Source organism: Dipteris shenzhenensis, chromosome 1 (assembly GCF_047967505.1).
Source record: "Dipteris shenzhenensis isolate YYH24624 ecotype China chromosome 1, Dip_SZ_1.0, whole genome shotgun sequence".
Lineage (NCBI taxonomy): Eukaryota > Viridiplantae > Streptophyta > Polypodiopsida > Gleicheniales > Dipteridaceae > Dipteris > Dipteris shenzhenensis.
The window spans coordinates 19576189-19648277 of NC_141596.1; the positions used below are offsets into that span (position 1 = coordinate 19576189).

The 72089-nt window shown below is 41.2% G+C and overlaps 2 protein-coding genes across 5 annotated transcripts; one reads left to right on the plus strand and one right to left on the minus strand.

The window, feature by feature from the left end:
* Nucleotides 1–3345: 3345 nt before the first annotated feature.
* Nucleotides 3346–5846, plus strand: LOC147905510 (putative amidase At4g34880). The gene is made up of 5 exons (XM_087383646.1): nucleotides 3346–3909; nucleotides 4003–4217; nucleotides 4303–4542; nucleotides 4793–4985; nucleotides 5454–5846. Exons 1-5 carry the CDS (start codon nucleotides 3346–3348, stop codon nucleotides 5844–5846), a joined length of 1605 nt encoding a protein of 534 aa, XP_087239772.1.
* A 23960-nt stretch (nucleotides 5847–29806) lies between these two features.
* On the minus strand, nucleotides 29807–59320 carry LOC147905511 (E3 ubiquitin-protein ligase SINAT2-like). Of its 4 annotated transcripts, none has more exons than XM_087373045.1 (5): nucleotides 58863–59320; nucleotides 50425–50591; nucleotides 50014–50246; nucleotides 31372–31758; nucleotides 29807–31130 (listed from the first exon to the last, which is right to left on the minus strand). In XM_087373045.1, exons 3-5 carry the CDS (start codon nucleotides 50218–50220, stop codon nucleotides 30810–30812), a joined length of 915 nt encoding a protein of 304 aa, XP_087229171.1. In that variant the 5' UTR covers nucleotides 50221–50246; nucleotides 50425–50591; nucleotides 58863–59320; the 3' UTR covers nucleotides 29807–30809. The 4 variants fall into 4 exon arrangements, with proteins under 4 accessions (XP_087229171.1, XP_087229156.1, XP_087229179.1 ...); XM_087373038.1 differs by having other exon boundaries at nucleotides 29809–31130; nucleotides 50512–50591; XM_087373030.1 differs by lacking the exon at nucleotides 50425–50591.
* Nucleotides 59321–72089: the final 12769 nt, after the last annotated feature.

The window sequence follows — 72089 nt, forward strand, 5'->3', positions numbered from 1 at the left end:
AAATCATGACTGCTGGAGAGATAATAGAAGATAAAAAGGGTGCAACAGTGGAGGAGGAGAAGGGGGAGACATGTGGTAGGAGGGAGGAGGAGGCATGTGGGAGGAGGGATGGTTGATGGCCACCATGAGGTGGTTGATGAGCCACCACTTCAGGAGCGGCATAGCTACTAATTGGCGGTATCAAGATGACCAAAAGAAGCAGGCGGCCATGATGAATTGAAAGCAAAATACCCTAACCCCCCAAATTGGGAGTTCAATGAGAATTACATGCGAGAGCACATGGGTTTGGTCTTGAAGCATTATAGCATAGTAGATCAACCTTGCATACTTCCATTGCAAAGGGGAGGCTAAACCCAGCTAAGCAGATAAAGCTAATTGGAAGTTTTTCAAGAAGCAGAACAGGGACCATCCCAAAATGTTCGAGGGTCTGAGGAGGGCTGTGAGGAGATGGCTGGACGCTGTAGGTACTTTGCACTTTGGTGCAGGTGGACGGTTGGCGTTCGAGACAATCGTGGTAAGTCTACTTCTTCTCATTTAATGTATTGTTCTATTTGTTTTACTACATATTGCATGCACTTTATCTAACTCTCGTGAATTGGATCCACAGCAAGCTATGATGGGTCGCCTTCCTACATACGTAGAGATGAGGCACGCATATTGCGTAGCAACAAAGCCATGGTTTATTGAGCAGGAGGCAATGGGAGCGATGGTCAATTGGACTGAGGTGGCTGCTTGTACGGCTGCTTGTACGGTATAAGTCTACTCCTACTTGTAATCTCACTTTTTAAACTGTTTTATTCTTTAAGTTCCAATCTAATTTCCAATTAATATGGTTTCACTCTTAGAATCAAAGCTCGAGCGTCCCATCAACAGAGGTGAGCTGTGACGAGGGCCAGGGATCAGGTGTAGCTCACAAGGTCCAAGGATCAGGCATAGCGCACGAGGGCCAAGGATCGGGCCAAGGATTTCAAGCCAGCAAGACGACGACGATGATGATTCGAATGAGCAGTAGTAGTAGTAGTAGTAGTTTGCATATACTTCACCATGTATATCCTTTTGTATATCGGCTCATTTGAGCGATTTTGTATCACCCTTTTCAGAAGGGTAATTTTGTAACAAACAATGTTGTATATCTTCGACATGTATATGCTTATGTCACTCGATCGGTTCATTTGAGCGATTTTGTATCACCCTTTCCACAAGGAAAATTTTGTAATAAAAATTTTTTTTTGTAATTACTTAAAAAAAACATTAGTGGGGCAAAACAAGGCTTGTTGTGGCCTTGTTTAGCCCCACTAATGTTTTTTTTTTAAGTTCTGTTAATCATTACTATATAGTGACATTTACCAATGTCGCTATATAGTGACGTTTGATAGCATCGCTATATAGTGATGCGTATATAGTGATCGTTTTTTTTAAACGCTTATAGTGATGTAAATAACGACCTTTGCACCTGTCAAAAAAAAAATAATGTAAAAAATGTCGGTATGTTCGTCGAAAAAGAGCCTATGCCTTGTAGTGACTTGAGGGTTTAATTTGATGTTTTACTTCAAGCCAAAGGTTTAAATAGGTGCAAAACATCAAATTAAACCCTCAAGTTGATGCAAAACATCAAGTTAAATGTTCAAGTTGATGTTATACATGAATTCAAATCCTAGACTTGATGCAAAACATCAAATGTGATGTCTGACATCAAGTTCAAGAATGAACTTAATATTTAATTGCAATACTTATTTTAATACATGAATTTTAAAGAAATATTACCTATGTGCCATGCTAGCATCTCCTTATCACCCTCTATCACATGTTATCAATCACTTGGCTTATCTTTCAAGTCTTTGGTTCAAGATGGCACAAATATGGAGCTACTTGTTGTACCAAATGAGTGTCAAGGACCCTTTTCATTGCAATTCCATAGGCGAAAGAGATCCTTTGGCAAGGGTTGCAAAGATCTTCTCACTTCAGATAGTCAAATTTGAATGGCCAAACAAAGTGGATGCTGTAGTAAAAATTGTTTGATGAAGATTGGACCAAAAAGTTTGAAGTCTATGAGAATGTTTTATTTAGACTTGAGTAATGAGAAGCAGGATACATTTCTTTCTAGTCAACTTATTCCATTGCTACATGATAAATTTGAATACAGTCTATGGAGTAATTTGGTGTGTCGCATTGCTTTCAAAGTGGCTTTGAGTTTAGGAAATGGATGTCTAGAGAGAATCAAAAGCAGAACAAACAAATGGGGGAAATATTTTAACCTTGATGCTACGAGACAAGTTGGTTCTATTGGGCAACATGCAATCACATGGATGGAACAGTATTTCAGACCACATGCAGAGGTGATGCCAACTATAGGTAGGCTCCATCTTTCAGACAATTTCACAAGGTCATAGTTATTTTCACTTTACAAGGAGGACATGTAGAGCACACAAGAAAAGCACATAAGCTACTCTTACTTCACGTCGAGACTATGGAAGAGTCATTTCAATAATGTTTCCATTCCTAGAAAGGTAAGAATTGTGCTGATTTGAAGAGCTGAAGAAAGAATGCTAGAGACCCATCAGAACTTGCAATGATTAAGGTTGCTCTCAAAATGCATAGAGAGGAGCAAGTAGATGAGAGAAGGAAGGCAATGGATCATAGGAAAAAGTGCTTTGCATCTCTAGAAAAGTACATTGGGCTAATTATTAATGGGATGGACTAAAAGAAGTCAGACTTACCTCATTTCTCTAGGTTGCGAAAGGATATCACTGAGGATACTCTAGTGCAAATGCATATGGTTGGGTGCCTTGTTTACAATGGTCATTTGCATCCTAAAGTATTTCTCACTTATCCAAATGTGCACAATGATCTGAATTTAACAATTTCAATCATTCATTTGGTGATATCCTCATGGGAAGGTGCATTGCCAAAGGTACTTTATCTTCAACTTGACAATACCGCTCGAGAGAATAAGAATCAAATTGTTATTGCATACTTGACTAGTATGTTGGTCTATCTAGGAGTTTTTCGCAAAGTCAAGGTAAACTTTCTACTTGTGGGGCACACACATGATCATATTGACCAAATGTTTAGTGCATTTTCAAAGATTGCCAATGCATCTCAAAGAGACTCTTGATTTCAAGCTCTTTGCGTATGGATCAAAGGAATACAAAGTGAATTGCCATAGAAAACAAAAAGGTCAACCCAAGAAAAACCTATTCAGCCCTAAACTCGACCAATCACTTAATCGAAACTAGTTAATTAGAACCACTTAAAAAGAAGAAAAGAAAAAAACTTGAGAAGATCAGCTACTGAGAACCTCCAAGATTGAGAGATTGTTGTTTGATGCAAAAAAGAAGCACAACTATGAAGACGACAACCAAGAAGAAGAAGCTATCAGCAGTCATAAGCCTTCTTCTGCTCCTCCTCGTCGAACACTTTGCAGCAGCACAGCTTGTATCGTCCTCTTTCGACATCGACGAATCCACAATTGCAGACATTCATGCCGCCTTCGCATCAGAAACACTCACTTCCACTCACCTCGTCCGCTTCTACCTCGCCCGCATCTCTGCGCTCAACCCTTTTCTTCACGCTGTCATCGAAGTCAACCCCCACGCTCTCCTGCTCGCTCGTAGGGCCGATCTCCACAGGAAGAAGGTAGCCTGCGACCCGTCACGATGGGGACCCATCGCTTCGCTGCATGGTATTCCGGTGCTTCTCAAGGATACCATCTCCACCCTCGATGAGCTCAATACCACTGCCGGCTCCTTCGCTTTGCTTGGTTCTAAGGTGCCCCGAGATGCAGGAGTGGTCGCGCGGCTCCGCAGAGCTGGAGCCATCATCTTGGGCAAGGCGAACCTGAGTGAATGGGCCAGTTCTCGCTCCACGAATTCTTCCAATGGTTGGAGCGCCCGTGGAGGACAGACCAAGGTACTTATTCTTAAGCAATCGAAGTCCTTGCACAATCTCCTACAATTCGTATTGCGTTTTTATCGTGATTTATCTCCTCTTGTCCTTCGCCAGAACCCTTACGTTCTCGACGCCGACCCTTGCGGTTCCAGTACAGGCTCAGCTGTGGGTGTAGCAGCAAATCTCGCTACTGTATCTCTAGGGACCGAAACCGATGGATCCATCATTTGTCCGGCGTCTCGGAATGCCATTGTGGGTATCAAGCCCACTGTTGGCCTTACCAGTAGATCTGGCGTAATTCCGGTTTCTCACCATCAAGACACTGTCGGGTAAAAGAATTTGGTTCTCAACGCTTCCGCTTACTTCTCTTCAAGTCCATATAAATGCTCTTACAAGCACAGCAGTTGCTTCCAGCCCCTTGTGCAGAACTCTGACGGACGCTGTCAAGGTTCTGGACGCGATTGTAGGCTTTGATTCTCTGGATGCAGCTACGGCCAATGCTTCTCGCTTCATCCCAAAAGCTGGATATACGCAGTTTTTGAATGTGGATGGGCTTCGAGGAAAACGACTTGGGATTGTGCGGCATCCATTTTTTGACCTTGAAACTGATCCCACCCAGCAATTTGTTTTCGACGAGCTCCTCCTCGTCATGAAGTACTGCAGCTGCAACTTTTCACGGCATGCTCTGGTCATCATTTCCTTGATCAGATTATCTATTTTGGGATGATTATCTAGAAAGGCATTATCTACTTTATCCTCGATACATAATCATAATCCTCCTTTGGTGCATGCCTGATAATATAGGAATAAGGGAGCGCAGATTGTTGATGACCTGACCATTGCGACTATACATGAGATAGATACATAATCATAATCCTCCTTTGGTGCATGCCTGATAATATAGGAATAAGGGAGCGCACATTGTTGATGACCTTACCATTGCGACTATGCATGAGATAGCTTCTGGGCAGTTCGAGACTACAGTTCTTAGCACCGATTTCAAGCAAGATCTCAACGACTACTTGGAGCAGTTAGTTGTGTCGCCAGTGAGGACATTGGCAGATGTGATTGCATTTAACAACAAGCATTCAAAAGAGGTTAGATTCTGGACTCTCTTAGCAGGAACAGATCGATATCCAGCTTTGAACGAAACTAACGGTTCATCATGTCATTGTTCTTAAGAGCACAGCATACGGCTTTCAGTTCTCTTGATTACTGATCTCTGCCTAGTTGGCGCTCTGCTATATTGTAGCGAATCTACAGGAAATTCATACTCACAATGTGCGAAGGACTTTGGTCTTTATAAGCTGCCATCTGCTACTATCGAGCTTTTTCATCTTTTACTATTAACCTGCATCCTCGCTTTCTTTGCATGCTCTTTGATTTACCGTAATTAAACCATAGACCGTTCGCTCTTTGTGGGACGACTCCCTAGAATAAATCACGGAGTGTCTGATCTTTTCGTTCAACTTTACTCTTGTAAACAGTTTTCAACATGCATTTGTTTCACGGACAACAAACTGAAAAAGTCTTATGGGTTATTTTTGTGATATGCTATCGTCAAGGAGGAGATGTCTAGGTTCGGGCAGGACATTTTCTACGAATCCGAGAAGACAACGGGCTTCGGTTCTAAGGTTTATAGGGAAGCTGTGGAGGGAGATCGTGTACTAACGAAGAATGGCATCGACAGGCTGATGAAAGAGAGGAAGCTGGATGCGATAGTGGCACCTTCATATACATCGATAACATCTGTGGCAGCCATAGCTGGATATCCTGGAATCTCCGTGCCGGCAGGGTACACTGAAGGGGTGCCATTTGGCATATGCTTTGTTGGGGAGGGTGGAAAGGAAGGCACTCTCATTCAAATAGCCTACTCGTTTGAGCAAGCTACTCTCATTCGTAAGCCACCCCCCACACACCAGCTTATTAAGGGCCTTAGCACATGGGCTGGGGAATAGGAAGGGTTTCGATTACTTGACTCTAGAAGGCCACCTGATCACCCGTCGTATAGTGCATGTCATACTTGCACCGAGTAGCATGACCCGAACGAGTAGCATGACCCATCTACAACAAGTTAGAGACCCGCTCCATTGGGTCTGAAGGTTGGGATCCTTAATTTCAAGGAATAAATGATTTTCAAGGAATTTTCAAATTGGATAAGTAGCATCACTTTTATTTGGAAAAAATATTTTTGATAGCATTGGATACCCCCCCCTCCCCCCCCCTCTCTCTCTCTCTCTCTCTCTCTCTCTCTCTCTCTATATATATATATATATATATATATACATATATATTAATATATTATATATTATATTATACATTATATATAATATAATGTTATATATAATATATTATTATTTTAATATATCATATGTAATATTATAAATATTATAATACTTGCAGTTGCACCATGCCATGTAATCATATCCCCACCCACCACGTCATCCCTGTGTAATTTGCACCATGCCATGCCACATCATTGCATCTGTAGTCTACGCTTCGCCACGTCGACTGTACTGGTGGCCTACATTTCGTGCAGCCTTGTAATGCCATGTGGCAGTCTCCCTCTCTGCTCTATCGTATAGTGTCCTTGCCGATCACCACGTGTCCGTGGCTCTAGTTGATTGTGCCCCTGCCCTCGATGCATGCATGCCACAATGTCAGCTGGATAGAGCAGATTGCCCACCTACTCTGTCAGACACCTCCACCACGTGTCATTGTGTTGTTGGCCATTGCCCTCTATCCTCTGCATGAGTGTGTAGACCCTCTCCTTGAGGCACATGGCACTCCAATCCCACCTTCCACTCCAGCCTCCCCTGAACCTCCTCCTCCACTTCCCTAACCTCCAATGAAGCTCCCTTCTCTTATGTTCAAGGGATCATTGTGAATACCCTTATCTTGCATAGGTGTTTCATCCTAACTCTTCAATTTATTTTTAAAAGTACCATTTCAAAATATTTTCTATATGTATAGTTCTATTAAAAAAAGTGTAAATTGTTAGGCCCATATTTAATTTCTATAACAATAGTTTGGTATAGGAATTATGCAAATTCTTGTTTGTTTTTATATAAAAAGGAGTAAGCTGCTGCACTATTATATCGATTGAATGATTGTTTGATCAAATAATATAACCAAAGAAGTATTTAGGATGCTAAAAATGTTACAACCGATTGAATGATGTTTGATCAAATAATATAACCAAAGAAGTATTTAGGGCACTAGAAATTTTACAATGTAGTACAGCTAGAAGATGTTCACAAGATAGCCACATATATAGGTGTGTGTGTGTGGGGGGGGGGGTGGAGGGGGGTGGGTAGGTAGGTGGATGGGGGTCCATGCACATGCACACATGCATGCAATACATTACAATTCTAAATCTAGAAACCTCTATATACCACTAAGAAACAAAAAAAGAAACATTAGTTTAGAAGTTTATATGCTTGTAATGTGCGCTTTTTTTTATCCCCTTTATTTGGACTTTAGTTCTCAAAAAATGGCATTCACAATACATATAACTCGTTTCATCCATGAATATTGAGTCTCCATGGCTAGCTCAGGTCACCACTAGTGTGGCACACATGGCCACAAGGCCCTCTAAAATCTAGTGTTGCTCTTAGGTCACCTACAAAGCCTCAAGGTGCCATGAAATTATTTGAGTGCTTTGATAGCTCTTTAGAGCTCTCGATCCCATGCATACATAAGTCCATCCAAACAACACCTCTCTATAGAAGAATCCATTACTTGATGTGTAACTGTCACCAATTATAATATGGTAAAATGTATAAATAATGTAATATACATATATAAATAATCAACTTTGAGGTTACCAAAGTTTTTAAAGTAAGGACATTAACTACATTAATCGTAAGTGACAAATCAGTGTTAAGTTAACACACACACACACACACACAATGCAGTGAAATGTATATATAATGTAACATATAGATGAGCTTAGAATTTTGTGAACTTAATCATTAAGTGACAAGTTGGTATGGTTGAGGAAAGTGTCAAGTTGACCATGAGAGAGAGAGAGAGAGAGAGAGAGAGATCATATAAATAATATAATTCTCAAAGTAAGGAAATTATAAGTTTACCAAGCTTTCCTTATTATTTTATATCCTTATTTCACTCCACCTTTGTTGGATCTTTGAAATATTGACTAGTGATTTAAAAGATTTTGAATTCTATTTATTGGGCGCTGCGAATCGTGGTAAGCATGGTGGCTCGCTCCGAATTGAAGAAAAAAGATGGAGGCCGAACCGAGGACAGCAAACCACGAAGCCACGAGCCGGCTGCAGGCTCCCGCATCCATGCCCACGAAGCCACGAGCCGGCTGCAGGCTCCCGCATCCATGCTCTTAAGTATTGAGACTCAGTACAGAAAGCGCGTATCTGCGTCTGCGCTTAAAAGCTATTGCTTGAATAGATCTCGCGAAGCTGACTGCCGAAAGCATGAATGGGCCTGCAAAAACATGGGAGTAGTCCCATAGGCTGCCAACGATCTCGAATGCAAAAGCACATGTGATTTTAGAAGCTGTAACTAGGGACGAGGATCATCGGAAGCCGCATTATATTGATACGTCGATCATGCGTTTCCAAAATACCCGTCACCCTTAAAAACTCACACTCTGTCTCTCTCTCGTCTCACCCAAGGTGATAGAATCACTCAAAGAACCTCAATGATACTGATCAAGCAAATCAAGAGCACCCAATCTTTGAAGTAGAATGTCCAACCAGAGTTTTTTGCCTCAAAATGGAGAATACAGCCTGTACTACACAATAGGGTGAAGAAGGAGCCTCGGGATCTGCTCGGGATAGATCTAGGGGATTCTCATTCAAGATGCTAGGACCCACCCTGCTAGCAGCGGAGAAAGGTGAGTGATGAAAAGACCATGGACATTGGGAGATTGAACCTACGAACTGCATATGCACTTTAATGAGCTCTAACCACCATGACGCACATACGCTTATGCACAATAGAGGCATATTTTTAAACATATGTTTATAAGCACTTATTCCGATGTGTTCGATACCGGAAAACACCTCCGGCAATGTAGGGGCCCACCACATCCGCTGGGGACAAAGCGAAAACCCCTAAATCTATCATCAAAAAGAAGGAGAATAATGCCTTAAAGAGAGGGCTTCATGGTTTGAGAGGAGCAATCTTGCAAGATCGGGGAAACATTCATGAGAGAGGTGGAGCACAGTAGGCTTTGATAATATGTTGGGATGATGGAAATGAGAGACAAAGGAATGCACACCACACGGACCATTCAAATGAATGCGTGGATAAGGGTTGTTTATACGATTGCACATTATCATGTCTCTATCCAGTGGAATTTCTGAGAGTAACATGGCATTTGGAAAGGGTATAGCTACATGCACATTGCTCCATTTTTAAAATTGGCAACCATAGTGTTTTCCAAAATTTAAGATAAATGAAATTTGAAAATCGTTCAAGTTGACTCGATTTATCCCTATCTAGAGAAAGGATACCCCTGCCCAAGGAGAAGAGATGGACAATTTGGAGACAATGAACAACAAGATAACATTGTGCATCATCATTAGACTGACAATAATGCTAGAAAGATAGAGGATAGTCTAGTCTAGGAAAGGGAATTCGTGCAAAACTATTGACTCATTGAAAGATTATAGATCCGATAATCTTTAATTTTGTAAAAGTGTTGAGCTCAAAGATACAAGAACACATTCAAAATTTTGGGACTTTCTTGCTTCATTTGGATTTTTTTTAAAATGGCTACTCCACTCAATATCACTCAATATACTCCAAAATTGGCTAAATTTGCAATACTACAAGGGTCATCTCCACACAAATATGGGGTCTAATAAAGCTAATAATTCACCAAAGTTGTAAGTAGTGACCTCCACTCAATAATGACATGTAAACTCCAAAACTTTGGTTTAATTCTAATACTATGCAACTCATCTCTGCATCTTTCTTTACGGCTTAAGTCACTACATCTTTCTTCATAGTTTGATAGTGGAAATACATATGCAAAGCATTTTTTGAATTCAATTCAGCATTAGGTGGTACTCATGAATTATCTGGCATGAAGTTAGCCATGTCTCCACAATCAAATGTAGCTCTCTTGGAATAATGTGTTCCACATGAAAATGTCATCCATATGACCATAATGCATTATACTTTTTGTACTACACAAGGAAAATCATTAAAACAAATAGGCATGATATTTATAGAGATAATTACAGCCATGATCAAAGCAAATTAAAAAGTAAGAAACCTACATGTAGATCACATCCTCGTGCAAACTCCCAATGTTGTTCGGTTACTATGTCTCCATCATCTTCGGCTTGATGCCAGAGCTTGTTGTAGCCAAGCAGGTGACATGTCTTTGGGGAGAAGTGCAAGGGAAATCATTAAAACAAATAGGCATGATATTTATAGAGATAATTACAGCCATGATCAAAGCAAATTAAAAAGTAAGAAACCTACATGTAGATCACATCCTCATGCAAACTCCCAATGTTGTTCGGTTACTATGTCTCCATCATCTTCGGCTTGATGCCAGAGCTTGTTGTAGCCAAGCAGGTGACATGTCTTTGGGGAGAAGTGCAAGGTCGTATCAATATGGTTGCATCCTGTGCCTTGCTCTAGATCTCCTCCTAGCTATTGCTCTTTCCTCTTTTTTTGGACAAAAAAGTTATATTTTTATAAACATTGTATTCAAAATTTTTGGACTTGTCTAAAGTCCAATTCTAGAACTTGACTAAATTGACTAAATACAAGTCCAAAATTTATGAATATCATACTCCCATGGTTTTTCCCCCATATATTTCAAAACAAATATTGCAATATCTCTTGTATATAGTAATTTTGATCTTAGAAACAAGATCTCTCTTTGAGAGATGGTGTACATATACACCTTCTTGTTATTGATATTCACAATTAAAATATTAACCAAAACAATTAAGCCAACACTTTACACACCCACTTGCATAGAGTAATTTTGATCCTTAGACACTGAGAATTGAAATATTAAACTAAAATAATTAAGCTAAAATATTCCCCATTGAAATATTCAATTGAAATAATCGATATTTTCCTTTACAAATTCAAAGACCAGAAAGAAAGTTTGGCTGAGGATACCGTCAAGAGTTTATGCAGGAGGTATCCCAATCTAGAACAATAATAGTTCGCTAACACAGGGGCAAAGACAAAGATTATCAGTATCCTTGCCAATAAGAGGTCTTTGCCACTGGTCGACATTGCCAAGACAGAGGAAGGACAACCACCAAGGGGCCAGCCACACACCGCTCCTAAGCTTGAGTGGAAGAAATCCATGATGCTAGCAAAAGAGGACCCCAGTCTGTAGGACATGGAGGCACGATGGATCCAGATGGAGCTATATGGATCCTCACATTTTGGAGCAAGAGGTATTGCATCATGGGAGGCCCAATTTGTAAGTATTGATCTCAAATTATATTGTGTTTATGTAGTTTATTAGGAGGTTATTCCTTTGTTCTAACCCCTCTGCAAATTGTGTCATCTTGCATCTTGATATTGTGGGCAGATACCCTACTCCTGCCAAGATAGCCTATCATCATGGACATGGCAGGTGATCTACTTGGAGGAGACTTGGAGGCACTTCTATGACAAGGGGTTGATTACTAAGGACTAGTATAGCTGGGCTACTAGAATGCCCATACAGGTATTTAAAAGTACTTTAAAACTTCAATGTTGTAAATAAAGATTTGATTTTTCACACATTGATACATGTTGTCCCTCGTTTACAAGCTCTTAGGGGTATTGAAGAGGAAGAAGACGAGGGTATTGAAGAGGAGGAAGAAGGCAACAAAGAAGGCTCCAAGGGTGGCGAGAGTGGTGATGGGAGCAATGATGAGGATGCCTCCTCTATTGGAATATGAAGCCAAAGTGAGTCAAAAATGAGTGTACTAGGTGTCTAGTAGGTGTTTTATAGTCTAGTGAGTCCTATGGATGCCACGTGTCATATTGGGAGTTATCCCATATGCATAGGTGTTCATATGTGTGTGTGTGCTCTTATATAAGAGCTGTACTTATCTAGTGTCAAATCAATCAACTATTAAGCTACAAGCTCTTTCCTCTTTCGTCTACATGTGAGTGATCTCATTTTTGTTCATTGCTTTAGTCATTTCATTTCCATTTCATTATGTCTCTGTTTGAGTATCACTTCCTCTCTCCCTAGCCTACCCTCTCTCTCTCCCTCTTTCTACCATGCTCCTTCAAGTGGTATCAGAGCCTCCCTTCCTACCTTCCCCTTCTTCTTGCTCTATCTAGAGGATGAGAGAAGCCCACAAATGGAAGCTCCCCTCTCCTCTAAGGTAGAGCCTCCCTTCCCTTAGCCTCTCTCCAGTGTCCTAGTGATTGCTCGTGGTCCTTGTTTGTGAGTTCAGCTCACTCCCGCATCAGTTCGTGGTTCTCCCTCAGCATTGGTAGACATTCCTCATCAGTTGGTTGCCAAAAACTTGTTTTCGAGCAATCCAGCCGCTATTTTTTTACCTTTTGAGGTCCGATTGGCATTTTTTGACATTTTGGCACTGCCCAAACATAAATGATCTTGTCTCGCCTGTAAACTCGTACAAATGTATGGACGTCCATACAGACCTCTACAGGTGGATGCATGACAGTGCTAGAAGTCCGTACAGCTTGTCAAAAGGCGATTTTGAGCAATTTTAGGCTACTTTTTGGCATTTTTTGCTTAGATTTGGACTCTCGTGACCTCCACCAATGATTTGAGCTTCCCAAGCTTACCCACAAGTCATTTCGACCATACCAACACTTTGATACATTGACTTGAGGCTTTCGACAATAGGGAATACTCTTTTCACACCTCATCATCTCAGACATTGCGATATTGTGGTGTTTGACTGTTTCGAATAGCCAAATATCATTTCTCTAATCTCGGTACACTTCGGTGACTACTTCGATTGGTGTGCCATCTCTGCTACTCATTGCCTCTTCTATGCATTTGATGATTCTCCAATCAGCACATTGAGAGTCATGATGTGATCTCCCTTGATAGCTGTTCCTATGGCCTTCATTGACAAATCATTTGAGGGCATCCTTGCCTGGTTCTTCACCGGCATACCTCTTTGCATCAGGATGTGCACACTCTTGTGCGGTAGCTACTTTGGGCACATGGGTTCTCTACCCTTGCTATGCATAAAATGAATGAAATATATTTTTACTACTTTCTTGTTTGAGTCAAGGGTACTCTTTCTAGGTGGTCCCCCAAAATGAATGCAAATAAATTATGTGTGTTGAGTCAAAGGTTCTCTATCTTGGATAGTCCTTCTAAAAAGATGCATTTTCCTATTTTGTTTTGGTCTCTCATTAAATGATTCATAAACAAAAACGTGGTCATAAGCTCACAGTAATGTTATTCCTCGTAATTGTAGCAAGAAAGTGTTAATAATATTGCGACAATAAAAATAAACCTATGTCAAAAACTACAGAGGACTTCGGTAATAATAGTCCCTGATAGCTTATTGAAGTACAAGAATGTTTTAGGGTCAAATAGTTGCCCATAATATCCTAGCATGCTTTTATGATCAATAGCATCAGGGCATCACTCATCATGTATAAAGAAAGGTAACGTATATCTCAACTACGAAGTTGTGACTGGGTACATTACAGCCCCTGGGTATTCAAGAAATCCACCAAGTAAGGGATCCCGGGGTACAGAATATCGTGGTAGTTATCCTATTGAAAGCAGATTTAACATAAGGCATAAGCATTAACCTGAGTTCATCTTGTGGAAGTCTTCCCACAGTCGCTCGAAGTCCCTCATACACCTTGAACCTCCTTCTTCCTATGTTTTCTCTCGCAATTGCTCACGGGGATCGTGTGGAGCAATAAAGTATGCATGTTGCTTATGACACTTAGAGCATCAACTTTGTAGGGCGATCGGAGATCGTTTTTCGTGGCCAAATGTATGATGCTATGATTATTTCAAAAATAAGGTATCTCTTGCCTACCGTGACCGATTGCGGCCGAAAAAGAACAACTAACCATATCTAGCTCTTCTGATATGCATCAAAGGCTAAGCTAAGTTATTCGTCGAAGGGATGCACAATTTCAAAGCCAATTATAGCTTCATGGACTCTTTGGGGGAACATTGTCATAACTTCTTGGCATGCTTGTGAAGGGGCTAATAGTGGATCCTCATACCCAAGTTTGGTGAGGTCCATGAACCAAGTAGGTGCCTGGGGGAGACAGAAACAAAACCATTAAATTAGGATCTTTGTCATCCCAATGAGCTTGTTATGGTATGTGTTGCCTATTAGAACAATAAGATCTATTTCCTCCCTACTACACATCCCTTGTTTCCATTTCTTACAAGAAGGCCCTTCTTATTGCATGCAACTTCATTCCTATGCTGTCCTTGCACTCTATACTGTACCATATACATTAGAGCAATGTGTTCCACACTTGTAGTTGCTGTTCTTATATATTTTTGACTAGACAGATACCATCAATACTCATTTTGCAAAGCCAATATTTTATATATACTTGTAACTAACCTCCATATATAGAAAAAGCAAAATTCAAATATTGTCTTCTCCATAGTTCTTTTAGTCTGTCCAAGAAAAGGACTCATCAAAATCATCCATTAATTTAGCTTTGTTTGTAAAATAACCAAGTCACAGTGGACCGCCTCGTATCTAGATCTATGGGACCACCCAATAGGCATCAAAATGTGTCATATTGCCTTTGAGGGTTATCCCCAAGGGTTCTTCCATGGTAAGTGCTCATGATCTGAGGACCATTGTGAATTGGTCTGGTCTGCCCGTAAATATCATCTCAGTGTACATCCTTTCTATCAAAAAGTCAAGGTAAGTGGCTGGACTCACCTGTATCCATCCATAAGCACAGCATGTCAAAACATGAACCTAATGCAATGTGGGACTATAGGCTTCATGGCCTAGCCACAGTTGTCATCCTTGTCAACCCCAACAATTTTAAGAAGGAAACATTGCTAGTGATGATTTTCAACAAGCATTAATGATCTTTCTATTGAACTCTTATCATTTCTAAGGGGTATTAAAAACCTTCTTCACACCGAAGTCCTTAAAGGTCATAAGGTATGTGACTATTTACTATCATCATATCCTCATTTTGTCATTAAATGATTCCTAAACAAAAACCTAGTCATATGCTCACAGTAATGTTGTTCCTCGTAACTGCAGCAAGAAAGTGTTAATGATACTGTGATAAAAATAAACCTATCTCAAAAATTGCAAGGGACTTCAATAATAATAGTCCTTGATAGCTTATTAAAGTACAAGAATGTTTTAGGGTCAAATAGTTGCCCATAATATCCTAGCATGCTTTTATGATCAATAGCATCAGTTCATCTCCATTCTTCCAGTGTAGCCCAAGAGGGAGACATAAGCCGATTATGAGTACATCAATCATGATTACAAGCCCCACTTCATCAATATTTTTAGATAGCTTAAGAGGAAAAAAAGGTATAAGTACATCCTCCTGTGATCAGCTACATCTCAGCACCACATCAAACCACACAGTTCTTCGTAGAAATATAAGGGGCTTCCATTATTTATTATACGGGCTCAGTTCGAGGGAATATGATGTAAATACAAAGGTCCCTAGCTAAGAAGTAGCCTGCTTACAGTTTGAACAAGCCAAACTAGCATATACAATCATAAATCCGAGGTTAAATTAGGGAGCTTGAGCGTTTCAGTCATCAACCATAGCGTGGAGCCTGCTATCATAAGTGGTTGAGCAACACTTGGGCATCACTCATCATGTATAAAGAAAGGTAATGTATATCTCAACTACGAAGTGGTGACTGGGTACATTATAGCCCCTAGGTATACAAGAAATCCACCAACTAAGGGATCCCCGGGTACATAATATCGTGGTAGTTATCCTATTGAAAGGAGATTTAATGTAAGGCATAAGCATTAACCTAAGTTCATCGTGTGGAAGTTTTCCCACAGTCGCTCAAAGTCCCTCATACGCCTTGAACCTCCTTTTTCCTATGTTTTCTCTCGCCACTGCTCACGGGGATCGTGTGGAGCAATAAAGTATGCAAGTTGCTTATGACACTTAGAGCATCAACTTCATAGGGTGATCGGATATCGTTTTCTGTGGCCAAATGTGTGATGCTATGATTTTTTCAAAAATAAGGTATCTCTTGTGCCTACCACGACCCATTGCGGCCGAAAAAGAATGACTAACCGTATCTAGCTCTTCTGATATGCATCAAAGGCTAAGCTAAGTTATTCGTCGAAGGGATGCACAGTTTCTTCGTCGGTATTTCAAGCGCTCTTTTACGTGCTAAATCCTCTGGGATTCAGCTCTCCTAGATCTTAATGGAAGTCCTTGCTTCTTCGTGCTCCTGGAGCTTTATACTCATTAGAAGCAAATGCCTTGCTTCAGGTCAGGTCGTCGACTAGGGACTGGGGCGCTATCTTATTTTGGAGTGTATATGGACTATGCACTTAGTGTTGCGAGCTAGGTTACTTCTGATCTACAGATACAAGGTAACACAGAAGTAAGCGAATGGTTCCAAACAGGTCATAAAGTAGTTGTAGGAGTTCGTCTCCTTTTTTAATCCGGGCTCTCCTTGCGATAATGGCCAGAGGGTAACTCTGAGACTCCCATGTCCTCGATGCCTGGGGGTGGCATCTCGTGGCAGGTTCCCTCGTTCCGAAGCAAAGGGAGGCTGTTCCAACGTCTGGCTTCGGCTAAGCAAGTTTCAGAGCTAACGTGAGCCTATGTTGGAAAGACGACGAGGGGGAGGCGGGTTGCAACGCAGTAGACCTTAGAGAAGCAGCTTCTGTCTTGGCTGCGGGCTTGCAAAGTCGCAACCACTAGGTATGGGCGCATGCAAGATGGCCATGCGTCATTGCTACTCGCTTCATCAGGCTCATGAGAGCCCTCCGCTGTTGTTTTTGTGTTCTGCGTCTCCCATGCAAGCTTTGTTGTTGGAAGAGCTTCAAGAAAGGGAGGGAGGGCGATGCCATTCCATGGTAGTGCGGGAGCGGGGGGGAAATATTGGATCTGTGGCACTTACGTGTGCACCCTCCATTTTGTGGAGAGTGTGCTTCAAGGGTCCTCGGTAGCAGTGAAGAGCCTTGTCAAGGGTAGGTTGTCATGCTAGGGTCCTCCTTTTGTGCACAAGAGCTTGGAGCTTCTTGGAATCCAGTCCGTCGAAGATTTCAGGGAGATTACAGTTGGGTCTTCATAGGCATCTCTAGGCATTGGGCTCAAGGCACCTTGGATTCCGTCTGGGGTGGTTTCTTGGACTATCCGTTGGAGGCTTTGCAAAGGGTGGGAAGGCGGGAGGAGGGATTTGTTTGTGCCCTCGTGCTCATGTACTATGCACTTTCTATAGGCTCCATTAAATCATACTCATGCCACCTATCTTGGGGGTTTCTTTTCTTCATTGCCCATGAGTTTCATGGGGAAATGGGGGCGGTGGTGGAGGGCTTGGTATGAGCGGCTCCTCTCCATCTCCAGTCCTACCCCCTTACTTTAGTCAAATATCATCCCTTAACCATAGCGTACTTTTTGTGCTCTATTTTACTAGGCCTAAAATGTTATTTGGATCCCGGGATTTAGTTGATGCTCTTCCGCCTCTTTGAGGGGGTCCATCATGGGGGTTTGTAGATGCCCCTAGTTTTTCGATTAAATGTCCCCTTTAATTATTCCCTTTGTAGTTGATCCTTTATCCGGAAGCGAGTTGTTCCATCCATGGGATCTCGATGGGGATCAAGTCCCTTCCCTCTTGGGGGTGGGTGTGTGTGTGTGTGTGTGTGTGTGTTTAAAATAAAAAACCTTTTAATAGCATGGTGCACAAAGCTCAGATAAGGGTAGATAAAAAATTATTTATTACATGGTTGTTCATGCAAAGTGTAAAACATTATAATGCCGATGTAGTCTTGACAAGCATCTTACTTATTGAAGAGGAGAATCTGCATACCTGCCACCATCCAACAAGAAAACATGATAAGAACCAAGTTCACTTAAATTGGGAAGACATGTGTCATAAACCTTCCTCCCTTGGCCATAAACTTAACTAGCACCATATAAGAAATTAAGTGTAAAAGATGGGTTTTATAAGTGTGGAAATGTAATTACAAAGGAGGGGGGGGGGGGAAACAATTTCGGAGGGAGGAGGGGGTCAATTAGAAGGTAAACATAGAAGGGGAATTACAAGGAAAACTAAAGGGAAAATAATAGAGAAGGGGGAGGGAAGAAGAACCGAAAATAATAAATATTTAGCAACAACGGGGGACGATACCTACATAGAGAGGAGGGGGAAGAATATGTATATAGAGAGGGGGGAGGAAAAGGTTAGATATCAATCCTTGAGAGGGGAACTTAGGTGCTAATATTGAGAGGGGGGGTTAGATATTAATATTTGAGAGGGGGGGAAATATATATAGAGAGAGGGGGAACTTAGGTACTAATATTAAGAAGGGGAGATTTAGATGTAGACATATAGAATAGGGGGGGTATGTATCAGAGGATAGAGGATAGAAATTATAAGGTGAAATTTAGAAATTATAAGGGAGAGAAAAAAAAGGGAGAAAAATAAAAAATAAAAAACTAGGGGGAATTGTAATGAAATCAATGCTATGAATGTAATGAAGAAATTAAGAAAGTAAAAAATACTTCATTGAAAAAAAGTAGATTTAAAGTATATAGTACTAAGTTTAATTAAATGACTAAAGCAATGGGGAGAGGGGGAAGATATAATGTAAAGGAGGGGGGAATCATATAATTGGAGAGGGAAATTTAGAGGGGAGAAAAAAAGAAGGGAGAGGGGGAAGATAGAATGTAAAGGATGGGGAAGATATAACATCATTGGAGAGGGAGGGGAGGAGTAATTGGAGAGGGAAAGGAAAGGGGGGTTTAAATTAACAGAAAGGGGGGGTAATTGGGGGGCAAAGGAAAGGGGGGTAATTGGGGGGGCACAGGAAAGTGGGGTTTAATGTATGAAAGACAAAATGAAGGGGAAGGGGGAGGGGGAGGATTAACTATATGAAATACAAATAATAGAAAAAAAAGGAGACCTAAAAAAGCATTTAAAAGGTGCAACCGTGACTTTGTGTATAGCAGACAGACGGCCGGGACGATGACTTGAAAGATCACCACACAATAGAACAACAGAGTGCAGCACGGGTTTGGGGGGAGGCAACATGCTAAGGAGCGATATGGAGTAATGGAGATGTGATGCTACCGCACGGGCTAGGAGAATTAGCATGAGATGGCACCGTCAGAGAGCTTGGGGTTCTATTGGGAGTAAATGAAGCTTGGAGCTCGGAGCTTGGAGAGGCAGCTAGCGACAAGATGGTGGGGGTTGTGGGGCAGACTGTAGGCAATTTTAAGGAGATGTGAGGGCAGTTGAGAGCTACTTACCGGGTAGGGCAGTAAGAGGGAGTGTGTGAGGGAGTTTTCAAGCTTGATGCTATGTCAGATCTTGGTCCTTTGCACAAGTATCTAGGCATTCAATTTGCTAGTAGTGAGGGGGGTATTTTCATGCCACAATCCAAGTACATTGGACAACTTTTGCAACGTTTTTTAGTCTGGGTATTGCAAGCTCGTATCCACACCATTAGAGCTTGGTTTTCATTTATCATCCGAGGATGACAATGGTGCATGTGATATCACTCTCTATTAGCAAGAAGTTGGTTGTTTGATTTATTTATGACATCCCAAGCCAGATCTTCAATATGATGTCTCACTGTTGAGCAGATATATGCACAGCCGCTTACACACCATTGCCATACCGTGAAGCGTGTCTTCAGGTATCTCCAAGAGCATTTTCATCTACACACTTGCAGGACCACATAGTTTTTGTTCTATGCATATGTATATTCTAAAATAAAGAAGCAAAAATGTGCAGAGGCATAAACCAAGATAACCTTGCCCATTTGGATCCAAATGTAAACTTCATGGCCGTGCCCATATCCTTTTCAATCTTGTCCTTGTATGATTGCAATGTCCTCGAGTCCACATTGCTGCAATCCATGTCTTGAAGTTGTGGTGGTGCAATGGTTTACAGATGGCCATAGCTTGATGATGTCGTTGGAGTGATGTATGTTGCATTATACCAATACACATTCTTCATTCGCAAGGAGGCCAACTTCTCCCCGGCATGCATTTGCTTACCTAAATCCTCGTGAATCGCAGTGAACTTGCCTTTGAACTCCTTGAAGTCCAAAGGGAAAACATCTGCCACCATGAATAAGAGCTCTTAGAAGCCAAACACAAAATTTCCAAATGGACTCATTACACTTACAGGTGAAAAAGGTACATAGATAGAAAGGCTCATAGTGTGATGGTATCCTAGATTGATTGAATGATGGAGGAAGCCGCATATCTTTTCCCATGTAAACATGTTGCACTTTTGCGAGCCATCCTTTCTTCATAAACTTGAACTTCAAGATGCGCCCCTTCCACTCATGTAAGATGTCACCTCTGGGTCACCTCTCTTGCTCTTAGAAAGCTTATGTGGACCTTTGGCCGATTCTTTCATCACTATCTAGTCATTTAAGCTGTAGGTGCAAGGGATCCACTCATCCAATGCATTTTTGGTGTTATGGAAGACACAAGAGGTCATAGCATTGCATGGTCTTATAGCCTTGCTCCTCACCATGCTTGCAGAGGTTGCAATAGCAAGAATGGGACTCTTACATAGGGCAATGTAGCTCTAACACAGGCACAAAAGAGGGAGAAGGAGAGGGACAAAGCAGCAGCAACAACAAAGGCACAAGAGAGGGAGAAGGAGAGGGACAAAGTAGCTCCAACAGAGGCACAAAATAGGGAGAAGGAGAGGGACAGAGCAACAGCAACAGAGGCACAGGAGAGGGAGCGAGAGCAGGACACAGTAGCTCGAATATAGGCACAAGAGAGGAAGAGAAGAGAGAGAGAGAGAGAGAGAGAGAGGAGCTATAGCAAGCAGGCCAGAGAGAGAGGAGCTATAGCAAGCAGGAGGGAGCAAAGAAAGAGGGGGAAGAGGGAAATGCATGGGATTTGGTTCAAATGGAGTGATTTGGTAGGCTAGACCAGAATAGTGGGGGGAAGAGGCCCAGGGGAGAAGAAAATTTTGCCAGAAGGGCCCTACCATCCCATTGAAGGTAATTTTGGGCTCATGTGGGGAGGTGCACCTGGTAGGAGGGTCAAACATGGGTTAAGAGGGGGGGATGGTTTGGGTGGTCCCTAGTGTAAGGGGAGCAACCAATAGGGGCTCTCTGCAGGCCTGCCCACCCTCCATCTCAACATACCATTGCCCCACACCTTCTAGCACTCTCATTGGTGCACCTCAAATCACTCTCTAATCCCTTGAAATTAGGAAACACTGATTGGAGGCCCTTTTGAGACCCCAATTCTCCCCTAATGATAAGAGACACCTATAAGAAGAATATTCTAGTGTGAAGGAAGCATCCAAGAAGAAGAGGATGAGTTAGATACTGAAGAAGAAACCAAAGAGGAGTTCCAAGGATGAAGGGAGGAAAGGATGAAGCAAGAGCGGTTAAATAAGCAATCTCTCACAAGGAGCTAGCACAAAAAGAGAGGCAAGCTTGAGGTCCTCCTCTAGTGAAGAGTTATGGGTTCAAACCGGGCATTGTGGCACTTTGGGAGATCTACAAGTGTCAAAAGTCAATCGATCTCCTTATCCACAAGGCGAGCTTTGCCAAAGTGATACATGAGGTCATGCATGATCTCAACTAGATTGCTACATCTAGGTGGTTCATGTGAGTGGTTGTAGGGGCCCCTTGGCATATTTTGATAGATGCCCTTCTTGACTTGCATCATGCAATTGAGGCATACTTGGTAGACCTCATGGATGATGTCCAACTTGCTGCCATCCATAGGATCAAGGTCACCATGACGGAGGGATTTGAGGTAGACCAATGGGAGTGCTCATTTCTATGGATCGATGCCATGTTAAGGTGGAAATGGACACATAAGAACTCATGATAAGAGTTTCCACAGGCTACTCCTCTCATACGAGGCACTAAACAAATATAGATAGGGGAGAGAAGAAGATTGGAGACAAAGAGAGAGAGCATGCCACAAATGACTAACTATACACTAGATTTAGTTGAAAATATTCAATATATACCAAACCCCTTTAGGGTTAGGATTAGGGTTTCCAACCCTTGTTCCTTTTAGCACTCTTTTGTTAGTTTTTGCACAATATCAAACATGATGTTAAGATGAATTGTCAACATCTTCCCTCAAGATCAACATCATGAAGTAGGCCTTTCCTCAAGATGATAATTAATACTTCTACAAAGTGGATTGCTATATAACGTATACCTTTGCTGTAACATCATATCCTAGCTACATCCTCTACTGCCATTTGATTTCCATTTCACCTCTCCTACAAGAGTGCCTACTTGTCTTCAACTTTGGAGCATTTTTCCTTGCTGTAATTTTGGTCAAAGTCACTTGGTAAGCTCCTATTGCATTGACTTCTTTTATTTCTAGCAAAATAGTCTTTCTTTTGGTTCCTTAGAATTGTGGAAAGGTCTCGTATTGCCTTGGAAGGCCCCGTGTTTCCTTTGGAAGTCTTTTTACAGTAGGTACACTTTGTGACAATCACATATTTGTAGTGGAAAGACTTTGAAACTTGTGCTAGTAAATTGCTTTTGGATTTGGTTGGGAGATTGCACTCCTTTCATTTGCAATGTCATGTGGTGCTTTTGCCTTGCATTTTTGCACTGTCTGGCAACAAGGATGACTTGTTTGGGAAGCTTGGATCTGAGGACAAAATTGATGGCATAAATAACTGTATGGGCTTACATCCTTACATGATAGGGCATGTCTTGGGTGCCAAGAATTTTTGGAACATTTTTGTAGGTATCGAGGTCAGATCAACTAGACCTAATGCCTCTGGTACATCTGGTAATTCCTCTCGCTCATATAGTGATGGGTCTAATGCTTCTTCCACTATAGCTCCTTCTTCCACATACCACTACTACAGCTGCCTCTTCCACTATAACTGCTTTTCCTCCTACTTAGGAGCAAATTCATGGGACTGTCGTGATGCAAAACACATGCCTTAATTTCTCCACTAGTAAAAAGGGTTATTATCCTCATATCCATTCATGCAAGACAGTAAACAAGCATGGTATCGGCTTGCCTTCTTATATTAGGTGCGGAATGAGGCTAGAGTGGCCTATCTCCGCAAGTAGCTGAAGGACTTAAAGCTTGAATAGGGTGGTAATATGGATACCTATCTTACGAGTGTTAAATAATTGAAAGAGAAGTTGGCAAATATTGATAAGGTAATCCCAGATTCTTAGCTTGTATCCATGACACTTGATGGATTGCCTGATACATACCAGGGTTGTGCCACTACTTTGCGGGTGCTTGCCATGGGCAATGCCAACCACTACACTTTTGACCGATTGGTTGCCCTTTTGCTTACAAGAAGAACAAAGCCATGTGAATAGAAATGCTTTTATGGCTAGTCATCAAGCCTTTGCCACACAGCATAGAAACAAGGGCAAGGGGAAAGTTTCAACTGGTAAGCCCACTCATACACATGCTGATCATTCCTCTGATGCATCTTTTTCTGGAGAGAAGTGAAAGAAAAAGAGATGTAACTATTGCAGGAGACCTAGGCATGACATCACTAAGTGCAAGAAGAGAATTGCATTCAAAAAGAAGAAGAAGGGGTCAGGTCTTGCAATTTCTAGTGCTCCTAGTACAAATGACATGCATCAGACAACCAATTTTGCACATAATCACCTTTGAGCTTTTCTTGTTACTTGTCAGTACAATCCTTCTATTCGTGATGCCTGCATGACAGTTTCTAATGGTTACGATGCATGGTTTTTTTATAGTGGTGCTAGCAAGCACATCACTTCCTCCAGGAAGTTATTCATCTCACTTGCAGATGCACCAAAGGGGGGAATAGTTATAAGTGCAAATAATGCATCTTATTTAGTAAAAGGCTTTGGGAAAACTACCATTACTTCAGTGTTCTGGTGGTCTAGTCACTCTAGACAATGTACTCTATGTACCAGGCGTCCACAAAAACCTCATATCCATTTCAGTTGTAGCTACTTGCAGATATCAGGTTCTTTTTTTACTTAGAGTACTTTATAGACTTGATGCATATGACAAATGCTTAGATGATGCTAGACTTGTAGATGTAGATACTTATGTTGCTGATGCTTCTACCATGACAGATTCTCATTTATGGCATGAGAGGTTTGGACACCTTAACTTAGAAGATTTGGTAAAGTTGCGTAAAGTAGATATGGTAGCTGATCTTCCTAAGATTCATATGCCTTCCGACCATGTCTGTGAAGCATGTTTACTTGGAAAAATGCACCATTTTGCATTTCCCAAGGATGGGAGAGTTGGTACACTCATCAGGTTGTACTTGATTCACATTTATGTTTGTGGCCCTATGAGCATTGCAACCATAGGTGGATTTTACTATTTTGTGACTTTCATTGATGATTTCACTAGGTACACCTGGATTTTTTCTCTAAAGTCCAAATCTCAAATCTTCACATGCTTTAAGCATTTTATTACTTTGGTAGAGATGAAAGTGGATGAATACATGTCAAAAGAGTTTGCTGATTATTTGCCCTCACATGGCATACATCATCAATGCACTGTGCCTTACACTCCCCAGCAGAATCCCATGGCAAAAAGGAAGAATAGATCAATTATGGAGATGGCCAGGTTAATGCTCAAAGGGAAGCACTTGCCTAACAAATTGTGGTTGGATTGTCATGTGTCCAAATTATATTTTGAATAGATGCCCAAACAAGGCATTGAAAACCATCACACCACATGAGGTGCTGCCATAAGCCCAAGATTTCTCACGTGGACTTTTAGTTGCTTGACATATGCACATGTGCCTTCATAGACATAGACAACGTTGGATGACAAAGTTGTCAAATGCATTTTTATTGGGAACTGCTCAAAAATCAAGGGCTACAAGCTCCACCAACCCTGTACAAGCAAATTCTTTGTTAGTAGAGATGTTTTTTCTAATGCCATGCCTTTGCTGGATTGTCAAAAACATCCACAATTGATGCACTAGATACTTTTGAGAGCTTGATGCCTTTGTTTTAGTCAGACCGCCATGATGATGCTACATCTAAGGTTCCTCCTCGTCCTTCTACTGGTCATTTATGGCCACTTGTGCAGTCTAAAAATTAGTAGCATTTACAGCCTAATATGCCTCTAATTCATCATGATATTAGGCACAGGGAAATTGACCAAGAGAGAGCTGAAAGGGTTATGCACAACAACAAGTCACTAAATTTGAAGAAACTTGTGCCCCCACTTCCAAGAACACCACTATCAGGATTGTTCCTTCCTTTGTTGCTCATTTCATTGGGAGGTACATCAGCTTGACATGAACGCAGCATTTCTTCATGGGCACTTGCAAGAGGAAGTCTACAAGGCCAATCCTTCACTTGTCATGCGTGGATTCACTAATAGTGATTGGGCTGGCTGTTCCCACACCGTGTGTCACATAGTGGCAATTGTTTCATGCTTGGTACTTCATGCATCTATTGGTTCAACAAGAAGCAGACTACAGTTGCTACACCTAGTTGTGAGGCTGAGTATACAGCAGCTTTCCTTGGAGGGTACTGATGTGTCGTGGAGATCTTATTGGAATGTGATTGGAGAGCTCTCCTCCAATCCACCCTCATTGAGAGAAACACGAGCAAAGGATGTTCAAAAGTATATAGGGTTGTTGCAATCATGCATCCACAATGAGAAGAAGGGGGAGAGGGGAGAGGAGATGAGATGGAGAGAGAGATAGTGAGCAAGGGAAGGGGAACCGTGGCATTTAGAAGATCCAAGAGAAGGAAACAAGGGCACAAGTTATAGAAGAAGAAAGCTTGTACTCCTCAAACCTTGCATACACCCACTAAAGAGCAAAGTCAAAGATCTTGCCTTTTATACGTGCCACCTTTTGAAGGGAGCGCCACAGTGGAGTGTGTTTGGCTCCGAAAGTTACTTGCAGATCTCCATGTATGTCCGATAGCTCCTACCTTCATCTTCACTGATAGTCGGAGTGCTTTGGCTATTGCACAGGATCCAATTTTCCATGCTCGCACAAAGCACATTGAGGTCCATTATTAGTATGTTAGAGAGAGATTGTTAGCAAGTGATATTCAGTTGTCTTATCTTCCCCCTGAAGACAATTTGGTAAATCTCTTTACGAAAGCTCTTCCTCGACCTAAGTTTGAAGCTTTCTGGCAACCGTTGAACGTAGTACCTTTTGTAACTTGACCAGTTATGCTCTGTACAGTCATAGGTTGCTATATCCATATAGGATGAACATGTGCAACCATGACATTAGTATGCTGAGACATGTCTAAGATACTTCAGCGCATACCATGGAGGGGGGTTTGTAGGTCATCCCATGGGCTACCCATCGGTGCTTTCTATTCCTTGGTATGTGCCTTATAGGCCTCAATATAGGTAATTAGGATGTATGGTACATTTAGTACAAGTGGTACTACTAGGACACCTTATCCTAGGGAACTTTGTACTTCATTTCCATTAATTAAAGCTGTATGGCTTTGCTCATTGGCTTCCACCTCCATTTCTTCCATTGCTTGCCCTAGTCTACATGGAAATTGTGTGTAAAAACTTTACAAGAAGCTCTACCAATTCCTTGCCTTCATTAGTGAATGCTCTTCCTTCATATCAGGCTCACCAAATGAAGCATGGATGCCATAGGGATGATCCATACGAAGATACCTTCTATATCAATGGTTTTCATATACCACTTTTCCAATGCATTTTTGTTAACATTCTTTCGCAACATTTTATGAATATCATATGCATCTCTTGATAGCAAGCTACCAAAATTGTGACACCCCTTTATATTTGACATCTCCTGAATCCTTAATATCTTCATTTGGAAGCTCCATTTCCTCAAGCACCTTACAAGTGACCCTACTATGGAATTTGGATCAAATGGTCAATATCCCATTGCAATGTAATTCTACTTCTGTGAAGCATAATCTCTACATTGTTGTCTATGTAAGTAGCCTTGGATGATTACTTTGGCCATATCCACATGCTTCCATGCTTGTCATATTGTCCCTCTATTTCCATGACTTGCTTTCCTAGCCCCTTGATCATAAGAAGCTTTGTACCTATGAAAAGAAGCCTTTGATATTCACGTATTGTGTACCATGCTTTTCTATAGACAACATCTCCACAAAATAGCATAGTTATACCCCTTTCTTTCCCTTCTTTTTTCATGCTTAAAGCATTTCATATATATACGTAACCTAGATATCCCATGTTGCTTGTACATATGACACTTTTACCTTGATCCATATGATTCTTACAAATATTTTCTCTAATTGCTAGGTACTACCCCTCTAATTAGGGCCTTATGTAGACCCTATAGTTGGACCCCTTAAGTGACCAATTGTAGGACCATTAGATACACAAATGGTAGAAGCACAAGTATATGTTGCTGATGTGGCAACATGTTTGCTACCCACATGGCAATCTCTCTATCACTATATAGGAATCCTTAGGCCAAATTGAAGATCAAGCAAACCTTACAAATTGCCACTTGAATGAACTAGAAGATCCATGAGAAAACCTTACAAAAATGTCATCAATATATTAGAACATCCAAAACAGGAAGCAACATAATTCTCTTTACTCAAATGAATTAGGTTACATAGGAGGAGCATGGCTCGAAGGCTTTCTTGAAAGTTCCCATGAAAAATATTATCTCCTTCTTCTAAGAAGAACAAGTTAGAAACCTCAAAAATATAGAATACATTTTGATAATGGAATGGACATCCACATTAATGTCACAGTCCTTTAAAATGGATTTCCTTTTGTTTCAGCTCTATTTTTTATAATTTCTAAATTTGAACAATCTGGAGCTTGCATATAGCAAAAATCTCACAGGTTAGCTCTTACTATGATGGTATTTCAAAACCACCATAGCCAACATGCACGTCACATTCTCATACTCTGCATTCATAAAAGAGACGAGGAAAGAAGGGTGGGTGACATGGGTAAACGGAGTGGGGAGGAGGGGGATTTGGAGCACTGAAGAGGACTTGATAGTTGTGTTCTGTAATTTGTCTAATTGACAAAAGTTTCTTGCTGAGCTTCGGAACATAGAATACATCTTTCACCAATCCTTTCATACTAGTGAAATTGTTCATAGGGAAAATGCTTTTCCCTTGAACTAGATTTGGTGTGTTATCTGCCATGTAGATAACATTCTTGGGTCCTTCTAATGATTTCATCTCTGTAAACCACTCTTGATGCTTTGAAGAGGATCACTCCTATATTCAAGAGCATGGTAGACAATACATGAAGTAGGCTAATGGGGGTGTGTGACACATCAAGCAATAGCCCTCCCTTTTATAGCCAAATGAAAGAAGCATCTCTCAATTAATGGGTCCTTCCACATGTATGGTGTGAGTTGAGGTATGTTCCATGTGAACAAGGAGGCTATGCACTCTCACTAGTGTGCGACAATACCTTGTCTCATTTTTCCACATAAACAAAAACCTCATAAGACAACCACTCGACTTAATACACACATGGGTCCATCCCATATGGGATGGTTAGCCCAAGATTCTTTGCCTCACAACCTCGCCTCTCAAGTCACCCTGCCTCTAGGCCTCCCTCACAGCCCACGTCACCTCGCCTCTTAGCCCACCCCACCTCTCAGCCTACCCACAGCCTCGCGCTTCTTAGATCACCCCACCTCTCTCAAAGCCCACCCCACCTCCACTTCTACACACTACAAGCCGCAGCCACACAACTCCAAAGTTCATTGTCAAATCTCATCAAGTTAACAGATCCCAATTTGCAAAATTCCATTGAGCTGCCAATTCTCAGTTTAGTTCAATTCGATCCAATCCAATAAGCAGGCTAATTCATTTCACAATTGCATCACCCCAAGTTGGACCCTGGAGGTTAGGTCCAGCATTGGGATAGTCGATCCATGCAAGCCGACATGGAGCCTCCCAAGTTGAAGTTTCTCGCTCCCTCAAGCAAGCCCTCATATTCAACCACTGTAGCATTATCGACATGGACACCCACCCTCTACACGAAGGTTTCTTCTTTGAGACAGAGGATCATATGAGAGCCACAAGAGAAAATGTATTATTTGCAGCAAGAAACCAGAGAGCTCAAGATTCAGATTGCAGCCCTTGGGAAGCAAGACATAAGCCATCTAATTGAATAATTTGATGGCGAGCATTTGCTCTTTGGTACCCCATGACAACTCCCTTGACAATATTACCAATCAGAAATGAGATGAGGAAATACACAATAACAATAGTATTACTGCCACAAGCTTGATCATAGCATGATAAGGCCTTAGTATATATTAAGTTGCCAACCACATGAATCGGATTGGACTTTTAGTTTGTAATAAGCACACTTGTGATGGAGCATAAAACTCGTTAAGAGGCTCATTAAGAACCCTAACAAATTCGATATTGAAGGACCTTGTATATGAATTTTGAAAAAGACATGAAACATATTACTAGCACATGAAAACATGCTTCTTGATTTACTCAAGATAGAGAAGTTGTGGAATATTTAGATTTTGACACGTGTCTTCTAGCAAGGCAGACACATTTGACTCGTGCTCTCATCCAAACATATATTTGATGTGGCTTTATATTTAATGTGGCTTGCAGCAAAACTCAAATGGAGTGGAAACTTCGGCTCCAAGCCCTTCTAGGGTAGAGCTTTATGAAGAACTCTCCAATATGAAACATTTTTTGTGTCTCAAAAAGCTCCCATTTGATCATCAGAAACACTCTCAAAATATTGGCACCACCTCCCCAACCTTGATGTAAGAATGGCTTTAATTATATTTTGCAATACAAAGCATGTATATGCTAATGATATGTTCACAGCATCAAATTACTCAAAAGTTGATCGCTCCCTCCGATTGCCAAGAGAAAGGCCTCAAGAGGAAAGAGAGATGAAAGAAAGTTTGCTTCAGTTGACCATGTTCATAGAGTAAATATATTACTTTGCTTGGAAAACATGATGACACCACATTTATCCAAAGAGATAGCTAAGGATTAGATCTCAATTCGGTTTACGTATCAGAAAATGGACTGATGTTCAAGTCACAACCCTATAATGTGCTCATATAGGGTAGGACAGCTCGACCCCTTTGTAGACTTCAAACTATTGTGATCTCATGGCTCGTGCAACCTCAGGGTGTAAATTTTTTCGAGTCCCCTTCATTGCCCGAACTATTGTAAATGAATGAAACAAGACATCTCAACAACAGAGCTCAAAGTTCCAGGTCTTTAAATTTTCAAAATAAGGGCACTCCACTCTTTAAGTGCCTCCAAAGGAAAGTGTGTTCCTCATGAGCAGATAAAAATCTGACCACCATCCACAAAAGGGTTTATTTGGAGTACTAATGATTATTTCATGTACGCCTATCTGCCCTGCTTGGATTGCCAAGATGCAATTCAAAGGAAACAGGGTCACATATAAGCATTTGATGGAAAGATCAATGCTAGGCGCAAACATAAGGTGTCAATACTCTAGCAATACTCATGCCATCCTGCCGTGACATACCAACAGACTTCAGCTGAGCAGCTATGAAAATTATTAAGCACTGGAGCTCCTTTAAACGTGTTTCTTGACATCTCTAAGAGAGTTTCTTCACATCTCTAAGAGAGTTTCACTGCTCCATCATAGCTAAGGGAGGGGTACATCTAAAAGAGTAAAAGGGCAAACAACAATACATTTTGGTCCGTGCACATTTCAAGCTCTTAAACAAGGTTGGACATCTTTGCAACACCATCTTTCACTTTGTAGAAATCTATCTATCCTCAAGCCCAGATGACAGGCTTTTATTTTTGTAAAAAACTTGAGGAAGCACCAAAATAGCAAGGCAATATAGTAAATTACTGTTCCTTCCATATTCTTCCTGTTACCCTTAACTTCAGCTCCTTCCTATCACCACCAGAGAAATACAATGCCATATTCCTTTGTATGATCAGCCCATCATGACTGTCACGTGCTTTCCGATGGCTATCACGAATGCTCCGTGGCACCCCTTGCCAGGTCATTTTCCGTCCATTTGCACCCACTTCAAGGCTGTAGCTGTAGTTTTTGGCTTCACTGTCCTCACCCATGAACCGGAGAAAAGCCATATAAACAGGTGCCATGCCAAGCTGGAACGCTTCAAAATGAAGGCAGAAGTGTTGACCAAAACAATTGAACACCTGCCAATTTTCAATTGTCACAGATTGCCTATATCCTTGCATTCATCAATTTTACACACAACTTCAATATGAACCAAATTAAAAGCATGCCCATTACAGTAGCTACCCTGCAGACCTTACTTCAATTTTGATGGCATGCAAATTCGATAAGAATCACGAGCGTTGCTAGGTCCCTTTTATACTCAGTAACGTAAGAATTGCACACTAAGATCTAATAAAACATTTAAGTGGCTAAGCTTACCGTCAACATCCATGTGGCATTCTCAACTTCCTGAGGATTTGACTTCACATAGCGATGATTGTAAGTACATCCACTATGCATATCCACTTTGTGATCATCCCGTAAGTGAGCCACAAGGCTAGGAATATCTCCTGTTACTGAGCACTCTGACCCAGCATAAGGACAGTTATAGGGCCTGAAGGAGCATTGGGCCTCATGCTTCAACTTGCTGTAGTAAGGAAAAATGTCCTGACATCCCAAAGTATTATATCTACAGGGCATCTCAAGAGATTCTGCAACCTTCTCCAGAGCTAGGCATCTGATGTTTCCAAGCTCATATCTACAAGTGGGGCACCTGTTGTGCACTCTTGTCTTGCAGGCTGAACACAAAGTATGACCATTGGGACACTGTAACATAGAAAAGCACATAAGCCTCTCTCTCTCTCTCTCTCTCTCTCTCTCTCTGTGGATTAACACAGTGTGACCATTGCAATCACTGAGATAAAGGACAATTACATGAGCTCTCTCTCTTCCACCCCCCCTCCCTCCAAAAAAAACGAAAATGAAAAAGGATGACCTCCACATTTAAATTTTACCCAAATACTTCAGTCCCTATACAATTTGCACTACAAAAGTACAAGCTTGCTTTGGATACTCAAACTTGCCTATCATTTCAGACAGTGCACACAGGTAAGATCACCATAAGCAACTCAATCTAACCTGTTTTCTCAAAGGTAGCACAAATAGACAATACTATTACCTTTCCCATGAGCATCTGTAGGAGACGTTTTGATTGTATGGGAGTCTGGAAGGTGAATTCCCTCCCTGTGAATATAGATGCTAATTGAGGTGATGAGGCAGTGCCCAGTTCACTATGTATCTTCATATACTGTTCTTATTTTCAAAAATAAGTGTCATAGGTTGAGTTGCCAGCTCGCTATTGTTCAAATTGCTTTTGATTTATGTTAGAGTTGAAGGGTCTACTGAACAGTAATCCTACACAGCAGAATGTTTCAAACCCTCACTGATCTCTCCTGCAAGATAGGTGCACACACATGCCGAAACCTCACTCAGAAAATACAGCAGGAACAGAGAATAAGAAAGCAGACATCATTCATCCAGAGAAGAGCTAAACTCATCCAGCAAAGGTGTTGGGTAAAACTGCAATCAATGATGATTGCACTGCTGAAATCTAAAGAGAGTTATGTGCTCTAACACTCTTTCAGTCTGTGGTGCCCTTGAATGGCTTCAGTGCCTAATGGAGTGTGCAAAAGGCCTCCCTTTTATCTATATTAATGATTTTGTAAGTTCAAAGCTCACACTCTAATTAAAAATTGTCTCTAGATTTCTGCAAAGTGGTACCGTACGTTAGGTATGGTACATATGACATGAGTACCAGTATGCTGCATCGTTCGGAAAATAATATAAGGTACATAAGGTACATCGTCTTTGTAAAGTATTATTTTATCCCCAGAAAAAAGAGGGAGAGAAGGGGGAGAGAGGAGAGGCAGAGAGAGGGGGCAGGGGGGTTAGAGACAACATTTTTGTACCTTAGTATAAATTTTAAACCCACAAATCTATTATTGTAGTCCACATGACATTTACGCACAGTTTAAACTTCATATGTGTGTGTGTGCGCGTGCGTGCGTGCATGTGTGTGGGTGGGTGTATATATGTATATATATACACATATACATATACCTAGATGAGTCCAGGAACATGCCCAAACTCATCCTCTAAAAACACAATATAGTGCAGTTTCAATTTCATGATAGTCACTCATAAGCTTGAAAACCATAAACTCCATACCACATAGCATATACATATACATATTTATATTTACATACATGCATGCATGCGCGTGCGCGCGCACACACACAATCACAATCAAATGTGCGAATGATGATATCAAAGTCATGATGACTGAAGTCTAAAATTCCAAAACTCGTGCGAAAATGGACATGAATCAAGACTCCTCTTCCTCTTCCTCTTCCTCTTTCTAAAAGGAGGATGTGGAAGCAAAATCTCCATCAATGACGGTATTACTATCACCATCATATTCTGGCTATGGATTCTCCCTTCTGCCCAACCTACTCATCCACATCCTCTAAGAATGCATCCTCTAGGGGTAGAGGTGTCCCCTAAGTCTTTACTATAATCCCTGTCAAGAAGCTACCTCGACATATATCTGTGCGCTGAATAGCCTGAGTTGGAACATGCCCCCTACCATGTCTCCTAGCCCTACGTCTATACCTTGGACGCTTGTGTGACCTCACATGAGCTTGGATCCTCATCACTCGTCTGTCCACAGTAATCAGCTCTTGATATAGGGAAGTATATAATGCCTCCTCCTTCGCAGTGGCAACAACATAGGCAGGCACTTTGTTCAAGTCAAGCGTTGACATGTCCACCTATAAGCCCAAAAAAAGAGTCAAGACTTATATGATAACTTACTATGACAGCTAGCACTTGGCACATCAACTTAAAAAGAGACCTCAGGCATGTGCCATGCGACCCATGCCTCATAGTTGAGAGTTACAACTCCTTAAACTTTTGGACTAGCCTCCCATTTGCACGAGAATCTTCGTGAGGATTTGAAGCCCTCTTCAAGGATTTTCAGTCCTCTTCAAGGAGATCAATCCATACAAACTCCAATTTCGCACCAGACGAACAATCCTTGTTAGAGAATACAAAAGAGGGTATGCACAATGCAAGCAGAAGCTAGCCCCAAAGTAGAGTTATAGAGCCCAGGAACTCACACAGTGGTATATTAAAACACACAACTTATTTCCTTGGTATGTACCATGCACAAATATGCAGACAGCAATTAGACAATGTTCAAACGAGAGATGTGGAACCAGAAAAACAAATTTCTGTCCAATGGGACATATACAAAACCTATGTCCACTGTCTCACCCTTTATCAGGGGAGTGCTGACTATATATGGACCCTTGTCCATACACAAAGTTGTTCTCCTACCTCCAAAACAGTAGGCTTGTGGTGCTCTCCTAGAGCTTGAGTGGGCCTTGTATTGTGTGCCCTGCAATCACACCTTGCGACTGATCCTCCTAGACATCTCCTCGTAAGGCAATGCTTGCAATGGAACCTTGACCTCCCTGCTGCCCTTAATGCAGCCCAAACTGAGGCACAAGCTTACCATTTCACCCTCCAGTATCCTGCTTGAGAGCTTCAGAGCAGCACCAAGACTTCTCCCTCTCGCTTCCAGGAAGGCATACACCTTCCAAACTCTCAACAAAGCATAGAATCTGCCCAAAGCAAGTTATTAAGGTTCAAATGACTAACACACACCAGATGATCCATCTGCTTGACTGTAGTGCCTCCTCCAATATCACAGCTCCCATCTGACCCTGAAACCATAGGTCCTTCCAAAGACTGCCCCCTCATGTCACTGATACCAGCCAAGCACCCAAAGCAATCTAAGCACTCATTGCTATCCTTCACCTTTACAAAGGTTTCCGAATCCTCTCCAAAACTTTCTCTCAATGTCAAACATTCTTATTCTAACATTGGGGTCTGCATGACTTACCTCAGTAAGGCATGAGATGTCACAAGAAAATCTCTTCTGAGACTACCGCCATGTGTTCACCTAGTCTTTCATTGCTACAGGATCTGCAGTACGTCCCTGCCACCACAGTTGCTGTGGCCGGAGTTGTGGTCCCCTATAACATTTGCTCCACTCCCATCGTAATCTCCCGAGTTGATCTCACCACCAAGTGGCTCCGGACCTTCATCTTGCAAATATCTTATGGTCATGATAATTGAAAGGAAAGAGATAGAAGTTCTATACACCTACCTGAATCTGAGTCACCCTCCTTGCAATGGTGGCACTAGTCCTTCACACATAGAAGCTGACCTCAAGCTTCAATCAAGGTCGTCCTTTCCCAAGGTCCTTGCCTTTGAGCTCCCACCACTTAGAAACTTCCATCAAGGCTCTAATACCATGTTAGAGAATACAACAGAGGGTATGCACAGCAAAAGCCAACTCTAAAGTAGAGCTATAGAGCCCAGAAACTCACACAGTCATATATTGAATATTCAAATCCAAAACTTCTTTTCCTTAATGTGTCTATGCATGGATTTGCAAACAAAAATTAGGCAATGCTCAAAAGAGAGATGTAGAACCAGCAAGATATATTTCCGCCCAATGTAGACACAATACAAGGTCTATGTCTAGTGTATCACCCTCTATCAACAAAGTGCCCGTTGGATATGGACCCCGGTACACAAAGCTGTTCTCCTACCTCCTTGGCACTTCCAAAACACTATTAGAAACATGGAGTTGAGGAGAAGAGAGAGAGAAGGTAGGCTAGGGTGAGAGGTAGTGATACTCAAATGAAAACATTATGGAAATGAAAGTACTCACATGGCTAAAAGAGCACTTTCATTCATTGAAGTAACATGAGAAACAAGCCTTTATAGAATAGACGCACACATTCATAGCACCAAATGTATATGGGATAACTCCTAAAGTGACAAGTGGCACTCACACTTAGAACTACTACTAGATCTCCTAGTAAAACACACCAAAACACACTCTTTGGCTATGATTTCTCCAACACCCCCCTTCAGAGCAAAGAGTGTGAGGCCCAACACGCAAGGAGTAGATCAATCCCCCCTCCACCGCAGTACTACAAAGAGCAAGTCTAACTATCCAACACCACCTATGTGATAGTGACTTCTCAGTCAGCTTGCGACTAGCAAGAGTAGATCATCACTCATCACCCCTTTACTCTGAACTGGGTGGTCAATACAATCATACCAAAGTAAAAGACTATGCAATCATTTTTGGGGAACAAACCAGGGCAGAGTACCCTTATTGACTCCAAATACATTCATTTTAGAGGGACTACTCAAGGCAAAGAACCTTTAGCGTAGACTCAACTGAAAAACACATATCACATAGGGCCTAGAAAGCCCAAGAATCCCAATCATAATGTTCCGGATCAAAGAGGCCATGAACCTCAACAATGGCTGCATATATCTCCTCAAGGGGCTCTTCAGGTTCGGCTTGGTCTTCAGCAATGAAATTGGCATGATGCTTCTCTTGTTCTTGTTCCTTCTTTTTGAAGCATTTAGCTTCAACATGTCCTTTTCATTTACAAAATCTGCAAATAATATTTTATTGGTCTTCCATTTGCTTGTGGAAGCAAATGCATGATCACCAGCAGAGGCAAGAATGGCATCTTTATTACGACGGTCCTTTTCAATAAGTAAAGCCACCATATCATCAAACGTGGTAGTGGCAAGGCGTAGAACTTCAAGGGTCTGCTCAAAACAAGGTATCCCTTGCATACTCTTCATAAAGACAACCGTTTTACCCTCATCATCAGGTTGGCTTTTCAAGCTTGAGAGTTGTTGAACAAGAGACTGAAATCTTGCTAAATAATCACTCAACTCTTCACTCTCTTTCATTCTCAAATCGTAGAACTTGAGTTTCAAAATGGCTTTAGAGTTGGTGATCTTGTTACCAAATAAGCTTTCAAGGCGATCCCAAATCTCCTTGGCAATGGACTTGAAATGTCCGCCAGACAAAGAGCAATGAGAGCAATTGCTCTTGCATTCTGCTGCTTCCATACTTTGTGTTGTTGCTGATCAGTTGTATCAAGGTGGTCTTTCTCAACAACGTCCCAAACTCCTTCACCCATAAGAAACTGTATCTTTGTTTGCCATGTTGGGAATCCTTCCCCCTTAAACTTCTCCACAAGCAGGGAACTTGAAGACAAGGAAGTCATGATAGAAGAGGGCTTTGTGTGAAGGCGGGCAGCAACCTGAGGTGACAAGCCCGCAACACAAGGTGAAGAACCAGCAAATATGTCAGCTGGTCAGCAGGCTCCACGTGTGCAAGGCAGCTGATGTAGATGCTCCTGTAGGTGTTGCAGCAGCTAGTCGGTGGCCACTGGCTTTAGGTGCTCGAAAATGCAAACCCTGATCAAAACGCAGCAAGAGGGTGCCCCGAAATGCAGAACCAAATCAAAACGCAGCACTTGTGGACGTCGAAACTGTTCAGAGGTGGCTTCAAACACTTCGAAGTGCTGGAAAAGTATGCAGCAGCAGCACCAAAACATTGATTTCTGGCAGTGGAAGGCTCCACAACAACCTTGGGTGACCTTACATGCATGCACGCCTTGAGAAATGTGCCAACCAGCAAACCAAGAGGCCACCAAGGGAACCTAGAGCGCACAGGGTGGCAAGAAATGGAACTTGGAGGGGCTAGGGCAGATGACGTGGCAAGACAGGTTAGGGCAAGGCCAACCTGCTCTGATACCATGTTAGAAACATGGTGTTGAGGAAGAGAGAGAGAGAGAGAGAGAGAGAGAGAGAGAGAGAGAGAGAGAGTAGGCTAGGGTGAGAGGTAGTGATACTCAAACGAAAGCATAATAGAAGTACTCGCATGACTAAAAGAGCTTGAGGCTTTCATTCATTGATGTGACACGAGAAGTACAAGCCTTTATAGAATAGGCACACACACTCATACTCATATCACCAAATGTATATGGGATAACTCCCAAAGTGACACATGGCACTCACACATAGGAATGATTTAGAATACCTCCATTTTATTGAAAGACAAGAATTTTAAATTTGAAAATAAACTTGGGAGAAATTTATAAAAATAAGAACTCCTAGTAAAACACACCAAAAAAAAACTCTTTGGCTATGATTTCTCCAACAAACACGAGGCCTGCAGTGCTCTCATAGAGCTTGAGTGGGCCTTGTAAGTGTGCCCCGCAATGACTGATCCTCCGGACAACCCTCATAAGGCAGTGCTTGCTATGAAACCTTGACCTAGCTACAGCCCTGAATGCAGCCCAAACTGAGGCACGGACTTCCTCCCTTGATCCAATCTTCCTTGCTGCTGTTAGAGGCAGCCAATGTTCAAACTGTGAGCTCCTTGATCCCTCCAATCAGCCACTTCCCTTGCCGCCGTGTATCCGCTTGGATGGCCCTTGAAGCAGGCTGATGTGCTCCCAAAATCTGCTCCCCAAATGGACGGTGAATGAGCCCTGAAGAGTGCCTTTTATAGGCCCCAAGGGCTCCCAAAAATGGCCAACAGAACTGCCCGACCCACCGGTCTGTAGACCCCAACCTAGCTGGATTTGTCAGTCCTTTTTCTACCCCGCCTGGCCACGTGGCAGTCTGCCAGTGCCTAAGCCTCCTCCTGACCTATCCCTTGCCTTTTCCAGGCTTGTTGCTGGCCAGATTCCACGCCTTGTAGTCACCTACTTGTCCCACGCACCCCACCTCCTTCCTGGACCTACTACAGCTCTTCTGGTATTAGTTCAGCGCCATACAAGCCTCCCCAACTCTCCGTACTGCTCCAGACAGATGCCCGTAGTTCCGAGTTCTTCCAAGCTCCTTTCTAGGTTCTTTCCAAGCCTTTTCCTTGGCCCACCTTCACGGCAGACAGCAGTACAGCTGTGCCACCTATCCCTGCTAAAGATCTCCCTATTCCAAAGCATTTCTAGGCCCATACAACTGCTCAGGTCCAACCCAAGATGCCTCGTGACATCGCAGCACTTCCTACCAGATTTACAAGTGGAGCTACTACTTCGACCATTGCAAACATCTCCAAGTAGCCAAGTACACCTTTTCTTTGTTTTCCATGTGTGCGTGCTGCCCACATGGCAGCCCATGCATTGTCCATGTGGCAAACTTGCATTCCCTGTCAGATCAGCTCCAACAATGCCCACATGTCATCTAACACACCCTGGTTCGCCTGCCCCTTGCACTCCTCATTTAGGGACTCACAGATCGTGAGGTGACCATCTATTCTCCAACAACCCTATGGAGATTCAAGATTCAAAAAAAGATTAAGAAAGTTGCTGATTTTACAAATTGTATAACAAACTATAAATTGGGATTCAAGAAAGTAATCCAATTCTAAGAAGTACCCTCAAAGCAAGAGCCTAGTGCCAAAGCCATATGTCTCCCACCAGCTAATAGGCTTTACATAATTCTATTTCTTCTTTGCAGTAGCTCTAGAGAAGGCTGGTCCAAACCCATTACTATAAGTAATAAGCTCGTCATCTATATGCTCCTGAGTTTCCTCTAGGAATACTCTAGACACATATGAATGCCAAGCATCTGCAAGCTGGCTATCTAACAATAGATCATGAGTTTTATGAAGTGGATGGAGAAGATCAGCCGTGCCATGGACACGACAACTCATAAACATCCACCTTTATTACACAATAGCCTTAATCTCATCCAATCTACATAGTACCCATTGCACAAGCATTTTATTTAAGTACTAAGTAACAAGTTCTAACTTGTAGGATTAGGTTTCGAATTAAGCATTTTAACTTTCACAATGGGTAAATATAATTACTTAGGTACAAAGGCTGGTCCATTTGTCAAGGTCCGTGTGTACCCTCTAGATTAAGTGGTATAAAAAACAAAGGGTGCATCATCCCTCCATGTCCACAGAATCACACAGCAGCCACAATGGGGGCTCTATCCGCTGCCATAATGAGGTATCAAGAATAAAGACCTCCAAATGAAGAGTATATATGTTCCTAGAGTTGTCGCAATGTATCCACTCACCAGATACCACTGTCGGATGCAAGTCATGGTCCACGGCATACATCTACTCCAAGACAAGAAACATGCGGGCAAATCAAGTCTTGAAGGGCCACAATATCTCCATCTTTGAGTACTCGCGAAAAGTAGAAAATTCCTTGGGATTTTTCTTGAAGGATACCACGATGTTATTAGCCTCCCTCATGGTAGTCTGCACCCAATCAAGCTTGCCTATGTCATCCATCAATAGGTCAAAAGGCAATGTGAAGTGCAAGGGATCCACACTATGGAAGAAAACTCCTCCTCTACCGTCTCTCCCATCCTTCTACAACTTGCACCACATTCTCTAGGCCCACCTCTATGATGGTTGCTCAAATGTGCCTATAGATGAAATCTTGTTGCTTGCTCTCCCATCATAGCAATCAACAGCCCGCAAGAAGTGTGCGCCTAGACAAGAGGAAACCAAGATATTAACAATGCTTCTCTTCTTAACTGTTGGGGTAAAGGCACATTGCCACCCCTTTATTAAAGTTAAGACATCTATGACTGTCTTAAGACAGTCATAGGATAAAACCTAATCCTAATAAAACTAATGAGTTTGTGGTGTGGCTCATCACTTCACACCCGCACATTTGGAGTTCTCTCTCTTTCTCACTCTCTCCCTCTTGCTCTTCTTCCCCCTTCAGGCCCTTCAACTGGTATCAGAGCCTACCTCTCCTACTCTCCCTACTCCACTCCCTACCCTAGCCTAACCACCCCCTCAACGAACTCCTCAACCTAGCATCTGCAGCAGGGCCAGGCGACGCTGAACAGCGCCAGCAGCTGCAACAGCAGCTGCTAGCCGCTACAGCTGCGAGCAGGCAGGGCGGCAGCGCTGTGAGCAGGCAGGGCGGCGGCGCATCGCGCAGGGCAGGGCGGCGCAGCAGCGCGCCACTTCGCAGGGGGCAGCGCATCGCGCAGGCGCAGGCTCCTTTCGCGCGCCGTACATCCGTACGGACGGCCCTGTGCCGTACAGTACAGACTACCGTACTGTACGCTGACAAGCCCTTCAACTGAGCAGGGAGCTGCTTCCGATTTTTGCAGCAGGGAGGTACATTTTTTTTTCGGGATCTGTGTCAGAGGATACTTTTCTCCTTAGATCTGGCTTTTGCACAGGTACAGCAAGTACAAAAGTACAACAGGTACATTTTTTGTTTGGGGAAGAAAGAGAGGAGAAAGAGCACTCTGCTCTTCATTCCTCTTGATTCAGGATCATCTTTCAGTTCACAGAACTGTGTTTTCTTGAAAGTACAGCAAGTACCTTCATTTACCTCGTGCTTGAGGAAAAGAGAACCACAGTGTGTGGTTGATTGCACAGTTATTTTGTTCAGGGAAGGTAATGCCTTGATTTTGCAAGAGGACATATGCTTTTACTAGGTTTGAATCTCAGTTTACAGGTGAGCAGATCATAGGGCTTTTGCCCGGCAGGTGATCCTTTGTATGCCTTGAGGCAGTGTGGTGCCAGAGAGCACACATTTGTCTTGATTTCCGCAGTGTCGAGGTGACATTTTCTTGCAGGTCACATTTCTTGTGCAAAACTCAGAGAACCTCAGTTGAGCCACGCTTGGCCAGGGCGCATCGAGTTTACTCGGTCCCTAACTGTCCATCGTTGACAGTGCTCAAAAGGTTCCTCATTGAGTGTTTGTACGTTGGGATCTGTGTATGTCATTTTTACACAGGACAGTATATGCATTACACTGTTGGTTGATTTTGTCAGAGAGACTTTCATATTGCATACTACCTCAGTGTTGAGGTGTTTTTCACTTGGTTCAGGTGTCAGATCAAGGGGCTTTTGCCCAGATTTTGTTTGATAGCACTTGGGTCACCGACAGAGATCTTCAGATGCATTTTATCCCCTTGGCAGAAGGGTGATTGCTTGGGATTTATCCCATTTTCTGTTGCAGGTTTTGTGACAGGCTGAAGTGTCATTTTTTTTTGGGTGTTTGCCAAGTGGTTTATGCATATTAACTCAGTGCAATACCTCATCTGAGGTGGGAGAAGTGATCAGTACAGCCAGTACAGCAGTGTTTGTGCCTTGTCAGCTGATTATGCACTGTTAAGCACTTGTTGAGCAGCTGCAGCATTCTGAAATTACTGTTTATGCCTCTTTGAGCACGGTACAGTGTGTCAGAAGGTACAGTATTTGCAGGGTCATTTACTGTTTTGCTGCAGATTTTCCTGACAGTAAAAAACAGCACTATTGTGAGTGCTCCTGGCTCTTAATAGAGCAGGTTTTTTTTCTGAGAAATCAGAATTTTTATTCAGTCTTTTTACTTCCAGTGAGTCAGATACTTTCCTTATCTGATATGGCATCAGGGGGAAGTGATTCTTCAATTCTGAACATAAAGAAACTGGAAGGAGCACACAATTATGCATTATGGGCAGAACAGTGCTTGAATGTACTTCTATTAAAGAAGATTTCTAAGCCCATAAGGGTGAAGGGTGTCAAGCCATCTGACATGGCAGCTGATGACTGGGAAGAGCTTGATTTGTCCGCAAGGGCAGCTATCATGCTCACTATTTCTGACACTTTTGTGTTCAATGTTCAGGCTGAAAAGACCTCTTATGGTCTATGGCAAAGGCTAGAAGAATTGTATGCCCAAAAGAGCTCAGCCAGTAAGGTTTATTGGTTGAAGAAGCTGGTTGATCTTCGCATGAAGGAAGGTACAGCTATGACCTCACACTTGAGTGAGTTCAATGCCATCTTTACACAGCTGATTGCACAGGGATTGAATCTTGATGAGGAGTTCAAGGCTACTTTCTTGCTGTGTACCCTCCCTGAGAGTTGGGACACTTTCAAGACCACCCTGTCAAATTCGAATGTCACTCTTATTTATGCTGATGTAGAGAGCTCTCTCCTTATGGAGGAAATGAGCAGGAAGAATAATGCGAGCAGCAAGTCTTCAAATGCCTTGCAGGTACAGGATAGAGGCAGGACTCAGCAGAAGGGGAGATCTGCTAGTGAGTCCAAATCCCGCAGTCAGTCCCGTGGCAAAAAGGATATTGAATGCTTTTATTGTGGCAAGAAGGGACATGTGAAGTCTAAGTGCTTCAAGTTCATACGGGATCAGAAAGCCAAGAAAGCTGAAACAAAGGATGCAAGAAATGGAAGCAAAGGCAAAGGCAAGGCCAAGGCAGATGACTTGGATGCCGTGAATGTTGCAGCAGAGGACAGTGACAGTGACATACATGATGTTTTATGCTCTTCTGCTGTAATAGCACATGCTTTGGTTATTGATGGCCATGACATGCACACCTGGCTCTTGGATTCAGGTGCTTCTTTTCATGTTACTCCTCATAGGGAGTGGTTTACTTCCTACACAGGTACTCATGGAGTTCTTCATCTTGGGAACAACTACGCATGTCAGATTGCAGGGATTGGCAGTATACAGATAGTATTTTCTGATGGACGCATATTCATGCTTGATGGTGTCCGCCATGTGCCGCAAATCAAGAAAAATCTGATTAGCACTGGCTTATTGGATGACAGTGGTTACCACACCACATTTGGGGATTCCAAATGGGTGATTACTGATGGCCAGGCTATAGTGGCTGAGGGTTTTAAGAGTGATACCTTGTACCCTCTTTATGTTTCCAGTGTGGGTAATCATGTTGTTGCCATAACCGAGCTGCCAAAGGTTTCATTGTGGCATAGCCGGTTGGGACACACGTCTGTTAAAGGAATGCAAGAACTGTCACGTTTGGGTTATCTGCCGTCTCTTTCTTTTTCAGATTTGCCTACTTGTGATCATTGCATATTTGGCAAGCATTCTGTGACTCCTCATAAGAGAAGAACTCCCCAGAATAGAGCACCACTTGATCTAGTGCACACTGATTTGTGTGAGATGCCACAGTTATCACTAGGGGGTGCAAAATATTTTATTACTTTCATTGATGATGCCACACGCAAAGTGTGGGTCTATTTCTTGAAGCATAAGGGCGATGCCTTAGATGCTTTCAAGAAGTTTGTCGCTCAGGTTGAGAATCGGACAGGTTGCAGGCTGAAATGCCTCAGATCCGATAATGGGGGTGAGTATGTGTCACATGCTTTTGTGCAGTTTTGCCAAGCTAAGGGCATCAAACAGGAACTCACAGCTCCTCATAATGCATCTCAAAATGGTGCAAGTGAGCGGATGAATCGAACTATTCAGGAGAAGGTTCGATGTATGTTGTCTTATGCTGCATTACCCCATGGCTTTTGGGCAGAAGCCGTGCAAACAACAGTTCACATTATTAACAGGTCGCCAAACAAGGCTTTGGAGTTGAAAGTGCCAGAGGAGGTGTGGTCTGGCAAGCCACCTTCATATAAGCACTTACGTGTATTTGGCTGCGAGTGCTTTGCTCATGTACGCAAAGAACTGCGCACCAAACTGGATCCAAAGTCTATCAGATGCATCTTTATGGGTTATGGTGACGAAGGTGAAATGGGGTACAGGTTATGGGATCCCGTTAAACGGAAGATTATACGCAGCAATGATGTCATCTTTAAAGAGGATAGTGTACACAAGGAACCCGTGCAACCTGTGGAATACAAGAGCATTATTTATGATGATGTTGGACAGCAAAGAATGCCCATTTATATGCAGCAGCAGACTGCTGCAGATAACCCTGTTCAAGAGGGTATACAGGCTGAAAATCAGCCAGATAATTTTGCCAATGATGCACCACTGGATATGCCAGCAGATGGGGCTGTAGAACAGCCAGATATGGTGGTACAGCCACCCGTCATGCATGAAGAACAGGCTGGACAGCAGCCTAATCCGGAACATTTTGTTAGGAGGAGCACCCGTGTACAACGACCTCCTGCCAGGTTTGTTCCAGGAGCCAATAATGTGGCTGATTTTATCATGCTGACAGATTGTGGTGAGCCTTCCAGCTTCAAGGAAGCTATGGGAAGAACAGAGAAAAAGAAGTGGGAGAAAGCCATGCAGTCAGAAATGGACTCCCTACTTCAAAATGATACATGGGACTTGGTGCAGTTACCTGCAGGCAGAAAGGTTTTGCCATGCAAGTGGGTTTACAAAGTCAAAGTGGATTCAAATGCTTTACCGAGGTATAAGGCCAGATTGGTTGCCAAGGGATTTAAGCAGGAGAAGGGCATTGACTTTGATGAGATCTTTTCCCCTGTAGTCAAGATGACTACTTTGAGAGCAGTGTTAGCTCTTGTTGCTCATGACGACATGGATTTATGTCAGATGGATGTGAAGACAGCTTTTCTTCACGGAGATCTCCATGATGAGATCTATATGAGTCAACCAGAGGGATATGCTGTTAAAGGGAAAGAGCAGCTTGTGTGTAAGCTCAAGAGGAGCTTGTATGGACTCAAGCAGGCGCCAAGAGAATGGTACAAGAAGTTTGATGCCTTCATGCAGTCCCAAGGGTATCATAGGTGTGAGACCGATCATTGCTTGTACACCAAACGGGCAAAGGATGGCAGTTTGATGCTACTCATGCTATATGTGGATGACATGCTTATTGCCAGTAAATCTCAGCATGAGATTAGTGCTTTGAAGAAACAACTGCATAAGTCTTTTGACATGAAAGACTTGGGTGATGCAAATCATATTCTTGGCATGCGGATTACTCGTGACAGGTCCAAGGGACTTTTGTTTCTGTCACAGAAAGAGTACATTGACAAAATACTGCAGCGCTTTAAAATGGAGGGGGGGAAGTCTATTAGTACCCCGTTGCCTCCACATTTAAAACTCAGCAGTAAAGACAGCCCCAGATCAGATGATGATAAGGCTGAAATGGCCAAAATTCCGTATGCATCTGCAGTTGGATCTTTGATGTATGCCATGGTTGCCACTCGTCCGGATATTGCTTTTGCGGTGGGAGTCATCAGCAGGTATATGGCAAATCCAGGCAAGAGGCACTGGGAAGCAGTGAAAGGTGTCTTGAGGTATCTCAAGGGTACCAAAGACTTGTGCACATGCTATGGTAGGCAGGATGCATTGGTGCATGGTTTTACAGATTCAGACTATGCAGGGAATGCATATAACCGGAAGTCTACTACCGGTTATATTTTCACATTTGCAGGAGGTGCTATATCATGGGTGTCTCGGTTGCAGAAATGCATTGCACTGTCAACTACTGAAGCTGAATATGTTGCAGCCACTGAGGCTTGCAAGGAAGCAATATGGCTTACTCGGCTGGTGGGAGACTTGGGCATTACAGGAGATATGCCGGTTTTGCATTGTGATAGTCAGAGTGCTATCATGTTGGCAAAGAATCCGGTCTTTCATCAGAAGACCAAGCACATAGATGTGAAATATCATTTCATCAGGGAGGTACTGGAAGACAAGCGACTTGAGCTTGTGAAAGTGCATACTGATGATAATCCTGCAGATTTGCTCACTAAGAGCTTGCCTACTGAGCGGTTTGCACATTGCCATCACATCATGGGATTAGGATGAGACCATTCTTATTTTATGGTCCTGTATACAGTAACTGTATATTGCTGTAATTTTTATTCTTTTCTCCCCTTTAGGCACATTGGCCTTTAGGTGGGAGGTTGTTGGGGTAAAGGCACATTGCCACCCCTTTATTAAAGTTAAGACATCTATGACTGTCTTAAGACAGTCATAGGATAAAACCTAATCCTAATAAAACTAATGAGTTTGTGGTGTGGCTCATCACTTCACACCCGCACATTTGGAGTTCTCTCTCTTTCTCACTCTCTCCCTCTTGCTCTTCTTCCCCCTTCAGGCCCTTCATTAACATCACTCCAGACTTTCTCTCTAGGCCCACCTCTATGATGGTTGCTCAAATGTGCCCATAGATAAAATCTTGTTGCTCGCTCTCACATCATAGCAATCAACAGCCCGCAAGAAGTGTGCACCTAGACAAGAGGAAACCAAGATATTAACAATGCTTCTCTTCTTAACATCACTCCATCCACCAGAAAGTATGCTCCATCCATACTTCCTCTATGCCTCCTTAAATAGATTGAAGTAAAAGATTGATTCTTTGCATTTGATCATCAAGCATGTTCGTGCAAATCTTAGTATCTTGCAATCCAATCCAATCCAATCCCCTGCTGATCACACCTCCACAACGGCTTTCATCATTTTTTTCCATTGTCATGTGCTCAAGACATTGAATGAGAGCACAATCCACAATTGTTTACCAATCTCAAACTTCTCTTTCTGCCAACTCGCGGAAGCAAGCCTCCCAGGCAAAGTTATTTGTGATGTGTATGACAAACCTGCATCATTCCTTGGCCTCTTTCCTATATATGTAGGGTGGGATGAAACAATGGTACTACCCACTAGAGTATCCATGCCAATTGTCTCTATCTCCTCGACATCGTCAAAAAGAAGACCATGAGGAGTAACAATAAGCACAAGAAAGTCATCATCAAACTACCCTGCATACTCATGCAAGATCTCATCTAAATCCTCCTATGAGATCACAATGCACCCTTAATTCCCTTTCCACCCCATTTAGACATGTGGCGCAAGACACACGTAAGTGTACTTACAAAAGAAAACAAGAGAATCATGAGTCTAGATTCCAAATAATATAAGGATTCTGGAACACGATATATATTTTATCATGTAGATTTCAATTATGTAAATAGAAGCCTCGTGAATCCATTGTCCTTACCTCTTGCGATGTTTGAATTTAGACTCGCCACGATAGGAAAGCCAAGAAACAAAAGAGAGCAAGATTGCAAACAATAGGCTGCAGGCTGAAGCTGGCTGTTGAGAGCTGAGTGGAGTCCAGTAGACTGTGGAAGAAGGGGGCAGAAGGGAGCTGAAGGGGGCAGCGGGCTGAATGGATGGGCTGTCATGGATTCTGAAATAGGGGGCAGCGGGCTGATTTCTGAAGGCTGAAATAGGAATGCAAGGCTTAAGGAAGAGGGGGCTGAATGAAGAGGTGAAGGAGAGGAAGATGAGGATACAGAGGGGAGGAGGGGGGTAAGGATGGAGAGTGGAGGATGTGGTGTGGAAAGAGCTAAAGGAAGAGAGTGGAGAGCTACAGGGAGTGGGAGAGAGAGCTGAAGGAAGTGGAGAGCTGACAGGAGTGGAGAGGAAGTGGAGAGCTGGCTGCTGAAGGGAGTGGACTGCAGGGAGCAGAAGAGAGGAGGCCACTTAAGGAGCTGAAGGGAGTGGCCTGCAGGCCAAGGTAGGAGCTCAAGGCTGGAGCAGAGGCAAAATGGATGCTGCAGCAGCAGACGCGACACAAACAGGCAAAAAACAGGCCCAACAGCTTCTATAGAAACACAGGCAGAAACCGCCATACGACGTACGGTATGGGTACAGTACAGTATAAGGTACTTGTACCAAAACTACCCTGGATTTCTGTAACTACTGGCTAGTAATACCTTAAAAGTCTACAGTACTCGCAAAATCATTGGGCATATATAGGCATACAACAGTACTTTCCAAAATCATTGGGCATCATACACATTGTAAGAAGTCATTTTGTGACTTTTTAGCTTGCATAGTTTCAGCATACTAAAAGGATGCAGAGCATAAATTTGCATGTTTGAGACCCAAAAGTACAAACTGAATTTTTGAAACTACCCCTGTTTTTTTGAAACGTTTCACCTTCCAAAGTATTGGAAAGTCTCTTTGAGATATGGTCATAAGCAGCATGAGCTCCAAATGGGTTTGGTCAAGAGAAATAGGGGGAGATTTATGTCAAACCATGTACTACAACCAAAGAAACAATGACAGAGACACAAGGATAGAACAGGAGGAATAATTTTGCGAAGTGTTAGTATTTCCTTATTTTAAGACCAAATTGACATTCATCACTCTTCTTATTGAGATCTATGAAACTTCCAAGAGTGCTCTCATCGAAATGTGATGCTTTCAATTCTCATCCTCCTGTTCCATCATTGTTCTTCCCCTTCTTGGACTTGCCTCTCAATTAGGCATTCAATGCATTCTCACCATGGTTCCCTCAAAAACTGAAGCGTCTGCCCTCATTAATCAATACCCCGCTCTCGTGCGATTGGTCTAAATCTCTCTGCTAGTCCCTAAGGGCAGGATGTGAACAAGTCTAACAAAGGCTAGGTATATAAGCAAGATGAAACCGAAGCTAGCATTGAATGGGATCTAAACACATTTACAAAGTGAGGATAGCTAGGGTAGTCAAGCCTATTGTAAGCTAAGACTGTCATAGTTGTGATCCTTAGGACTATGTCATAGGATTTAGGGCACCTCGGTGCTAGGCCACGGGCCTCAAATATTACAGGAAGAGGGCCTCATATTACTCTTTCTTGGGAGACATACTTCCCAAGAAAGATGTATTGGAAGCGGGTTGCCTCATAGGACATCTCTGCAACAACATCGTCACCCACAAGGGTAAGGGTTTCACTGGCTCTTACTCTGGAGCGTGGGACCTACTGCTAGGTAGGCCCCTATATAAGGGCAGGTCAGGCACCTAGTGCTGATAGTTCAGCCAAATAAGGCTCTTGGATCGCCAGTGTGTAAACTGCGTCTGGAAAATGGCCGCCATCCCTCTCGCCTGTAATTAAGACCCTCAGCCATTCTACCCTTACTTCCACTCAAGCCTGACAGTAGGCACTTCAGGGAGGACTTCCAGCAGTCATACACAGTTATATAATCACAGTTTTGCTGCCACCTTGGCTGCCTACATGAGCCTCTTTAATTTAGTCCATGTTTGCGGAGCTTTACTATGATATTTTGGCTGGTCTATCCTGTTGCATATTTCCAGGTCTGAGTGTTGCCTCTTGTATTCTCTTCTGTGCACATGGTCAGTGAGATCTAGAGAATTGTGAGATCTCTTTCGTGCAACATTCCGCTATGAGGGTTGGCACAGGCTTTCTGCCCTGATTTCTGATGAGGTCTCTGATTTTCAATCAGATTATGGCATCTTCAAATACCATGTAATTCAAACAGAGCTTAAGACTGATACACCATTGTAAAATATATTACTGCGGGTGTGCCTAATCACGAGCCTCAGACATATTTCGCATGGCATGTGTACACCTCGTGTGTACGACCTGTTGTTATCACATAAAATTACATAAATTTTCAACAATGTATTATTCACATAAAAATCAATTCATGCATGGTGATCAACCAGACCAATCAAATAATAACCCACCTGGTGAATTGGGGGATACATAGAATTAGTGCAGACTGGACATTCAAGCAGCTCCCGCACACTGCTGTTTGTGGATTCGCCCAATTTTACCAGTGTGACCTGGGAAAACTTTGGCAATAATGGGTCTGCTGCCAATGCACTCGATGTCACCTCATAATCTACTTCTGGTGGGTCTGGGACCTCCACCGAGAAGCCTCCTGGTGCCATGTCAGCTCCACAAAGCTGCTGTTCTTCTAGAATCTCAAACAACATGACAATGCTGGTGAGAGTCTAATTCTCCATGAACTATAATAACAGCTAGTGATATTAAAGCATTAGAAATGTCACAAATTTCCAACTTGGATGCTCATCTAGTACACTAAACTCAGATGATACCCCATTTGTCTTTCAGAGGATTTAAAGGGTCCTCACCTGAGTAAGCCAGGCATACAAGGAAATATTGTCAAAGGAGGTCACTCTCTTGCTGCAAATTACAGTGAATCTGCTATGTTCAAATACCTTGATAAACCTTGCAGCGTGTGGAGACTTGAGGCCTTGATGAATCTCCTCGCACAATTTGTGAATCCAAGACTATTCCCCTGTAACAAATAAAAGCCAGATCAAGGTTTGTTGCAATCAAAGGGCTGTCTATAGTAGCAATATGTTTGGCTTATCTTACACAAGTACTAAGAAAAACTGGCATCTACCACTAGTGTAAAGAAAGCAATGAAGAAAATCTGTGCCGTGCCTGTTTCTCAAATCACAATGACTGACCAGCAAACTCATTGAACTACCTGGCCTCAAATTCAGAGAATCTTGCAGTCATAATTAACAAACTAAGCAAATGATGTATCAAATTTCATAAACCTTTCGGTTATTTTAACAAATAACCAAAAAATTGAATTGGAGATGAACAGCACATAATCTCTACCAATCCTTTTCAAGGGAAAGTTGAAAAATCACACGTATTCTCACAAGCGTAAAAAGCTAGTGACTTTCGCAAATAAAAACGGGGTACTACAGATGCTGACTATTGTGCCTATGCTATTGCTTTTCCCTTTTTGGCCACATTTCTAGGGTTCAAAAAGTGTGCATGTGTCTGAAACCCAAGTGCTGCAGAAGATTCCTCCTGAGAGGAATCCTTGCCAAAACGTTGGCATGACTTTCGGTCAGAGCAATGCACTGTCTCCTTTGCCTTCAAGTATTCATTACCAGTCGGTCCAAATGATTCATACCTTGACCCGCAGCTCGCTTTGCCCTCATTTGCTTCGCCAGGTTCTTTGCTTTGTTATTGGACCCCTTTAGGTTGGGAGTTCCACATTGTCCCCAGCTGTTGATGTAGCCATATCCTCACGGCTTCAATCTCCCTTTGGTACATCATGTGCCTTCTAGTATTTTCAGGGAGATAGCCTAACTCACTCTCTCCCCTGCTCAATACTATCTGAACTGAAAGAATGATGCACTCAAAACAAAAGTGGGCCTCCAAAGAGGGAAAATAATAACTGAACAATGTCTGGCCCAGAGGGCTGAATACAACTGTAAAGAAACATGTACTGTATCGAGAGAAAACCCCCATTACAAACGAGCACAAGAAACTACTGTACCGGGCTGAGGACTAGCTGTACAAGGGATAGAAGGGGGCTATTGGCCTGCTCCAAACTCTCCTGCCTTGATCATGATCCCAAAGGCTGTTGCTTGCTGAGGCTAGAAGCTGAGAGGTGGATGAAGAAGGGCTGGCTTTTAGGGCAGATTGACCGACCTAGTCGGTGGGTCAACGCCAACCATTTACCAGGTCAGTCAAAAGTTAGCGTTGACCAAAAAGTCAACGCATTGATTTTTTTACCAAAAAGTCAAACATGCGTTTTTTGACATGCATTGTCTTTTGAGGCTTCTTGGCAGTATTTGATGGTGTTGTAGCCTGTAGGAAGTATGCCACGAGATGTGGATGCCTTTGACATCCCCTTCTGCTGAAACTTGATCTAGTGTATGGGAGGGCCACCTGGGATACTGAAGGGCAAAATAACCTGTGAAAAGGACTTTTGCAACATGGATCCTGATCTGATGGAACTGAATACCTGGTGTATTGATCTAGGAAGATGCTTAATTTGATTCTCCTCTATGCATATTGGTGATAGGGACAGAGGAAGATTCTGTTAGAAATCGACCAACAAAGGGTACGCAATATGGAAGACTGATAGAATAGCCCAGGACTTTTGCAACATGGATCCTGATCTGATGGAACTGAATACCTGGTGTATTGATCTAGGAAGATGCTTAATTTGATTCTCCTCTATGCATATTGGTGATAGGGACAGAGGAAGATTCTGTTAGAAATCGACCAACAAAGGGTACGCAATATGGAAGACTGAGAGAATAGCCCAGGAGCTCACACAATGTGTGTGGGGTGTGGAATCACAAACTTCTTAACTTAATGTGCATCACATAGATGTGCATACTCATCAATAGACAACGAACCAGCCAGATATAGAAACCACCAAAATAATATATTTCCGTCCAAAGCTATGGACACAATACAAAAGAGATAGATCCACAGTCACACCAATGGTGTGGTCCTCTGATCTTACCACAAGGTACTTCTACTATCTACCGGATATCTCTAGACTCGAGCCCGCGTGCTCCACCTCGAGCATCTGTAGACTTTCCGTCTAGATCTCAGCTTCTTGCTGTCCTAGAACACAGCCAAAGTCCCAGCCCTCTGTGAGCTCAGTCTGCAGCTCTTCTTGATCTCCTCTGCCTCCTGAATGTATGCCTGAGGGAGGGTATGCTGCTGCTCCTGCTGCTCCCAAGTGTGCTGGCTGCTGGATGCCGAAATGAGGCCTGAGGCCTCTCCTTTTATAAGGGCTGAGCCCCCTGTCAAATTGACCGACCAGCCAGCCCTAAATGGACTGACTGGCTGGTTGGTTGCAGCCCTAACCAACCAACTGGTTGGCTGCCGTCCAAGCCCTATATAAGGGCCTCTTCCAGGCCCTTTTGGGCTGCTGCCAGGCCCCAAGGGCAGCCCCTGTGCCCCTTTGCAGGCACCTTTTGCTGCACCACATGCAGCCTCTATCGCAGGTCATGTATCTGCACACATCAATGCCACGTGGCTCGCCTTTTAGTCGCCTTTCTCTTGGGTAGTCTCCGCCATTTGGTGCTGCTCCAAACATGTCTCAGTCAGGCCAGATCCAAGCTGAACATCCATAGCCACCTTTTCGTCCATGAGCTTCATTTGTTGCAACCACCATGGCTCCTCCAGGTTCTTCTTTCTTTCTCTGATCTCTGGCCCCATGGCATCCATAGCGCTGCCCATGTGGCCTTCTCTCAAGACCTAGGTCCACCTTCCCCATGCTCTCCTCATATGGGGGCTTACAAATGGGGAGGTGACCTTTCCACAGATTCGTCATGAGGGAGACATCCTGGTCCTGCTGTAGCACTGTGTCCTGCTGAGTCCGAACTCAAGTCCTCTAAATTACTAAAATCAAAGGTCAAGGCAGAACACCTCTAAGCCAAGAAATGAACTTGGACCCATGGCCTGGGATCTTGACATCCCAGCATTGGTTTTGATAATCTGGTCAGACTTCGAACTGGTGCCACCAACGTGTTCCCAAGATGATGTCCGCTGCCTGCTTAGGTGCGACCCTAAGTGGCCAACAGTCTATCCACCCTGAGATCTTCAAAGTGGCTGCTGCTGCCCCAAAATGCACCATTCAAGGAAATAGGTTCCGTTGGCATAAGAGTCAATCGAGCCTGCTAAGCTGCTTTGGTGGAAATGACGTCCTTTGAACTGCCGGAATCTGCCAAGATAATGGCCTTCTAAATACCAATCTGTCCATAGAACTGAAAATTGGTGAGGCTCCCCTTTTGCTGATCTTCAAGCTCCATGGTTGTGCCTATAGGAGTTGAAGCTGTAGGTGAACCACTCGACGCGGATCTTCTACTCAAAGCTTCTAATGATGCGAGCAATCTTCCTTCTTATGGCCCAGCAAATGACAATGGAAGCATCGGTTCTCTTTGGCATAGGTTGCTCGTGGATGCAGTCGCCATCTTCGTTGCTGTCCTTCACCATCCAGCTCTTCTTCTGCTGCCCATTCCCACCATCACCTAGCCTTCACCTAGCGTGGCGTCCTAGGACTTCTTACTATTGACCTGCTTGGATCCTTGGCCCTTGTGCATGAGCTCAAAGTGTTGAGCAAACTCGTATGCACACTCGTAATCCAAGGCCTGAAACTTCCGACATACCACTGGATGTCTGTACGCAACCCATGGAAGAATTTGCTCATCTTCAGACTTTCCTCCAGCTGCAACTGTATAAACACCTGAGTGAACTTGTTGGCATAATGGTTCACCGTATCGCTCGAAAAACTGACTCTGAAGCCTATCCAAGTATTGGGGTGGCAGGAACCGTGATCGGAGGTCTTTCAAGAATTCTGTCCAGCTGTAAAGAGGTGTCTCCTCGTCTGCATCATAGTGGTCTTTCTACCACTTGAGCTACCAGGTGACTGCCTCGCCTATAAGGTGCATGAATGCTAAGATGCACTACTTGTTGTTCGTAGGCATCACTGAAAAATAGCTTTCAAACTGATTGAGCCATGAAGTCAACACTAAGGGTTCTTGCTTAACATCGTACCGCATGAAGTTGAGCTTCCTAGGGAAAGAAGGTTTGACGGGCGGTGCGAGTCTCTACCTTTCCTCCCGAGATGGTCGGGGTAGAGAAATGAGGAGTTTCCGGTCCCATTCTTCCTTCTACTCCCGAGCACTACGCTCATGTTCTTCCTTTTTCTCTTGACCAGTACGTTCTCTAAGCTCCCTGGCCTCCTGAGCCTTGCGGTCCCGGAGTTCCTTGGCTTCCCGAGCCTCGCAGTCCCGGAGTTCCTTGGCCTCTTGAACCTTGTGGTCCTGGAGTTCCTTGGCCTCTTGAACCTCACGGTCCTAGAGTTCCTTGGCTTCCTAAACCTCCCGATCACATTCCCCTTTGCCTCCCGAGCAGCTCTATCGCGCTTTCTAGCGGCTTGCTCAAGATCTTCCCACATTTCTTGGAGCTAAGTCATGCAGGTTGAAGAGAGCCTCGGACTGTTGTTGCTGCATCTACATCATAATCTCGATCATGGCCATCATGGGAGACATTGAGGCATCTGCAGGGTTCTATCGTGGTAGGGGGTGGGAAATGGATTTTTCCTCCCCACTTGCCTTGGACTGCTCACTAATACTCATGGTGTCCTTACCGGATCTTGTTTGGACCATAAAAGAGTGGGGCTGTCCCTAAACTAACCCTCTCTGTCTCACGAAAGAAAAACTGAAGTTCTGATACCAATGTAATACTATCTGAACCGAAAGAGCACTCAAAACACAAGTGGAACTGTGAAGTGAGTGTGAGAATCATAGAGGGAAAGAATATAGTGGGCCTCCGAAGAGGGAAAATAATAACTGAACAATGTCTGGCCCAGACAGCTGAATACAATTGTAAAGAAACAAGTATTGTACAAAGGGAGACCTCACTACAAAAGAGAACTAGAAACTGCTGTACCGGACTGAAGCAGGCTGAGGACTAACTGAAGAAGGTCTGGAAGGGGCTGTTGCGCTGCTGGGCTGCTACACACTCTCGTGCCCTGAGCCTGATCCTAAAGGCTACTAGTAGCTTGCTAACGCTAGAAGCTCTGAGAGGTAGATGAATAATGAGGCCAATGGGATGGCCTTATATAGGCTTCTAGGGCAGGGGCAAATTGACCGAACTGGTCCTTTGGTCAACACCGACCGTTGACCAGGTCGGTCAAAAGTCAATGGTGACAAAAACCAAAAAGTCAAACCTACGTTTTCTGTTCTGCATTGTCTTCTGAGGTTTCCACAGGTTGTGGATGCCCGTGACAAATAAGTTGTTGACTTCTTATGTATTACTGAGTAGATAAATTGAATTCCTTGATCTGACATGATTTTGATTGGGCACCCAAATCTACATGTGATTTTCTCATATAGGAACCTTGTTGTACTCATGCTATGTTACCCCTCAAGGATCTCGCTTCAGCCCATTTCGTGATGTAGTCCATTGCCACCAAAATGTACTTATTACCTCTTGGGTGTGTGCAACCTTGAATGGACCTATGGTATATGTCACACTTGGAGAGTAGAAGGTCACTTCCCCATCTATGAGCCCCCAAATGAGGAGCCCATGGGGGAGGTGCACCATATACGTCTCAGAAAGGAAGGGTTGCCACATGGGCAGCATGCAGGCTGCCATGTGGACAGCATAGAGAGAAGAACCAGCCTGCCATTGGTGGGCTGGAGAAGCTGTGAACAAAGGGCAGGAGGGCCCACATCCAGGGAAGGTTTGTACCTGGACCAGCAGCATGGGCTGCCCCAGACCCGTGTTAGCCCTTTGTCTGGAATGGCGTTCTAGATGTGGAAACACGTTCCGTGGTAGCTATGGTATTGTGCCCAGAAGGGACTAGGTAATGGATGCAGAAAGGACCAGAAACAGGCACGTTGGAGGTAGGCCAGCAGCAGGCTGCCACGTGACCGGGTTGGGCAGAAAAGCCAGAGACTGGATCAGCCTAGTCTGTGGGAAAGTCAGGCAGGTCTGTTGGGGTTCCAGCATATAAAAAGGCCCCATTCTTGGGGCATCTTATTCCATTGTTCCAGGGTCCTTACGCCTCAATTTGGGCTGCCACCACTACAGAAAGGGAGATCTAGAACAGCAGCAAGAGTCTTCATCAAGGGGCTGCCTGCCGCAGGGGTCCACATCTAATCAGCACCCTGCTGATAGAGGGTGTCAATTTTACATCAGGTACACTCCTCTTTGGATTCTTTATCTTCGATGAGAGACAATAGTATGCTCCATAATGGGATGAAACCAAGTATATGAATGATCTTGAAAATAAACTCTTGCAGTAGAAGCATCCATCTAATCAATCTTGGTTTCATGATTGTTTTTTGATCAAACAGAATGATGCTTGGTATAGAAAACACGAATGGGTTACCCATAAATGGTGCCGAAACTTCTGAACAATGTACATAATGAGTATCAACGCCTTCGCCTAGATCGCTTACGGAAACTACTGCTTCAACTCATTCGTTGTTTGACATCTCTTGCAGAAACTAATGCTTTGACTCATTCGTTGTTCAATTCAGACTTCGTTTCCGGTCTCATAAGCTAATGCACGGTTCGGAGCTGAGGAATCCCACGAATGAGTGAACTTGCTTGACATTGCTTGGCTCCTTCATTTTCTAAATGGAGTCAATCTCTGATTTCTCTGTCAATATCCCTCCGCTTGAAATGGTGTGTCCCAACAAAACTCCTGAAAAGACACAGGATAGGCGCTTGTATGGGTTGAGGGAGATTCAGGTCTCCCTGCATTTCTGGAACACCACCTTTAAACAGTGTACGTACATTGGCTTCTTACTGTACACTAAAAAGTAATCTAGGAAAATGTCTACAAATTTGCCAACGAAAGGATTCCACCATCAACCTTTGAAACGCGGCTAGTGCATTCTTCAACCCGAATGGCATTACCTCGCTTGAGTATGCCCCCATTGGGTAATGAAAGTGGTCCTTTGTTTGTCTCCTTCGGCCAGTGTGATCTGATTGTAACCATTGTATCTGTCCTAAACGAATACATCTCGTGCCCCACCACTTTGTATTGTATGCTATCCCTGAAGGGGAGTGTAAAAGGATGGTCTTTGATGGTTTGTTCATTCAGCTTCCTACAGTCCACACACTCCCAGCTCTCCATTCTTTTTGGACACAAGGACGATGGGGAACAACCATTCAGTCCAATCCACCACACAGATAAATCCTACCCTTAATAGCTGATTAATTTCAGTTATGACCAACTTTGCATAGTTGGGATTCATTTGGTATCCTGTTGAGACATCTTTGTATTGCGAAAAGAGTTCCTAGGCTTGCTTGATGAATTCATCAGGCAATTCCTCGTTGGTATGTATCAGCTTAATTGAGTTCTTCGATGGCTTATCCCTCAGTGATTTGGCCACAGCCGTTGATTCTGCTGATGTGATACACAGGCTCCTTCTTTATTTCCATCTTTCCTTCTTCTTCAATAATATCCTTTAGAAACGCTAATTTTGACTTCTCTTCATCCACTGGCAACTATGTTGCTACTCTCATGGCATCAATGGTCGCTACTGACACAATATACCTGTGGTAGTTTTTTTGGGAAGGATTGACAGAGAGAAGGGCAGAGCGCAGGTGCATATGCCCATAGATGAGGGCTTTCAGCATATCATTGTTGCTGCCTACAGCAGTTTTGCCAGTTTTGTACACCAAAGGGGCCCTGTTTATAGGCTGCCATGGGGGGTCGGCAGACTCTAAATTTGCCCCCGGCTGAACCTGTGGAAATGGGTGGCCTGCTGCAAGGTACGCAACGCATACAGACGCATATCACACCAAATCACCAAGTCATTCGACTTGCACATGGAAGTTTCCCTGTTGTCCCTGTGGTGCAGATGCACAACATCACTCACAGACAAATTTGCACGGAATGGGAACCTCAGGAAGGTATTCCCAACACATGAAACACCTACTAGCGATGAATTTGATGTGACGAGATGTCGCAACTTGAAGCAACAGCTTCAATCTCTTAAACTATGAAATAAAAAACAACTTGTAACTCCCTGCAGGATTTGCAAAGCCCGATGAAAATTACTGCATCTTCTCGAAAACAAAATTAGGATCACTGTAACCCCGCGCTAATTCTTACATAAATCAAATGACGGTCCGAATAGGGCGCTTTACTTGAAACAAGGGACACTCGGACATTCTAAAACTGGGGTTTTATGAAAACATAGCATGATAGAAATACACCTACGAGCACAAGCATTGGCCAAATCTTCAATCTTCCGATATCTGCGCACGGAAATACCTTTATTGTGGGAGTCGGACATCGCATCGGATTCACGATTGAAAATGTCGAACGTTCCCATCTCGTGATGCAGAGTCTGCTACGTTGGAGAAGTTCTCCTCTATCATCTGGCAATGGCCAAACGAATCTGAAGCCATTCTTCAGAAGTATACCTGACTCATCGCATGACTACTGACAAAGGGTCTCCAAAAAATCCTGTTCAAAGTCCAGTGCATCGCCCGCCGGCTGACTTTCCAAGCTCCCAAAGACGAAGAGAGAATCCACCGATTAGACGAAAGAGAAAGCTGGTCGACCAGATGGCGATGCGAGGACCCTTCAAAAAAGTAACCCAAATTAAGTTCTCTTCGTATCTCACGGAATATACTCTTTACCATCATTCTTGGTTTCAAGATTTGGTGTCAAGATTCCCACGTGGGCTAATCTGTGGCTTAGCCTCGGTTCTGAAGAATCCATTGCTAGAAAAAAACAAGGGGCACAGGGTGCCGACATCAAAGAATAAAAGTTTTTTTTTTAAATTTGAAGAGTGACTCATTTTTTGGTCAGAATATTTTCGAGTTGGAAATTTAAATTAATTGAAGGAAAAAGGGAAATTTATAACTTAGCTCAAAGAAAGGTATAAGCTATGAGGAGCCTTAAAAACCTGATATTGAAATGTTTGATTGTGCTAGTATAGTGAGACGAATCTTGTAGATTACATCATGTAATCATATATTGTGACTAAGTAGTAAGAACTTTGATGTTGTCGAAGAAGTTGATCATGCTTTGTTTATAGGGTTTTTGAATGGGTTCGATATTTGGACTTGCAGTTTGGCTGCTACACTACTATTGTTGATCTCATCATTACTATGACCTGTGAACGAGTTAAAAGAAAGTAGGTTAGATTGTAGCCATGATTCAATGTTTAACACCTTCAAAGAAACCTTCAAAGAGAGAGAACGCATACATGATTTCGTATGCAATTTACCTGTATTTCAATTAATGACCTTATCGTTTGGGTCTTTGTTTTTTTAATTGTAGGATGTTGACTTCTTTCCTATAAAATACAACAAGATTTGGTTAGTGTTATCGAAACTTTGCTAGTGAAGAGAATTGCTTGTTTAGTAAAAGTAGCTATAGTTCAATAAAAGTTAAGATGTGAAAGAGAGGGAAATAATGTAAGCAAGCATTGATGCGAGTTAGTTATAAACTAACATGAAAGGATTGGTTGTCAATCGAATTATTTACGAGCACGCTTGAAGGGATCGATTGTTGATATACTTGGTATTAATAGAAATCGAGCAACTTACCGATTATCTTAACCGAGGAATAGGAATCTGAAAGTCCATTTTTTCGAGCTATCTCAAATTCAAGTTCCAAGTTTCCAAGTATGAAGTTTTCTATTGTCAAGTTTCTTGTGTCATTTTGAATGAAGGCATATATGATGGCGTTTTGTATGATAGTATAACTGCGTCATGATTTGACCAGTAGATCGGTATGTTATTGGCAACTGATTCTGATAGTGGTGCATTTGTCCATATATGATCTAGGAGTGATTTATAATTGGTTGTTGGTAAGTTGTTTCCTAGTACTAGATGATGATTAGCAGACATTAATGATTGTAGTGTTCTCTGTTCTTTACTATTTGTGAGCATATCAATGTTAAAGTCTCCAAGGATGAAGGTTACAGAATTAGTTGATATTGTCTTTATCTTGTTGCTCAGTATTGTTAGGAAAGCTGATTAGTTACTGGTTAGTTACTGGAAGGTGAACGATACATTGCTATGATATGGAGTAACTTGTGTCTGGTAGCCTGTAATGTTGTTTCGATGATGTCATAGTCGGTTGTTGTTTCTATGAGTGCTTCTTTTAAAGTATATTCATTGTCATAGAGAAGTGTTGTTGCGTGTTTACTAGGAGCTATGATAGATTTGTATTTGTTGTTGCTAGTAGTGAAGCATGTTGTTAATTGAGGTGTGTTGACTTCTGTTAAACAAATGATGTGACTATATTCCATAAAGTAATGTGCTTTTAGATCGTTTGCGTGTGCTAATAAAGAGCGAGTGTTTAACGTCAATATATTGTGGTGACCTGCAATGAAGTCTTGTATTTGTAACATTGAAAATTGCCACGAGGATTCTGTTAATAGTCGTTTAGTTTCTTCTTCAACAGCATTGTCCACATGAAAGTTCGAATCTGTAAGTGATGATAGTAGGTATAAGTGTTCCTTTGATCTTATACGTGATAGTGCAGTGTATGTTAGCCCATGCCTAGTAATGTTTGCTGGGCAGAAAGCTACTTGTTCTAGAGTTAAACCTTGTGAGTAATGTATCATACGAGCTGCAGCTCTTTGTATTGGAAATTGTTTTCTGATTATTGTATTTGCGTTGTGGTGTCCTATTTGTATCTCTTTCGAGATAGGAAAGATGCATGTCCAATTATGTTGTATGCAATCTGTATATAAGTTTGTATATCGGGCTCGTGTTTGTGCACCTACACGTGGTTGAAGGAATTGTATCCAAATAATTGGATCGTTCGTATCTGTTTTTTTTTATGCACGAAAGTAGCCGTCTGCTCCGTTAACTAGTTCGTCTGTTGTGTCATAATTTCCTGCACACAGTTCTACTAACATTGATGGCTTTAACTCTAGCGTTTTATGTAAACCAGTTGTTTTGTTTGGATTATTTGGTAACGTTATGCTTGTTTTAAAATGTTCGCTATAAAAGTCTTTTGCTTCAAAGACGTGAATTTCACCTTGGGTTTTTTCGAAAACGATGTTATTGTGTTGGTTTGTAGCCTTTTGAGTGTAGAATAAGTGTGGTATTGTCAAGTCATCTGGAGGTTCGCAAAAACATGTTTCATTTATTGTATTGATTTCTTCCTGTGTTTGTTTGTTTTTCCCAAATTTGTTTAGGATATTTCACAAACTCGGTGTCAGTTTGCCACATAATTGTGAGAGTTCATAGTACTTGAAATTCTTTGTCCAGATGTTTGTAGGCAATATACCTTCTCATGCGAATATCCACCTATCACATATGAGCGGGATTTGATATAAGTCACCAAAAAAGAAAACGTGCACTCCACCAAATGGTAGATGTCGAGCGTGTTTAATTGCGCATAAATGCTTGTCTAGTGTTGTAAGCATTCATGCTCCTATTAGGGATATTTCATCTACGACTATTGCTTGCAGTTTAGAGTATGCTTTTGTGAGTGCATCTAATCGTTCATCTAGTATTTGTGACTTTTCTCTTTGGTTGATAGGAATATGTAAAGCTGAGTGTAGTGTCATGCCATCTATATTGTATGCAGCTTTCCCAATGTATGCTAGTTTCAGGACTTTCAGTTTCAATGGATCAGCATATTTATGTGAATTGAATTTTCTTGTTAGGAATTCAACGAGTACCTTTAATAGAGTTGTTTTCTCGGTACCAGCTCCTCCTGTGATGAATGCATGTATTTGTTCTTCCTCTTGGTAAGTTAACTTGAACACAATGTCATTGAAAATTTGCCACATTTGTGGATTTAATTGTCTTATTTGTTTGCAGTACTCATTTGATGATTGAGCAACTCCTTTTAGTGTTAGTAACTGGTACGGTGGCATGTTTCATTTAGCCTTTTTGTTGTCTTCTTCATAGGTTAAGTTATATAACTCAACATTTGTAGCATTAGTTAACTTGATATAGTTCTCATGAAAGTCGGTTGGTGTTGAGTTTATGAAGTTGTCGTCATCTTTTGACAATTGATGGGCATTTTCTTCAAAGTTATTCTAGTTAGAGTCTTCTTTGTTACAATAAACATGTGTGTATTTCTTTACGTTATTTGTTATACTATCAATGTGGAGATTGTAGAGGTCTTTCCACGTTGTATGTGAACCTTTCAAATTTTCTTCGTCCTCGAAAAGGTAAATGTAGTAAGACCATCTCTCTATAGTGGTTTTTGGGGTCACAGTTTTTGTTGTATTTTATTGAGCTTATGATTCTTTCTTTTTTTCGATTCTAAAGCTCTCATTGTAATTATAAAATGCAACAATGTCAAATAGGGTACAGTTGTCAAGGCAAGAGGGACGTGCCTTGTAATTTTTCTATAATGGATGTACACATTATGTCCGTCGAATTGTCAAGGAAGGCTTGAAGCTCTTAATTACGTTTCAACACAAAAGATTGGTCTTCTACAAGTGCCGTGTTAATAAATTGGAATGATCTGCAGGCATGGTATAGGGGTAGCGAGAGTATTATAAACACTGCTTGTTCAACAGACATTTGTTGTGTGTTTAAGAATGCTGATTCAAGTTGCTTGATACACGTAGCAGCATCACTGTGCTTGTGCTTGCATTTCTCTATAATTGTGTTAAATGTTTTTGTCATTGTGTTGTCGCATTTTGTGAGGTATGATGTGCAGTATGATGCTGCTGCATATGGTTCCAAGATATATTGGGTGTCCATATTAGATTTCCATAGGTTTATAAGCTGTGGTGAAAATGGATTGGTGCGTATGTTTGTTAGGCTATGTTTTAAAAAGACTCTGGGATGTTTTAATGTTGCAGAAATTGACTGTTTGTATGCACGTTCATCTAAGTGTAAGGCAGATAAAAATTCTTCGAATGTTTTAATTTTATTGTCTTCAGTATATGTCTCTAGAAATTGGAGTATTTCTTTCGCTTTTTCAAGCTCTTCTTTCTTTATGTCTTTGACAGGTACTAGAATCATAGTTTCATTAATTGGTGGTTGAGGAAAATTGAATCTACATTTTGTTTTATGTTTTTTTCGACATGTGTGTGTGTGATAGTGTGTTTGTATATTTCGTATTTCTTCATCGATAAGTTCTCTATCGATGAGATATACTTGTCTATGAACTTTATAATTCCATCATTGTTTGATTGGTTGTATGTAGGTGCATTTTTTACCCATAGTAAGCCATGTTCGTGTTCGCTTCCGCGTGATTGAAATTCCGTCACAAAGAAAAAATCTTCAACCTCACAGTATAAATGTTTTGTATGTTTTAGAAGTTTTCTAAGTGAAGAAGTTCTATGTGAGTAGTAATGTGCACATGTAACGGGATCTTGTCTAATTATTTTATGTATGTTATCTTTACTAGTATCTTGGTTATCATTGTCTTTTGCTAGTATTTGCAAGGCTTTTAAAGAGGTTCCCAAAGGCGTTCTCCAGTAGTCAACGTCTCAAAAAATGTAGGTGGACCAAGTTGACGTATCATAGTAAATAGTTTCTTTCGCAATTGTTCAAGGTAGTCTGGTGATGTACGTAATCGTTTCAAGTCACGGTAGCCTATGTCTGAACATAATATATGATCGAGGTTTGCTTTTGTTTTAACCTCTTTTGCATAAATGATTCTATTTTTTAGCTTTCCTTTTCGAAGCCCGCGATCCATGAGGATGATGCGATTTGTTGGATCATAACTTTGATCACCTTGAAAAATATATTAGTAATATGCGTAGCGAATCGTTGGTCTTGGTTTGTTAATTCCCATTGTGCTATTTTTTGGTAGCTAAGTCTTTCTTTTATTGTTTTCCTTCTCTCATTGCCATAGAATAATTTTGGAAAATTTAGTTCTTCGCAATTTTCGTCTTTGAAAAATCCAAGTGGATGGTATTCTTGTGAAGGTGCTATTGTTATAATATTAGAAGTGGTGTCGAAAAATTCACCTGAGTCCATGAAACCGTGTACAAGTGTATCTGTGCAAGTATCGACGGCCTCTTCGTTAGAGATTTCAATACTATCATCGCTATCTTGGTGGTTGTCATGTGTTTGATTTGGTTTGTTCATTTCATAACTTAGATGAAATTGTGATATCCATAAATTTGAGATCTTAACTTTGTACTTTCTATAAAGTGGTGTTTATGTAAGAATGTGTAAAGCTTTCATGACATTATATGGTTGAATGTACCCACTTGTATAAATTGATTTGTATTCAAGTTTACGCTTTATTGCCACACCTATTGTCAATGTATGTTCTATTGGTTGTGGAAGTATAGTTTGTATGATATTGGTATTTGTAGGCACATTAATAATACTACCTTTTAGTAAGTATTGCCCATAGTTCAAAATTTGGTGTATTTGGCCAAATGTGTTTTGAGGAGCGACTAGTCTTTCTTCTAGTTTGCTCAACTTTGAGATTTCTGGCAACTCTTTTTGCATTTGGATGCCGTATGGTGATGCGTATTTTGGTATTTTGTCTTTTCGGGTTTGCTTGTAGCATTCAGTGTAAATTTTTGTGTCTTCTTTTTCGCTACATGTCAGTTGCATTTGCAATTCACGTTCAAGGAAATCTATTCCTTTTGAGGAACGCTCTTTTAATTGAAAATCAAACGACAACCGTTCGTAGCAAAAGCAAGGATGTATAGGACAGTCTAAAATCTTCTTCAAGTAATTCGTAACAGCATGTTGGTCACAATCATGAATGATATCAAGCCAAGGTTCAAGTTTTTCAATACATGTTTCTTGGATATTTTGTTGCTTTAAAGATTCTATGTTTGCAAGTTTTTTCTCTTTTTGAAGTATATATCATAAGTGTTTAACTGCAAAGTAGGGTGTTGTGCTTAGTTGTGGGTGTTCTTTTAAAAACATTGAGCATACTTGTAACTTGGACTATTGTTGGTTCTGTCGAACTAAAGAGATTAAATCATTATTCACATCATTGTTCCATGATGTACGGATTCTTTTATCATGTGCTTGATTTATCCCATTGTCATAAATACTTGCTGGCTTGGAATTTTTATGGATACTTTCGAGATGATTGTATTCTTGTATAGCATCTATGTCCACAATAGGTTCATAGTGACCATTATTCTGAAATGTATCATAGTATATAAGATTACATGTATAAGAATTTTCAAACGTGTACTTCAAAAATGGGTGGGCTGTTGAGCTAGACCAAATAGTAATGTTTATATTAAGTGCTTTTGCGATCCAATACAATATTATTAAGTCACCCCATAACCCGCCATTGGTGCCGTTTGTAGCCATACTTGTTAAATATTAGTTAATAGTATCAATATTGTGCATGGTGTTCAAGTAATTGTGTGTCGTGTACTTGCACAATTTGTAGTGCATGTTCAGTTTGTTGGATAAGTTCTTCTTTAAATTTTGAAGCAGCTTTTTTTCGTATTTCTTGGCTTGTGTAAAAAAATTTTAACATATAAGAGATACTATCAAAAAGACAATCTCCGACATTGTAGCTATAGTTTGGTACTCTTACTAATCGTCTTTCATGTAATATTTTGTCTAGTATGGATATACTTGTATTTGTATTTGAGCATAGTGTTACATTGTTATAGTTGTTAGGATCTTTCTTCTCATGTTCTACTTTTTTATTTTTTCGGACTTTACAATTTTGAATTTTTTCATCTTTTTCAAAATTTTAAAATTTTCTTCACTTTATTTTTAATAATTACTGGTTCATAGTGGCCGTTATTTTGTTGTGTATCGTAGTAAACTAAATTCATTTTCTCTAGATTAGGGTTGATATTTATTTGAAGAAATGGTTGGCTTGTTGCATGTGACCAGAGTATTATGTTTTTTTGTATCGACTCTGCTATCCAATGTAGCATGAAGAAGTCACCTTTTAAACTGCCGTCAATAACGCTTTTAGACATGTTGATGTAGTATTCGTCCATGGTACTAATTTCATGCAACTTGAAAAGTTCTTGGTCAAAGGAATACTGTATAGTATTAACTGTTGTAATATCTGAGTATTAAAATGTGAGTTGTAACTGTTTAATAGCCTCGAAGCGTACTTGTTGAGATGTAAAACGTTTTTCAAGCAAGTAAGAAATACTATCAAAAAGTGAATCTCCATCTATATAATCATATTCTGGGATTCATAGTAGATTGTCTTTTGCTAATTGCATGTCCGATTGTGTTGTGCTTTGATCTTTGCATGTTGTTTGTTCAAAGTGTTCAAGATGTATTAATGGCTCGAAGTGTCCTGTATGTCAAGTTTGGTCATCTTATAAAATGTTAAAGGAAGGCATGTGGCATTTGTCAGTATATGTAATGTATGGTTTAATGTGAGTTGAAGACCACACCGTGATTGAACAAGCAAAACATCTTGCTAACCAGTAAATACAAAAATGGTCATCCCATAATCCGTTGGCTGAAGCTGGTAATCTCATACGGTGAAAGTATTCTTCTCTTGTATATACTCCATGTAAAGTTGAAAGTACATCAAGTGTCAAGAAAGTACGCATGCATGTGTTTGCATCGTGTTTTTTGTTTTTAAGAGCTACTAGGAAACTATCAATTATAATTTTACGTATGTTTGGATCAGATTGCTTAAAATCCATTAGAAAGCTTAAAGTATCAAATAAACAATCACAAGGTATGTATTTGTAATTTGAGGGGCGATGTAAGCCATGCAGGCTTAGGGCTCTGTTTATTCTATCCATGGCTTGCATGTATACTTTTATTTGGAACCTGTAGGCAACAAAAAAGAACAAGATGTAATGCAGTTAAAATTTTACTATGTAACATGTTGTTTAAATTAGAATCGGATACTAGAATAGTGACAAGTTAGTAAAAAAATAAAAGAAAATAGCACAACATATAAATTTGAATAGCATTAAGTTAAAAGAAAATGTGTATGTACATGGTAAATTTACTTCTCACAACTCAATAAACAATATTGATAGATGAAGGTACAATGGTAAAGAGTCAATGAAAACAAAACACCATTTTACTAGGAACATGTAGCTGGGAAACATGGTAGATGTACTTCTTACAACTCAACAAGCTGTGTTGATGGGCCAAAGTACAACGATAAAGAGTGGCAATGAAAACCAAAAACCATTTTGCTAGGAACATGTGGCTAGGAAAAGAGTTCTAATGTTGAAGTAGATATGAAACACTCCTAAGGTGGAAACAAAGATGAGGAAAAGAATCCATTTATATCTCATGCATCTCAGGTCCTATTTTCTATCCACGCTTTTGCCAAGCAATGTGAAACCTTTTAAATATTTGCCTTTGCATTCCATCTAGCAAATGTTTACTAGTTGTAGTAGATCTAATTTCCTCATTGGTCAATGCCATGACATGCCTGATTGAAAACTCACAAATAAGCATTTGAATCTCAAACTTTAGCTTTGCACTCTCTCCCTCTGTTGAGTTTTTGTGCTCCATTGTTGCGTGATGATCTAGATCAATCAACAATCATCATGTAAGTATTCTACCAAGTAGCACTAGTAATAAATCATAAAAGCTACTCATGCCATAGTAATTTTAAAAGAAGTATATTTAATACAACTGTTAGAATACAAAGTAACATATTAATTTAATATCGGCACTACCAACATCGATATCATTAAATAGCAAGCAAGTAAAAACTTATAATATCGTAGCATGGTATATATTCTCGCAATGTAATATTGAAGAATAGTTTATACGAACAAATAGAGCAGTTGAACTTCTGAAAGATTAGGTTCAAGATATTCTTCAAGTCTAGTTTTGTGCAAATTTTATCTAGTAGATAGGACATTAACATTTTGAATGTTTTCAGATATGCTATAGATTTGTAGTAGTATAACTCTATAAAATTGTACCACTAGAATTTAGAATGGACTTTTAGTTATAAAATAACACTACAAGAATCTATGTAAACTCCCAAATGAATAGATTGTAAATAAATTTTAAATCTTAAACGAATCGTGGTGTTCATGACTTTTACATTTGTTAACATCGATATTATTAAATAACAAATGAGTAGAAGCTTATTATCTTGTAATATAATATGCAGATTAACAATTTATTTTTAAGCTAGATAGTATGTAAGCTCAACTTTTATAAAAAATAACATATGAGTTTAGCATTAATATTGTTAACATTTACATTATTAAACATCAAATAAGCAAAAGCTTACAATCTGATAATATCATATATAAATGGAGTATTTATATAAGTAAATAGGATATCGATAAAATACACATACATTTAGAAGTCAAAAATTATAGTAAATAGTACTACATATTTAATACTAGTATAAATTAGATGTACACTATGTAATAGCTATCTATCATTGAAGCTTCGAAACTCACATCATTTACTAATTACTAGTTAAAGAGATATCATCAAGCTAATATGATCTAGAACATAAAACATGCAACAATATTACATAATCAAGATGATCTAGATTATCATTTATGATTACACATCTGATTGCTCATGGTGTACTAATTCTAGATAAAGTATATGTGATGCAATCTTTAGAGTGCATAGTAATATGTTAATTTAATATCAGTACTATTAATAGAAATATCATAAATAGCAAACAACTAGGGACTTATAATATCATAATATCATATATAATCTCACAATGTAATATAAAAGGTTATGTTATATAGAAAAATAAAGCAATTAAAGTTCTAAAAGATTAGGTGCAAGATCTTCTTCAAGTTCAATTTTGCAAAAAACTTATCTATTAGGCAGAAAATAAGCATTTTAAAGTTTTTTAGGTATGCTATAGATTCATAGTAGTTCTATGACTCTAGAAAATTCTAGGATTACAATTTAAAATGGACTCTAGTTATAAAATAATGTTATAAGAATCTATGTAAACTCGCAAATGAATAAATCGCAAGTGAATTTCAAATCTTGAATAAACCAATTATATAGTATTCATATCATAAATAATAGAAGAAAACCATCATGTAAACAAACAAAGGAGTGTTGAACTTTTACAAAAGACCCAAGTTTTATATATTCAAGATTTCCTTTTATACATTTTTTACTAGTTTAAGATTGAAGCTAGAAGAAAAAGAAGGTGAAAACAAAAACATAATATAACTAAACTTCCAGGAAATCAAGTGTGCCATTTTTGGATAACTTTATATTCGATCAAGGCTTTCAAGACAGTGGCACGACACAGAGAGTAGTGGGAGCCTTAGGCAACGTACTTCACAAATTGTGGGTCCTTGTAATATTGAAGGCCTTCCCACAATTCATCCTGCAATTGATCCTTCTTTTGAGTAATAATCTCAGGTCGATGTTGTGGAACACTAAGCTCTTTCTCCAATTGATCAATTTCATGTACAATGATCTTAGGTTGCCGAGGAACCCATTGCGAAACAACTTCATCTTCTATAGGATATTGAGTTGAAGGAACATCGTTGCTACCGTTGCTTTCCATATCTGTTTGTTCGTACTTTCATCAAGCAATATGTAAGTTTAGCATTAACTTCGTTGACATCGACATCATTAAACAACAAATGGACAATATCATATGTAGACTAACTATTTATATCTGAACTAGATAATTTATGAATTCACCATTAATAAAAAATGATGTATAAGTTTAACATTAATATTATAAACATACATATCATTAAACATCAAACAAGCGAAAGCTTACAATATAATAATATCATATACATAAATGGAGTGTTTACATAACTAAGTAGAAAATCAATAAAATGCACATACAATTAGATGTCAAAAATTGTAGCAAATAGTACTATATATTTAATAATAGTATAAATTGCATGTATACTATGTAATAGTTCTGTATCTTTGAAACTTTAAATCTCACACCAATTACTATTTACTAGTTAAAAAGATATCATCAAGCTAGTATAACTTAGAACATAAAACATGCAACAGCACCACATAACCAAGATGATCTAGATCATCATTTATGATCACACATCCGGTTGGGAAGATCATTATCGAGATGAACCGACCAGTAGGAATGAGCCATCATCTAGATAACAATCAGCTCTATTTGCACCTATGTACATGTATATGTATACGTGCATACTAAATCATAACGAGGTAATTCAAACCAACAAATGCGAGTTATCACCCGATTGTGATTGTATACTATCTAAATATGTACATAATTCAAAGCGAGATGATTCCAACTAGCACAAGCGAGCCATCATCTAGCTTTAAATGGTAAATATAAATATAGATTCCTCTTTCTCTCTCTTTCTCTCTCTCTCTCTCTCCCCTTTTTTTTCCCTGCTTTTTTACATCAATCAAAATAAAAATATATAATTCATCTTGTTAATGTAACCGATCAATTAGTTTTGATTGATAGCTATATAATTGTACTATGTTCATTTGTTGTTAGTAAATGCTACTATCAAATTTCTACTAATTATTTATCACTAGCAAACATTATTATTCAATAATAAATAGTTACTAGCAAGGAATATGTTACCAACATAATACAAACTTAAAAAAACACACGCGTATACATATGCACATGCACGTATACATTATATATGTGGTTAACACAAGCCTCCTCCAAAGGAATGAACATGAAGTGGCTTACTGAAGAAGCTACAACTCTCTATCTCTTTCTCTCTCTCTCTCTCTCTCTCCTTCCTTAAAGATTCTGTATCAAGCTTACAATATTAAAACTCACTATACAAGACTCTACTTGAATTGTCACCTAGCTAAGGATCCCAACTGTGAGCTCATTTTCTCGTCTTCATTTATTTTTTGAACTCTCTTTAGAATCCATCACTGAACCCAACACTTGCTAAAACGCTTCCTTATAAATTCCACATATCTCACAAAGAACCTTATCATTCTAGGCCTCTCATCGATTCTCTTTTACTTGTCTTCATTATTACCTAGGTCTAGCAATAAACCTAGACTCAACCCCCTCATAATGAATAATACAATAAACGTTTCTGAAAAGAGAGTAGATATAATAAATAAATAAAACGAAAACATGTCACTCAAGATAACCAATACGAGAAAAACTTGTCAATAGAAATCTTAATCACAAGAAAGTTTGCTATAAAAGACTACATAGAAACAATAACATGAAAATGAGTAAGCTAAACACTTTTCTTCAATGTTTTTTTCCACATAAGAATTCATTATATCTACTAATTTCATGCTCAACAAATGAAGGCTAATGCGAAACTACTCAAAGCAAAGAGACAAATTAAAGACTACTAATTAAAGAGTATTAATGATACTTCCCAAAAACAAAAAAAGATACTTGTTTCCCACAAAAAGACTCCTGTCTATCTTTTCATGTCATGCCCAACAATAAAATAAAAAATTCTCTTTGCCTCTCTTTAGCCATTTCTGATCCATCATGTTGACATGCTAGGCTCACTGCATATTTGTAGTATTGACCTATTCAAAGTATGTGCTTACATATTCTTATGCATGCCTTTGAGTCCACAGCTGTGCAAGCTGCGATGCTATTGATGAGCAATAAGCATGATTATCTGTTGTCACTCTTATTGATTTTCTCAGAGCTACTACATTTAAATGATCTAGGATC

Excerpts from the sequence above, each read along its gene's own strand:
- LOC147905510 (XM_087383646.1), top strand. The coding sequence starts at position 3,346 with ATGAAGACGACAACCAAGAAGAAGAAGCTATCAGCAGTCATAAGCCTT. Across the intron at positions 3,910-4,002 it reads CCCGTGGAGGACAGACCAAG|AACCCTTACGTTCTCGACGC; the intron begins GTACTTATTCTT and ends GTCCTTCGCCAG. Across the intron at positions 4,218-4,302 it reads CACCATCAAGACACTGTCGG|CCCCTTGTGCAGAACTCTGA; the intron begins GTAAAAGAATTT and ends AGTTGCTTCCAG.
- LOC147905511 (XM_087373030.1), bottom strand. The coding sequence starts at position 58,923 with ATGGGAACGTTCGACATTTTCAATCGTGAATCCGATGCGATGTCCGAC. Across the intron at positions 50,247-58,862 it reads GTCCGACTCCCACAATAAAG|AAGAACAGCAGCTTTGTGGA; the intron begins GTATTTCCGTGC and ends TTGAGATTCTAG. Across the intron at positions 31,131-31,371 it reads ATGCCACATGGATGTTGACG|GTGTTCAATTGTTTTGGTCA; the intron begins GTAAGCTTAGCC and ends GAAAATTGGCAG.